The 54332-nt window shown below is 29.6% G+C and overlaps 1 protein-coding gene and 1 long non-coding RNA gene across 2 annotated transcripts; one reads left to right on the top strand and one right to left on the bottom strand.

Annotated features, from left to right (window-relative positions):
* The first annotated feature begins 8506 nt into the window (after positions 1-8506).
* On the top strand, positions 8507-53960 carry LOC147808591 (nose resistant to fluoxetine protein 6-like). The gene is made up of 15 exons (XM_087163426.1): positions 8507-8943; positions 16373-16602; positions 23869-23977; positions 25405-25492; positions 29854-29951; positions 34207-34386; positions 36907-36991; positions 42653-42745; positions 43657-43822; positions 44426-44505; positions 46691-46813; positions 48216-48336; positions 49588-49762; positions 50594-50736; positions 53698-53960. Exons 1-15 carry the CDS (start codon positions 8625-8627, stop codon positions 53887-53889), a joined length of 2202 nt encoding a protein of 733 aa, XP_087019552.1. The 5' UTR covers positions 8507-8624; the 3' UTR covers positions 53890-53960.
* On the bottom strand, positions 19488-21635 carry LOC147808592 (uncharacterized). The gene is made up of 2 exons (XR_015433623.1): positions 21347-21635; positions 19488-19574 (listed from the first exon to the last, which is right to left on the bottom strand). It is a non-coding gene; the product is annotated as an uncharacterized LOC147808592 (long non-coding RNA).
* Positions 53961-54332: the final 372 nt, after the last annotated feature.

Genomic DNA, 54332 nt, shown 5'->3' with positions numbered 1-54332 from the left:
TTTAAACAGTATAGTGCAAGGGAGAAAAAGTGTACATAAAGTAAATTCAGATAGTTTTGATTCACACATAACTGCAAACTTATTAAGTCCTCTGTTATTAACTAGTACAGGGGGCTCAATTCTTTCCACTATGCTTTCTTTCTGGTAGAATATTTCATCTCTTTTTTCTGGCCATTTACAATAGATTCCCACAGCAGCCATTACATTGACTTTAAATTCTTGCTCTGCAACAGACATTACCACACCAGGATATAACATGTCCTCCTATCTAACCATTTATCAACCCCCAGCATTTATCTTGAATTCATCATTTTCTTTTTCAACATCTTTCACTAAAAAAAACTCTTCTGGTATGCCTTCTTGTACTCTTAAATGGTGGATCTGCTTAATGTTTTTAATCTGTGGAGATTTTGAGAATAGACTAGACACTCCACTCATCTGTTCTAGAGACTCGCACTCAGCTGTTTTTTCTAAACATAAAATAAATTTCTAAAGAATTTCGTAAGATGGAACATTATAAATTTTGCTGAAGGCTTCCTTAGTCAATCCGAACTTTTCATGATGCTTACAAACACAAACATTGCCTGGAAGTTTGCTACTAAGCAAGACATGCTTTGTACGGAGCTCAAAGAATTTAGTTTTTCCAATTTTGCATTCTGTATTTTCTTCCATAAAAATTTGGTGCATTTCTCGAACTGAATGATGAAGATGCCCTGCTTGTACTTTCTTTTTGCTACCATTAGCATCTCTAATTATAACTACATCCTTAACTCCCGGTGCCTGTCGAAAGATTTCGCTCAACTTTGAAAACATATGAATGCCAACACCCAAATTAATAACTTAAAGCAAAGAGTTTCATTAAAATTAATATCTTAAGAAGGTGATAATTTATTTAAACTTTGGTAATGTAACTGGATACATTTTATTTAGTTTGTATGCCAATTTTCAAGAGGAATAAACTCATTTCACATTGGTAACTTACATTGCATGCATGTCAGTAACTTACGTTACACATATTGAATGGGGCACAAAACAATAAATAAGTAATATTTGAAAAGAAAATTATTGCTGCTTATTTAGTGTTAGCTTCGAAGGAAGAAAAAATATTATTCTTACTTTTGTATCACTTGTTCTTTTTTACACACAAAAACTTTTTCTAGTTTTCGGTAACTTACGTTACATGCATTAATGTTTAGTTGAAATGTATATAATTAAGTGAATTTAACAACAAAAACTTATTTTAACACTGCACAATATTTCTATTAAGTGTAATAAACAATATTTATTCTTTGGAACATTTTGAAATTAAAATAATGTTAACTTACTGATTTTCAAAAACTGACCATGTTCTTCACCCAAATCAGGACAAGTAAATGCCAATGTTCAATGGGTTACCAACACTAAAAAACTAAATTCTCAAAAAAAATAATTATAAATTATCAAACTTCAAACCTTTCTAATTCAGAAAACATCCAAAATGATAACATTATTCTTATTTGAATTTTCCAATGCTTTTCCCCTTTTTCATGGAATTGCCCAGTAGTACTTTGTTTATGTCCCGCTTGAGCTGAGCAATGGGCTTTTGGCGACGACATGAGAAACATCTCAATCAAAATTTTGATTCTCAGCAGAGGGGACGATTCCCCGCGTTGTTAGCTCAGCGACCTTTGTTCGATGTCGAGCACTTTATAGTAGAACACTTTAACGAGGACCGACACAGTATGACTTCTGCCGCTTTACAGGCTAATCAAAGAAGTCACCCAACTGCTTACTGACCACTGGCAGGGTCGCTTCTAAAACTATAAAAAAAATGACAAAATCTTCTGTCTAACTAGTAGTTAAGCTTGTTTCCGCATCGTGCCGCTAAAACTAATATGGTTACACTGTTAGAATTTTCATTCTTGAATTATGGTAAAATAACTGGCAGCTGTCTGTCTATCCGATTAACCGAAAAGTTTACGGCATAGAACATTTTTTCTACTTTATGGTTTTGAAACCAGTTACAAAAAGTATGATTATAAAACCATGAATAGAAAACTATACGGTTTTTTAACCCTTTACAAGTAGCATTTTTAAAAAACGTAAAAAAAGAAAATGTATTTTTTAACTAGACATATGAGCTCGGCTTTTCATAAGGTAATGGGTATTGGAAAGTGCCGGACGCTGAAATTCTTCATGTGTTGAAGGGAATGGGGGAAATAGTGAGTTGCCAACACTTGGACTCGAACTCTAGTTCTGCCGGTCATAAGATTGACAGATAAGCCCTCTCGACTATGATAGGCACGCATTTGCAAAGAACTAAGTAGCTTCATGAGGTAGTTTTAGTTTGTGCGATAAAATTCTAATTGTTAAATCGGATAAGGGTTTTTTTTTGTTGTTGTATGCCTGTAATCGGATTAGGTGAAAGCAGCAAATAAACAGTTTTTCTCAAACTTAACAGTTTGATTACCATTTCATTTATGGTTATTTGATTGTTTCGATTAAATATAGTAAAATAATCATTCAATAAATTGTTATTTAAACATTTTTCCCGAGAAATTTCTAACAGACTAAAGTATTTCTATTTTGGCACGCAATGACAAAAATATGTTTCGTCGTTTTATACGTTGAAGTATCAGAATGAAAAATCTTTATATATTTCTTCGTGAAGCTACAGAAAAAAAATTGTCTTTTGTGCTGTTAAAAAATCCATCGCTAACTTCTTTTTCCTGATTTCAATTTTTGTAACTCTCAGAGCTAAGAGATACTTATCCATATTACTATTTTTTTTTAATAAGGTATGGTTTTGCTAAGGTAGAAGTTTTAATTCTTAAACTATTTAAAAATGCTAATAACTGGTGACAGGCAAACCAACACTTGCTTATCTCGACTGGCCAGTGGACACCTGAAAAGCCTCACATTTTCTGCTAATCAAAAGATCCTTCCTATTTGCCCAACAAAACCAGGCATCTCCTGAGCACATCTTGAACTGTTTAGGGCTGGACTGGAACGACATTCATTCCTCTCCCATTCTGGTTTCGGATTTTCTTAATGTTAACGGATTTATTGATCCGGTCTGACCTCGTCAGACCAGATGGGAATTAGCAACAACAACAAAAATGCACTAATCATTCATATGAGAAATCTATATAAAACACCAGTTCCTGTAACCAGAATTAATGTAAGTATTGAAAGCTGTATTGCTTTAATTTATTGAAAGTGTTGTGCTCTAATTAGATAAATTAAATACCATTTTTGCATAATTCAAATAAATCACTAAATTTGGCAAATAAAAATTATTACTTAGCAAAACCACAAGAAAATGATGCAAACAACATGTTTAATGATAATGCTTTTTCACGTTTATGAGAAACTAGCTGAATGCCCGTTCTTCGCACTGGGTGAATAAAAAATAAGTAAAGAATCAATAAACCAGAGTAGAGAAACACTGTCAGTGACTGCAAAATACTACAGCTGAAATTTAAAAAAACAAATTGAATTCTTGTTAGAACTTGTTAAGGATTTTGGAGTATGACCATTTCTCTATCTAGGCTTTAATTTTCTATTAAATTATTTAGTAGTGGAAGAACAAATTTCTATTAGTCCTCATTCATTAAAATATTAATAAACTATCTTTGAAAATACGGAATAAAAATATTTTTTGAAATTACGGAAAATCCGTTGTAGAACTCTTATCAAAATTGCACCAATTAGCATAATACCAGTACTACATATTACTGTCAATAGTATACAATAATTAAGCATCATCTGTGAACAATGATTTTCGACGGTTTTCCTAAACAAATTTTTTATTAATCTTTTCTCCTTTAACTTTGCTTTTTAGCGCATAGCTTATTTTATTTTACTTCAATTAATACATATTATCAATATTAATAAAGCATTAGTGTGAGTAATAATATGTCGATTCAAAATTAATAAGTATCTTTTCTTCAATACTTTTGCTACATTTTTGATCAGTTTTTTATGTCAATTAACATATTACCAACATTAATTAAGCATCATTGTCGTCATTGACGATTATTATTACGATTTTTTACGGTTTCTCTAGACAATTACATATATTAACTCCGTTACTTTTGCTTTCTAGTACACAGCTTATTTCTCTTATTTCAATATGCTTATATTACTTAAATTAATTAAGCATCATTGGCATCAATAATAATGTGGCGATTTCATATGTTTCACCTAAACATACAAATACAACATTCCCATTAATTTTACCTTTAAATACATAAATATTTTTTTCTATTCAATTACCGTTGATTTTAAATAAATAGTTATTTTTAGAAAAGCATTTTAACTATTTCAATTAATAAGAAATTAATAGGAAAAAAGGGCGCGGTACCAGACAACTTTAAAAGTAGAAATTTAGTGACGTAGCCTTCCTCATGCTTCAATCTATCTGTAAGCTAAGTTTCATCGATTTCAGTTGGATGGTTTAGGAGTCTGTAAAAGACACACATACACACATTCATTATTATATCTATGGATTAGGCAGTGGTAAATAAATTTAAGCAAGGAATTGTTAGTCCCAACTTCTAATAAATTTGTAATAATATAATTCGGATACATGTGCTCTTTTTTCGTTCTGAAAATGGCACTTACCTGGTCCTTCTACTAAGTATTTCAATTAATGCAGCTAAAATAATTTCAATTTTTTTTAAAATTTAATATTATATGTTGCAACCTTTGGTGGCTTCACATTATTGAAGTAAGATAAACTCTTTGCTCGTAATTTATACCATTGGAATAAATATAAAATGTATTTAGCATCTCTTTGCATGATACTATTATGCATGATGCTATTGCATGATGCTGATAGTTTACCCCTATTAAGTGATTTTCTCAGGTACATGTCCCTTTCGAGGGGTTGCGAAACACTTGATTCTAAAGTATAGAAACTGATTGAAGCAGTTTTAATGATCACCGAATATATAAATATAATATGTTATACTTATATAAGTACCTATATTAAGAAATTATTACATAACCCTTCAACATTTCAGTTTAAACAGTGGCAGACAACTACTGAACTTGTTTTATTATATATATGAGAGCGGAAAAGTACGAAATGCTGGCATTATATATAATGCCTGACGTTTTTAGCAAAGTATGAAATAAACATCCTGATGAGGTTATTATGTAAATGATGTGCATGTTACTGTGAATGACCGAAATCTATGGTTGTTGACTTTCACCGGTGAATGTTGACAATCACATAGTCGCTTTGGTGAATGTCCTAAATATTTATTACTTCCGATTTGATATTAATTTATTCGTAGATATAATTACATTTATTCGATATTTCAATACTTACTGACGATAGATAAGAAGAAACATCAGTGTTTGAAGTATCGGGTAAATATATACCGGGCAGTGGCCCTTGACCTTAGAAAAACATCAGTGTAGGGCATACCGGGCATGGTTTTTTAAGGTCAAGCGCCATTGCCCGGTATACCCTACACTGATGTTTAAAGTCAAGTGCCATTGCCCGGTATACCCAACACTGATATTTTTTAAGGTCAAGGGCCACTGCGCGGTATACCCTACACTGATGTTTCCTCTAATCTATTTTCAGTAAGCATTAAAATATCGAATAAATGTAATTATATCCACGAATAAATTAATATCAAATCGGATGTAATAAATATTTCGGTCATTCACCAAAGCGACTATGTGATAGTCAACAATAAGTTTCATTTATTGCGCATAAGCTGCAAGTAAAGAGAACTCATTAGATAAGTTCAAAATGAAGATAAAACAAAGGAAAATTACAGACATATGGAAAAAAGGGGGGTAATAATAATAAAAAAATAACAAACAACTAAGGGAAAAAAATGATAAATTTTTTTTAAAAAATCCGGAAAATAAAAGATATAATCTTTTATCAGCCCACACGATTATATCCGCAAAAAAGAGTGCTTTGTGATATTGTATCAATATAGCCAAAACAAAATATATTAATACAATAGTGTGAGGAGCATTCAAAAATATTTTTTTACAAAAATTACAACAAATTAAAATCGAACACAATAAGCAAAACTAACACGTAAAAACAGAAAATAAAGTAAAATAAAAATAAAAAACAGAATAACACATAATCTATAACGCGAGTAGCGAATTCAAATGTACTTACATGAACGGGAAATTTTTCAAGAGTGATTTAAAAAATATTTTCGTAACAAGAATGCCAGATTGCATAATATGAAAACAAAAAGGCAAAATTGAGCGTAACTAGAGGAGTTTTGTTTCAAAGTGCCGTTCTTGCTGCATTGCTGAAGTGCATTTGGTTTGTTAGTTGCCAAGGATGGGCCCGAAATGGATGTGCGCAAGGTAATATTATACTGGATAATTTAAAGAAGTTGACCGTAAATAATTTTAGAAAATAAATATTTATTTAAGAAAAAAATATAAAATAGAAAAGAGAAACCATGTTTCTAGGAGCATCTATTTAAATACCACTTTTAATGAAATGAATAGAATTAAAAGAATATGTAGCAATATTTATTTATCCAAAAAACAAATCGAAAAATTCTGTTTTTAAGCTGCATAATAAAATTCGTATAGAGATCTTACAATTTTGGTGTGTGAAATGCCGTCTGAAAGTAATGAAGGGATAATCTATGTATATATTATTTGAAAATAAAATTTTCAAGCAAAGAACATTTCATTTGGAATTCTCCGGATTTATAAATCAGGTAAGTGTTATGATTTTTATAATAAAAAATTTGCTTGTGGATAATTTCTTTTTTATTTTGATGATAGTTCTCTACAGAATGGTTTTTGCGTCTGATTGAGAACTATCAGAATAAAAAAAAGAAACAGTGTGAAAGTTTCTTATTTCAACATGAGGAATTTTTAGAATCGTATTTTTATCCTAAGAATCCTATTTTTACGATTTTTAGTCTATAATTTTTTGATAAAAATTGTAGTCAAAATACTTTTTTTGAAAAATTAAATGATATTACATTACATGTTTATGTATACTTCTTGCATATTCCAATGTTTGAAGTAATATGATTCAGAAAAGTATGAAATAAAAATTCAACTTTGAAATCAGAAATTCTGTTTTTAAGTTACATATTGAAGTTCATATCGAGATCTTGCAATTATAAAATTTTATTGTGTGGTATGTCATCTTAAAGTAATGAAGGGATAATCTATGTATATATTATTTGTGAATAAAGTTTTCAAATTAAAAGAACATATCATTTTTGAATTCTCCGGATTTATAAATCAGGTAAGGACTGTAATTTTTATAAAAAAAATTTTACTTGCAAATAATTCTTTTCATTTGATGATAATTCTCTATAGACTGATTTTCTACGCCCGATTAAGGATAAAAAAACCGTGAAAGTTTTTTTTTTTTAAATTTGAGGAATTTTTAGAATATTATTTTGTAAGCATTCTTTATTTTACGTTTTTCAGTTTATAAATGATGATTTTTACTGAAATTTATTTTTTGATAACAATTGTTGTCAAAAAACTTTTTTTGCAAAATTAAATGATATAAAGTTATGGGTTTATGTATTCTCTTTGCATATTTCAAAGTTTGAAGTAATATGTTACATAAAACTATGGAATGTAAAGTTCAAATAGGCCTTTCATGTTATATCATTAAATTTAATAAAACAATTTCGCAGGCATTAGGCTTTAACTCTAATAAGAAGAAACATTTTTTTCTGTTTATTTACAAATATTTTTCCGGTGTGTTTTGGATGTTCCGTCTCTAAAAAAAGAGATACCATTTTGTTTTAGCTTGCATAAGAAAAAATATCAAACATTTTCATTTTTTAAATTTAATAAGCCACAATTAAGAAGGAGCGTTACAATGCTACACGCTACATTAAAGACGTCTCCAGAGCAACTGAATGACTGTTCATATAGAAATTGCAGGTATTCGTCTCATGCCCCCTATAGTTCGTTGCGATCGCGAATTCCATTACCGTTGGTCTTAAATAAGTAATTTTTTAGAAACGTTTTTAAAAGAATTAATATAAATAAAATAAGAGCACGTGGAATCAGGCAAAATATAAATTTAGTGACGTAAACCACGCTTGTTACCACGTAATGTTCATTGAATTCATCTGGCATAGCGAATATAAAATAATTAAATATTTAAATACGTGCAATAAACTATTTTTTGATCAAACAGAGCTAGCAATTATCACTGGTGTATTTTTAAAATATGTGAAAATTGATTCATTAAATTTAAAAGAATGGCTAAATCTTAACCATTCAGAAAATTCGACGTCGTCTTCCGATCATCCTGTTAGAGCGATTTGTCGTAGAATGTTCAAATCTCGACAGTGACCTACCTCGTGCCTTGAACTATCTGTATGTAAGGTTTCATAGCTTCCGGTCATAGATTCTATAAAGGGCATACACACGCAGACATTCACTTTTATGAATATAGATGATTATTAATCAATTAAAATTAGTGAGAAGTAGCAAATAAGGAAAATTTTGAAAGTATATCGACTGTCTTTTACTAAGGAAGAAAAAAAAACGTCAAACAAACATAATTGCGATCACGCTCTGAATTCATATACTTCCGCGCACAAGTTCTCAGCAAAATACAATAAGGATATTTGTTAAAAGTGTAAAGAAATTGCATCTGTGCAATGACTACTCAGTTTCCTAAATGTAAAAGTTTGAAATGGTTAATTTTTGAGCTTATTTTATTCAGTTTTAATCAAAATACTATTGGTCATAATCTCGTCAATGGAGCTACATCCCTAAGTGAAATTGAAACAGAAAATATTTGTAATAAAACTGAATATATTACCATAGATGAGTTTCCAGAAAATGATTTTAATGAAGCACCGTTTCCTTCTCAGTCATTCAAAAACTTTTTGAATAGTAACATAAATAATCAATGTAAAGATGGGATAGTTACATATTTTAGCGAAGTTATAAATCTAAAGCCATGGGCCCTTGAAAGTAAGTATATATTTTTACTAGTATTTAATACAGAGCTTTTTCTTAAATACTATTGAGAAATATTTCATGTTATAATCTATATTATATAAAACGCTAATACGTACGTATGTATGTATCAATAAAACCTATGATATTTCTTTTCTCGCGCTGGCAACAGTTTTCATTTTTAATTGATTGGATTCGGCGCGCAAGAGCACGTAGTGAGCAACCAGATAACAATAACCAGAGTGAGCATTATCAGGTTGTTCAATTCAGATAAAAACATGATAATATTTAATACTAAAAACATGACAATATTTAATTTAAACTCAATTAGGAATTAATTAATTAATTGAAGTGAGAATGCTTTAAAAGGCCGCTGTTGAATTGATATTTTTCTACTGGGAGCTACCTAAACGTCTAAAAAACGTTTAAGTGTTTGTATTGAATGCATTGAATTTTTTTATATTTCGCGTTTATTTATGCATTGAATTTTCACGCTTTAAAATGAAGAATATTAGTGAAGCAGTATTTGATAATTTATTTTACTAATATGTTTCTTATTTAGCTAATGTTTTGATTTTTTCACCATGTACAATCTAAATAGCTAATATACTTTTTTAAAAGCCAATAAGAACATTGGTAGAATTCATCTACATAAGTACAATACTATGTCTTCGATGATAATATATTATGTCTTTGTGCTAGAACATTGTGTTCATTGGCGAGCGAGCGCAACGAGCCATAGTTCACGGCGTGAACCACATAGGATTGCGTAGCAATTCTCGGGGGTTGGCGAGCGTCAGCGAGCAGGGGGCGGAGCCTCCTAGTATTCTTTTAAAATAATTATATTTGTCTATTGAAATAATCTTCATACGGATTATTGTTCATTATTTTTCAATTATTTTTTTTAATTTAAAACCATTTAAGAAGTAAATACATAATATACCCGTTTATTAATTAAAAAGTACAATACTTAAGTAGCCAAGGAAATAAATTTTAAAAGTGAGCTTCGCCCCCGACTTGATAAAAAATATATCGTGGAAAAAACAGAAAATAAAATGTAAAGAAAAAACAGAACAAATTACATAACGAAATCTATTAGGGAATTCAAATGAACTTACATGTACCGTAATCTTTCAAGAATGATTTGAAATATTTTCGTTATAAGATTGCCAGATTACAAAATAGAGAATTTTGTTTTATGGCGCGTTCTTACTGCGATACTGAAGTGCGTTAAATTTGTTAATTACGAAAGAATTGCCCAAAAATGGATGTGTTCAAGGTAATAATATTATACTGGATAATTTAAAGAAGTTTATAATTAATAGGGTAGATATTTAACAGTAGAATTTTAATGATATTAGGTAATAAACATCTATTTCAAGTTTTCAAAAGAGAGAGAAACACGATTTGCCCATTTTGCTCAGATTTTTAGAAACTGATTTGCCCGAATTGGATTTGCTTATGCTAAAAATATAAATTAACTAAGTTTTAGTTAATTAAATCTTTAGTTAATTTATTAATAATAACATACAATTCACGTAATGATTTTATATAGAATTCAATCACTTTAAATGCATACCCATTGCTTTTTATCAAATTTTGAAAGAGTTTCTCTATTTGTTTTTTGTATAACTAAACATTACTACATATTCTTTTAATTCTATTCATTTGATTTAAAATTGTGTAGAAATAAATGTTTTTAGAAACATCAGAATTTCAAGTAATAAGTTTTGCTATATTAAAATTAAAATTATTTATTTCATTGCATAAATCAACAAAGCAGGTATTTTCTTCTTTTTTATTACCCAAATAGAAAAAAAAATTAAAATTATTATTATCATCATGATTACGAATCAAGTTTAATTTCTCGGAGTAAATATTATTTAATAAAAACGGGTCGGGTTCTAGATTTGGTTCCTAGGTGGCGAACAAGGTGTATTTAATAAATCTACATGTACACCCCTGCTGGCAACCATTTTTATGTACTTTTGAAAGAGTTACATCACAAAAGATATTTTCACGCTACGTAAGTACTTTTTTTGGTATTACAATATTATATTGTAACAAAGTAATTTTGTTTAAACAAATAAAAATTATTAACCGAATATGTAAGTGGACACCTTAATTAACATTTTGAAAAAAAAAGATTAGTTTTGTTAATTAACTAGCATTGTAACTATAAGTAAAGGGACGATTGTAACAGCTGAAAATAAATAATTTTATGTTTACAAACCATTACTTAACTCTTTAAGACCCACCAATAGTTTCCTATATCATTTATATTATGTTGCATGTGCATTATTTTATTTGTCACCTTTCACAGCATAAATTAAAATTTTTAACCCCTTAATGTTTAACCCTTTAGGTGTCTGCTCATCATTATTTTGACTCCTAAAATATCATTACTATTTTGATCAATAAAAAAATATATCACAACTATAATATGTATAATTAACTATGTTTTAGTTGAATTTATGAACTGTTACAATTGACCCCGTAAGTAGGGACAATTGTAACAAGTGCACGACTGTCAAAAATTGTTAATAACTGATATAATAACATTTAAAATAAGGTATTTATTTTTTTTTCTAGTAGAGGATAGTCCACTTTACTCGTCTGTCAATTAATACTAATAATATATTGGAATTTTTGTCAGTTAAAGATAGTTAAGTAAAAAATGTTACAATTGACCCCGCTCTATATATATATATATATATATATATATATATATATATATATATATATATATATATATATATATATATATATATATATATATATATATATATATATATATATATATATATATATATATATATATATATATATATATATATATAATATATATATATATATATATATATATAATATATATATATATATATATATATATATATATATATATATATATATATATATATATATATATATATATATATATAATGAAGTGTGGCTATTAATTTCCAAGACTAATCTAATAAATTACTGAAATAAATCTTCTGAATTACGTAGCCATTTGAAATTTTTCGATATTTTTTTTCTGAATGCCACAATACATTTCTAAACCTGGCTTAAAAAGTTTCTAGAACTAAAATTCTCTGTTAGAATGTTCCTCAACTATATCGTTTTCAATTCGCGATCGCAACGCTCGAGTACGCCGTCTAGCGGGAGCCTGTAAATATCAGACATTAATTTATCACGTTTTCATTTAGTTCCATCAAAATAGTTGACAGAATCAGACGCCATTTTTTAGCAGCAAATACGAAACAAAATTTCCCTAAGGAAAAGGCCGAAGAACTGAAAAAAATCTCCAGAATATTAGTAAATCTTTCAGGAACAGAACACGCCAAACATTTGAAGAAAAATTCCTCAATAATTTTTAATTTCTATTATCAACAAACTTGCAACTGATGACTTCCGATTTCGGATACTGTTACAGATGTGTGTATTAAGGTAAAATGCATTTCTTCTGTCTTCAATTCATTACGAATTAAAGTGAAGTCAACATTGCTTTCGTCATTCCAGTGAATAAATATGAATTCAGAACATACAGAATTGTAATAGTTATAGCATATTCTTCTTCGTTATAGAATAGTATATATTTCTGCATCCATATAATTCGGAAAATAACAATAAAAAACTATTCAAGTTACTTGAAATAGTGCCATTTGTGCTGATTCTTAATTAATTTTAATCGTTTTCTTGGTAAGTATTTTTTAGGTTTGAAAGAATAAGTTCCTCTAGAATTCAGCTATTCTGTTTTTAGCTACATATTCGAATTCATATCAATTATAAAATTTTGGGAAAAATTAAATGGTATAACATTATGTGTTTATGTATACTTCTTGTATATTCCAATGTTTGAAGTAATTTGATTCAGAAAAGTATGGAATAAAAATTCGGTACTTACGTATTAACGCCACAGCTGCAACAGATTTGGCGGTTTTAAGTGCCGCCAATCTACACTTAAAATTTTTGCGACAATTCATAAAATAAAACACTTTATTTAAAATCAAAATAGTCAATCCGATTTCGTTGGAAAATGAACCGAGATAGAGAGTTTACCATAGATTCAAAACAATCATATCGCCATAAGAACTCTGATAAATAAGATTCCAAATGAAATAACATTTCCAAAACGTACGTTTACCAAGATAAAGTTTCATGTTTAGGGAATTGGTACATTTTCATTTTTTCGGTAAAATATTTCCCCCCTGAAAAAATAAAATTGCATCTTGTTTTGTTTTTGGCAAATCCCAAAGACGAATTTTCGTAGCTCTAAAAATGGAGACAAAAAAGAATTGTTTTTTTGTTTTTGTTTCGTCAGCATTCTTTATTTTACGTTTCTTAATTTCTAAATAATGATTTTTATTGAAACTTGAAATTTTTTGATAAAAATTGCTGTCAAAAAACTTTGTTTACAAAATTAAATTTCATAAAATTATGAGGCTTATGTATACTTTTTGTTCATTTTAATTTTTGAAGTAATATGATTCTTAAAACTGTGGAATGTAAAGTTTAAATAAGCCTTTTGTTGCGGCAAACACTAACTCCAATTAGTTTGCGCCACCCAAAGTATTCAGAATATGTAGGTTACTCTGAGTATGGCAAGAGAAAAAAGAGAGAACTGGAAATATCGTTGAATTGGCTTTTTGAAATATCTTTGGAACGCTGTGTTTTGTTTTGTTTTTTTGTTGTTTTTTTATTTAAAATAAATGTTTTGTTTTGCCTGTTTTTAAACGTTATCAATCAATAGACAAGATGCCTCTCACAAACACAGTCAATCCGGTTAGGAACGACACCTTTCATGTTATATCATTAAATTTAGTAAAACTATTTCTCGGGCATTAGGTTTTAACTCTTATAAGAATATACATATTTTTTTCTGTTAATGTACAAATATTTTTCCGATGTGTTTTGGATATTCCTTCTCTAATAAAAAGAGATACCATTTTGTTTTCGTTTGCATAAGAAAGAATATCAGGCACTTTTCTTTTTTAAATTTAATTAGCCACAATAAAGAAGGAACGTTGCAATGCTACGTGCTACATTAACGACGTCTCTAGAGTAACTGAATGACTGTTCATATAGATATCGCAGGTATTAGTCTCATACAACAACGCCCCCTATAGTTCGTTGCGATCGCGAATATTTTTGGACTTTGTTTCGTTAGCGAATTTCTCAGTTTTAGAAACAAAAATCTGGCAGTGAACTGATCATAAAGACACGGATTCCAGTAGAGCACCGAAGTCAAGATTTTTCGATTGATTGAATGTAGAGTTTAATGGCACAAGATCCAAATGAGGACATGCTGCACCAAACAATATGCTTATACATGCCCAAAATAACGTGCATACTTAATTATTTTTCATAAAATACATTAAACATTGATAAAATGATATAGAAACAATTAACGGTAATAGTGGAATAAAATCAGGTCAAAGTGAAAACACATTAAAATTTTGCAAGACATGTAAAATAGTGCAAAAGTAGAAATATACTTCTGAAAGTAAATAGAATCATAAATAGAATGAAACTTATAAACAATTTTAAATGTCAATAGCACGTAAAAATGCAAAAATGTTACGATGATGAGAGTGGCCTAACAAATCACCCATAGATAAAATAGAACTACCAAAAAAGGTAAGTAAAATAGTGTGAATCGAAAGTGAAACATTACAAGTGTTGCACTGAGGAGGAGGTTCCCCGAATAACAAATGAAGATGGGTCAGTCTAGTTTGGCCAATTCGGAGCCGGGTAAGTTTAACATCTGCACTGCAGAGACGTGCCACAGGTAAAGAGTTCAAATCAAATTTGACAGAGTGCAATTTATTGTTGATCTGGGAGTTCCATTGCTATTGCCATAATGATCTTATAAAATGTCGAATATGTGATTTCGTGTCTGAGAAGGGTACAGGCAGAGTCAAGGGGGTAGTACCAGATCGCGCAGCTGCGTCGACTAAATCACAACCCAGGATTCCTACATGGCTTGGAAACGAGCAGAACAAAATATCGAAACCATTCTGATAGAGATTAAATAATAAATGCTGTATAAAGCACAGAATGTGATGAATTTCACTACCAAAATCTTCCAGTTGGCGCAAAACACAGAGTAAATGCAGTATTTCAGCGTCGAACCTGCTGAAATAAGTCGCAATGCCAATAAAATGCAACGGCTTCAGCGGTGGACGCGGAACATATTTCAGGCAGTCCAACACCCTAACAACCAGGCTGGTACGCAGAGACGTGATGCTTTGGTTACGAATTCAAATGAACTTCAAAACATATGATCTTCAACCTTTTCTGGTTACAAATATTTCGTTTGGAAATACAGTAAGGATATGCAGATAATACCGTAGGAATACCGTAGTAAGGAATACTGTAAACAATGCAGTAAGAATACGCAGAAGTATGAAGGAGGAGAGTAGTTATTATAGTTTCAGATCAGTAGTAGGTAGATCAGTTCTAGATAGAGATGATAGATAGTTTCAGTTCAGATCAGTTCTTAGTAAGGACATATATTATTTTATATCAATGTTATCAAAAGAACTAAGAAAGATTGCCAAGCAAAGAAAGACCTATAGAAGCAAATAATCTTACATTTCTAGTTTGAAATGTTTTTGAAATAAATGTCTCGAGACTGATTACAATGCGTTAGAAAAAATGCCAAGACACAGGACCAAGACCTCCATCGAAAATCATAGTTCAAATTTCTGCTAACAGGTGGCATTGTTAAACATTAAAAAGAAAGGTAGCTGTTCAAATATGTAAACAACAGCAGAATATTTTATTATTTTACAATCAGCGTGTGCGTGCTTACCTTGTCAGTCAACTATATACATATAAGGTTGCATTAATGCATGATTCGCAAATGGTTTTAGCAATAAATGCCATTCATTTTATTTTATTTTATAACTGTCGTTCAACAGCAGACTCAATTTTTTAGGGTTTACGACTACTAATATGCAACTCAGTAGCCGTGTAATTTTGAACCCAATCCAGAAGACAAAGGAACTCCTGGTTCAAGTATTGAGAGAAATTGGCCTTCGTGGAGGGCTTTTTGAAGGAACTAACAAGGAGAGGATGACCACCAGAATCTCCTACGGTTAGCCTGACGGTAAAGGGACTCTAACCAATGATCCGTCTACCACTGAGGATATTTCATGTCACTTTGTTCGGTGTAAGTCAGATACGGATTCGTACCGATCAGCCATCGCTGGGATTCGAACCCGGTGCATCTCATTGGAAGGCGAACGAAATTTAATATTTTTTCAAAGAAAGCCTCAGTTACATAATCAAAAAATTATTAAATAAATATAACATAAGTTTCAAGTATCACTCGTATCCATTCAGTAGAGCAAAAGCTTGCATTTCTATTTTTCCCATGTATATTAAGGCAGGTTATTATGAAACGTCCTGTATTTTCGCACACATTTTTTTGTAGTGTTGGATGCATCAGGAAAACTTCCCAGCAGTTTCTTTGGTCAAACAATGATCGACTATGGATCTCTAGAAGACTGCATCAAAATAAAGGCAATTTCAAACGATGGGGCTGGATTATTTACAGGCAAGTATTGTATGATGCATTTGCGTCATCCTCTCTTCCAAACACCGAACCATAACCCTCAATTTGAAAAGAGCTACGATCAAGCATTCGGTGTACCTCCTGGCTGGGTGAGTTTTAGATTATTTATTTCGAAATTTATTTTCGACTTGACTATTTTGTTGAGCAAAATACCAGTTATTATTTAATGTTCTTTTAAGTACCTTATATTTGCCATTCTCAATGTGAAACCATCCCACAGTGGACTGATCGTTAAGACACGGTTCCCAATAGAACACCGAAGTCAAGCATCACTGGCTGCGGTCAATGTTTGGGTGGGTGACAACTTGGATCATTCTACGAAGGTGTACGTACCGAGGGTGTGCGGCATTGGTCCTCGTTAAAATGCTCTACCGTAAAGTGCTCGACTTCACCGCAGGTCGTCGGACTAGCAAAGCAGGGGGGCATACCCTCTGCAGAGGATCAAAATTGTGATGATAGTTCTTCAGATCATAATCAGGGATGTTCTCCAGGCCATCACCAATAGCCCATAGTACAACTGTAGTGCGACGTAAATTAATAACAAAAACAACAATAGTATTGAACCAAGCAAACGACACAAAAGCTTCTCCCAACTAGCAAAGCTTAGGACTCAAATGCTTTTAGCAGAGTCAGATATTTTATCCAAACCTGTGATAAAATGGTTAACTTTGATTTACCTTTTCTCAAAAAATACTGACACGAATATTAAAAAAAAAATTTAAACGTTCATGTCTTCCTCCTGTTACTGTAAACAGGAAAGCTCCTTATTTTTAACTTGGAAAATTTGACTTGTGAAATCAATCAAATGTTCTTCTGTAGATTTAAAAAGGAAAAAAACTGTTTAAAAAAAGAGAAAAAAAACAGTTCAAAAACTACTTTTAAACTGTTGACAAAAATACTAAAAATTCTGAAAGCTTTAGTTTTTAATTTCATTTTAAATTATTTTCCGCTCAACTCCATGGAAATGATTAAAAAATTAATGAATTTTTCAATCATTCAAATTCATTTGTGTCAAATTAGCCCATAACTGTCTTTTGATAAACCTTTTAAGCTGCTGACAAAATTACCAGAATAGTATCAATAGTGTACCTTCATTATATAGGGTTAATAAAGGGCCTTTATCGGTTGAATATTGCATATAAAATATCGGGTGAATCTGACAATTCTATATACACTGTAAAAAATTTCGAGCTATGCGGCACCAAATATTGGTATTCATTTGCTGGCTACATAAAGTCGTGCTCAGTTTTACTATATATTGGTGCTTTCACTAGTTCCAAACAACGAGAGAAGGTTGCACCAAAAATCGGAATTTTGAAAGAGCCTAAAAGCGGCGAAAGGTTGCACCAAAAATAAGTGTTTTGAAGGGAACTAAAAAGCGAGGAAGGTTGCACCATTATTAAATATTTTTAAAGCGGCGAAAAGCAGATAAAGTTAACATCATTAATAAATATTTATTGAAAAAAGAGGATATAATTTAAATCAAATTAATAAAACTATTTTTATTTTAGATGTGTTATGTAATATTAATATATATATATATATATATATATATATATATATATATATATATATATATATATATATATATATATATATATATATATATATATATATATATATATATATATATATATATATATATACTAAATAGTACATCTAAGATAAAAATAGCTTCTTGAATTTTTATATATTTAAATAATTAAATTATAATTTGATTTAAATTATCTTCTCTTTTTTTATAAATATTTATTAATGATGCTAACTTTATCTGCTTTTTGGCGCTTTAAAAATATTTTCGTTCATATGAAAACTTTTTCTTTCTTCAAAGTGATATATGTAAAATTTAATCATTTTTTACATTTCATTTAAAGCACGAACCGATGCTATAGAGTTAATACCGCATGTAAATAAAAAGAATTTTAATTTTAGGCTGAATCAAATTCTTATTACTATGTATTTTGAAATTATTTTATTATTTAAAAATGAAAATATATTTCTTTCACAAGTAAAAATTTATATAAAAAAGTAGACGAATATTGTATTGGTCAACCCCCAATCTCTAATTAAGGAAACATTCCAATATTAATTACATTGGAGTATGGAAATATTAAATTTGAAGTAAATTAAGAAATGTAAAAATAATGAAAAAACTTGGAAATATTAGCAAAAAATATACAGATCAATATTTAAACATAATTTATTCATTTACAATCACTTTGATATTTGTATACATAGACAGAATGTAATAATTTTTAAGCAAAATCTTAAAATTTAAATATATTATACTTTTTATACATATCACAGCATTCATTAAAAAAAAATACAAAATATTCACTCAGAAATATGATCGATAGTATGTTTTTGTTACTAAGAGAGTGCATTCAATTCAAACTTATTTTACATTTACAGTAATTTAAAATAAAAATTATGTTATGCCTCAATGTTTAGAGTTTTGAAACTTGGGATCATCTGAAAATAATTTTCTATATTTTAATAAGATACTAAATTTCTTGGCATATTCTGCCTCATCTGAATTAAAATCTACAATATAGCTAAATTACTTTTTTACAAGCATAATTTACTACTTGATAAAAAGAGTAAAATTTCCCACAGTTTGAAAAAAAATACTGTAATTTTTTTTTTATAAATTAGTAAATGATGGTGAGTATTTGAGAAAAAACAATATTTTTATTACATATTCATGATTATAGATTTTCTGGTGTTATTACTTTAACTATATCACATTTTTCAGTTGATTGTAAAAAACACAGCAAGTTTTAAAAAGATTACACACAAATAAAATTTTGGAGCCTATTTACAAAAGAATAATTGTTTTTCCAAGCACAGGTTCTTCATTCTCAAAACTTGAAACTATACACATTCCTTGTTGGTACGCTGTTCTTGAAACTAGCACTTTTCAAGTGTGAAAAAACTGTTTATAACCTTCTGGAATTCTGGTGATTTTGGCAGAATCAATTGGTTCGGCACTGGGTATAACAATATTTTTTCCTGTGTCTCTTTCTCAATTAAAATCATTGAAGTTGTTGGTATCTTTATGCTAATGAAAGAAGATTAAAAATAATGTAATTTATGCTAATAAAATGTACAGAAGAAACAAAATTTGAATCCTTACTTTTTTAAAACATAGAAAGATAAATCAAAGAAAGTCATATTTTAATTACTATTTTCAAAATACAATATAAAGAAAATTGAGAAATTGCAGTTCTCGTGTAAAAAAATTGTAAAACATTTCACTACCTTAAAAAACAAAAATTTCGAGACCAACTATTTATACAGGGGGGGGGGGGATTTTTATCTTAAGTCTCCTTTTACTCACAAAGATTCCGAAAAGGAATGAAAGATATTGATATTTTAAAATATTATTATAATTATTTTTGTTAAAATGCGCTAAATTACCAAAATAGAATTTCTCCACTTGAGAAATTGTGAATTGAATTTTATGCAGAGCGGCACAGTAAAAAATTTACTGAAGGAACTGTAAACAGTTAAAATAATAAATGAACAAATTGATCATCACTTGTATAGATAAAAGAGTTCGTGTTGAGTCTAAGAGGGTGGAATCTGGCTGACGATTAACACACAAGCAGTAGTCATGTGGATAGTATTAAAACTCCACATGTATACTGTTTGTGAGGGTTGCCTTTTTAACTAAAGGTCTTTTGTTTCATAGAAGCACATATATTTCAGAATAAAAAAATTTCACTTTTGTAATTAAAATGAAACTTTTCAAAAAAAAAATTATTTAAAAAAACAAAAACAACTGTAAATATTATAAAGAATACGCATGACATTTTTGAGGATCAATGAAAACGTTCAATTTCATGGTTATATTATCCTTCCCCTCACCCGCAAAACACAAATGTGGGCTAAATTAATATATTTAAAGCAACAAAAAATAAAATAAATAAGTAAAAATTAAAAAAACATCGAAAAATAAGTATCTAAAGCAGAGTATCTATGAGTATCAAAGTATTTTTTATATGTATTTAATAAAAAAGATATATTTATTATCTTTTTAAATACAATACTTTGTTTCATTGAAAAAAATTTTCTCTTAGTTAAAAAATATTAATAATAAAATACATTTTAAGAAAAAATTCTAATAAGAAATCAGTTAATTTCTAAATGTTCTAAAACAAATCTTATTCTTGTCGGTGTTTTGTTCTAAATTTCAGTAAGGTATTATTGGCGAATTAAAAAAAAATATCGCTTTGTTTTCTTTAGCGCCAATATTGCCCACTAAGTTTTTCTCCTACCTCGTGCGCTCAGAGAACGTAAAGAGAAATCTAGTTTCCATGACAACGGTTAGTATTAATTTGAGGTGAATAATTCGCATTGAAAATTTTACAACAGAAGCACTTTAGAATGTATAGACCAAAATTCGTGTAATTATGTGACATTACAAACGAAAAAGAGCAAAATAGAACATGAAAATCAAAACAAAAGCAGAGATATTGATAAAAAGTTTTAATCCTAACAGAAAGCACATACGAATTTTTTTGATCGGTAGAATGAAATAAAAACACGAACCTAGAAAATTTTCACCGGCAGTGAATTTGGCGGAAAGCTATGCTCCTTTAGCCAAATAAACTGTAAATGCACTTTCTGTGCACATAAAATCGTTATATCTCCTTATTTACTGAAAAAGAGCTAATATAGATTTTAAAATATTTAATTATTCATACAACGAAACAGTTTCCTATAAGAAATTTGAAGCTAGCACTTTCGGAACAGACAACAAAACTTTTAAAGTTGATATTAAAGAAATGAACTGTAATTAATGCAAATAATTAAGAAAAGTTTACTTACCTTCAAAAGAAATGGACAATTTCAAAGACAACTTGCATGAGATGATATCAAGATTCAACAACAAAGTCGTCCATCTTGTCAACAACTACGTAATAAGTCATCGGTCACGTGCCTGTCATAGTACGAAAGTTTGGTGCAATCGATTGCGCCATAAACGCATTTCTTGATCATATTTTCCAATTTATGGTGCAACCTAGATAAAATAATTTTTGATTTATCCTATTTATGGTGCAATTAGCAAACTTTGCACCAAGTATTGGATAAACATTAACCGAGATTTTTTACAGTGTAGAGCCAATATTGGTAACTGTAAAATATCGGGTGAACTTAATAGTTCTATATAGGGGCCATATCGGAAAATAATGGTCCTTTATTGAGACAAGATTCGTGAATATGGGTCCAAAGAAAGCCCAAGTCGGGTGAATCTGACAATTCTATATAGGGTAAATATTGGTTACTGTAAAATATTGGGTGAATTAGGCAGTTCTATTTAGGGCCCATATCGGGAAATAATGTTTCTTTGAACCTTTATTGAGAAAATATTCGTGAATATTGGTGAAAAGAGGCCGAAGTTATTTTGTTGTTAGGGGTTTTGTGCTTGGACAAGCTACAATGATAAGGACAAGTTTAATTGGAAATTAAGCTGCTGTTGATGTATCCTAATAAGAAAATTTATAATAGATCATGCGCGTGGAAATTATTAGTAATATATATAATCTGAAACTGCCTGCGTAACCTTTCGTGGTTTTCCACTCCATGTAATGCTAATGCAGGTTAGTTCCATCAAAAAGTTCCCCGCGAAGACGAATTTCTCCCAATACTTGATCCAGGCATTCCCTTGTCTTCTGTATTGGGTTCAAAGTTACAAGACTACGGAGTTGAACATTAGTGATCGTAAACACAAAATTGGATTGGCTGTTCAACGAAGGTTATAAAATTATAAACTACATTAATAAATAACTTGTAATCGTGATTACAACTTAGAACTATCTTAATGACACGTAACCAAAATACATAATTACTTGCAATCATTATTACCCGTAGCATGATTACAAGTAATCAAAATTTAAGATTAAAAATCATCTACCTGCATGTATTAAAATTAAGGGTACAGGGGACCTTCAAATTTGAAAAAAAGTGACCATAATTTCGATTTGGAGATTTTTATTATTTCAAAAAATAGACGTTATAAGCTTTCAAAAAAAAAATTTTGGAAATCGAACCTTTTCTTACTGAGTTATGAGGATTTTAATTAGGCCACGCCAATTTGTTTACATTCAGAAAACAGAAGTCAGTAGCTTGAAGCAGCCGATTTTTTTAGTTTCGTTTTAAGCTAAAAGAGCTTTATATTATTCAAAATACAAGAAAATTAGTGATGATCAAAATTATGTAAGATTAGAAGGACCCTTCTATTGTGCTGGAGGATTTTAAGAAAATTTTCTATATTTGACTCGCACACAATTAGTTTTTACATTTACATTTGAATCAATGTTTCATTCTTCGTTTGATATATCATTCATATTTTTTAAAATAAATTAATTTCATGCTTACTTACTTATTTTATGTTATTACTTTAGTGAATTTATTTGCACTAAATTTTGAATAAGTAAATATGCTTGTTGAGTACGTTTGTGTATTTCTTTTCATAGGCACATATTAAGTTGAATTTTCATCCATTTCAACATAATTATGGAGATAAAAGTACAGATATATGCTTAATTAGTCATTTTTCAGATATTATACACAGCTAATAGTGCTATTTTAAATACATTTAAAAAAATGCTATTTTCTCAAAATGAAATTTTTACGGATTTTTGTGTTTTCGAAATGCTCTATTTGTCTCAATTTTTTTTTTTTTTTTTTTTTTTTTTTTTTTGGTTGAAACTTGTTTTATGTGTACTATGTATGTATGTAATTAAAACTTACCATGTTTTGTCACCTAGAATTTTGATAAAATTTGTTTAAAGTAAAAAAAGTTTTAAGATTTTTAAAATTTTCATGAAATGCATAAAAAATTTGTTTTTTGAGCTAGAGCAATATAATTAGCCACTGAATGATGGTAACTTTTATTTGGAAATCAAAAACGAGTCATATAAAAAAAGTATGATTCTGCGGTGAATTTTAAGCCGCATGGAGTGTTTTGACCTTATCGGATTTTATGCTATTTTAAAAGTTCAATACCTTTAAAAATTATTAATCAAATTACATGAAATTTTGTATACAGCTTTTTAAAGATATTATGAGTAAATACTATGAGCTTCATAAATGTAGCATAAAAACTCTGAAAGTTGGTTTTTAAGGTACCCTTAAGTGTTACTCTCAGATTTCAATTTGTAAAAAAAAATAGTCATTGTGAGATATTGTTTGTGATTTCCTTTTGAAATAATTAACCTGCAAAACCTTGAAAGTAAATACAATTCCTATAATAACAATTGCTATTTCTGATAATTAAAATAAATAAATTCAATGCATTCTCACTTTTAGAAAAATATTATATATGTAGTTTTATTTTTTTTTTGTAGATCAGACACGATATTGAAAACGACTTACCACTAAGATTTGGTTTCTATGGCGGAATTTGCATGCCATCATCATGCACTGATGAAGACCTAAACAAAGCGATCAGTACTCGTAAGATATTGTTTATTCACAAATTAAATCTTTGAATATGTATATGTTAACCGTGGATGACCGAAATCAAGAGAATGTCGACTTTCACCGTCAACAATCACATAGTCACTTTGGTGAATGTTCTAAATATTTGTTATATCCGATTTGATATTCATTTATTCTTAGATATTATTATATTTAATCGGTACTTTAATATCTGCTGAGGATAGATGAGGAGAAACATCAGTGTTCGGAGTACCGTTTAAATGCATACCGGGAAGTGGCACTTGATCTTAAAAAACACTGATGGATGTAGGGCATACCGGGCAAATGTATATGGGGCAGTGGCATTTAACTAGACCTAATATATATTACCAAAGGGACTATGTGATTGTCAACATTCTCCGGTGGAAGTCATTCACTGTAACATATACATTATCCCCCACCTTTTTGAAATTTGAGACCAGTTATAATTTTTTCAAGTGTTTACTATTTTACTTATAACTTTATTTGCATAAACCTCCCATGAAAATTGTGACATATTTTTAGACTTTTCCTCACTATATATTACAAAAAAGCAGATTGATCTATTTTTATTCAAAAAATGCAGGTATCCAGCTTTTTAACCTCTTATTTTATGTTGAGATTTAAAATCACTACAGTTGGATTTTTATGAATCATCTGCTCTATACCAGTAATAAAGTTAATTAGATTTTATGCCTATTCAAATTATTACCATTTTTTCTTCTAACTCTGTATATAATACTATTTATAGAGTCAAATGTTTAACAATCATGCACAATGGAGCTAGGCGTATAATACAGTAGAAACATAAATAATATCTAAAAACCTGTGTTGTTCAAAAAACATTATTACAGTAATCAATTACTGGTAATCATGATCACAGCCTATCATGATTTTGATTACAAATGTAATAGTAAATACAATTATAAACTACAGTAATAAATAACTTGTTATCGTGATTACAACTTAGCATTATTTTGATTACTCGTAACCAAAATATATAATTACAGGATTTCAAGTAATCAAAATATAAGGTTAAAAATCACTTGCCGTTTTATCTTCTAATTCTGCTTACAATATTGTTATTTTTTTTGCGGTATTTTCAATAATTTTTTTTTAAATATATCCTTCTGAAACCCCGGAGCATAAATGCCATGTCTTTATATCTAGAAAGTGAGTTTGTCTCATTTCTTGCCTCGATAGTTTCTTGCTTTCTAAGTTGGGTTTTAAGTCACAAGAATTCAATGCCATTTAATACATGGTTTTACGCTGCAGATAAATTAAAATAAAATACAGACTGTTTATGAAATATTTTGAGTTTTTTCCTCCTTAAAAAATCTTTTTCAGTTACTGATATAGATTAAACAAATACTTGATACTATTGTCAATAACTAAATTGATTTTCATACAGTTTCTTTTCTCAGTTTCAGAACCGTTGAATTTAGATGTTAATCTCACGGACTGTCAGGTAGAGGAACCTCTAAGATTACCTGCTTCAGCAATACTTTTTATGTAAGTATATTATATAGATCAAAATAGAATGAAATACTTTAAAGTTTGTAACATGAACGTCTTCTGATGATATATTAGATTCCTTGAATATAATATACAGGGTGTTTCCTAAAGACCACTCCTAATATATATATATATTTTAACCTTTTGAAAAATGGAGGAAGAAACTTATACGCATTAGAAAGCCCGCATTTCCTAGCAATGGAGAAAAAACAATAGGGCGTTACTGATTTATATGACTGTTTGGAACATTTTAGTAGGAATAAATATGACTTTTTGCATCGATACGTAGTAATGTAATCAGGTATGTACGCTACATTAAAAATAAAACAAATCGGCAATGTCAATAACTGAATGGAGAGAAGTGCAAATTTCCTAGAATGGTTAAAAAAAATTAACAGTTGCCTGAAAAATTTCAGTTTCAAATGCGAATTTACCAAACATTTTTTTTTTAATACGAATGATACCATATTATCAACCACTTAAAAATTTTAATACTATCAACTGAAAAATTGCACAGAATTATTAGAACATTTTTAGGATTAAATCCGAAAATAAAGCCTCTTATGGCAAAGAGGTCAACGCTATTTTATCAAGACAAAGCAAAATCACCCCAAGTCGATAGTTATGATACCAAAACTTTCAATTGCATTTGAGCTCTCAAATAGTACTTCACCCAATTATACAATTACTAGACGCACTGAAAGATTCTATGTAAAATCTTAATTTTCAAGTGATACTATACAGCTTTATTGTTTTTACGCCGCTGAAACCGGTTTGAATTAGTTTAACTTCGTGCATCAATTGGTTAACATTGCAATGCAATACGTTAAAAATAAACACAAATAGGAAGTATATTAAAAATCTCCTGAAAAAAGCCCATTTCATGTACGTTTAAATATAAAAGTATTGCCTATAAACTCGTGCAAAACATGCAATTATTAAAAAACTGCGGTGCGTCTAATCATTTGGTATAATTATTATAATATAATACCTCATATAATAATTATTCTATATTTATATAATATATCGTCTAATTTATCTAATCGTCTAATTTATATTATCCATCGTCCAATTTAACCAATAGATACAGGAACGTAAACAAGTGCAAACGGCGTCAAAACAATAAAGCTGTATAGAGTATCACCTGATAATTAAGATTTCACATCGAATCTTATAGTGCGTCTAATCATTTGGCCACAGACTGTACATTATCGAGATATGGTGACTATTTTATTACCTATTTACAAAATAAAATGGTACTCCTTTATAATAAAATTGACTAAGAGAAACGTTTAAAGTCACAAATAGTAAAATTTATTTAAAAAAAACTCAAAAGCGTTTCACTGTCACACTTTCATTAGTAGTAGGTAGGAGCAACATCTTTTCCCTTTTCTCAAAGAAGCTACACCAGGAATCTCCATATGACACTCCATACAAATGTCGTCTAGAAAACTGTAGTGCATTTCTCTTTTTTGTTTTCTAACTGAGAAAAGCTATTTAATTACTAGAGACATTTAGGTAAGGATACGTCACTGTGAAAGAAGATTATTATTTTTAGTCTCAGAGTTCTTGACCGATTATTTACTAAAATATATTTATTGTTTATGCTTATGATATGCCATATAAGAAAAATCACTTGTTGATTTAAATCATAGAGTGTGAGTTGCTGAGCTGGACGTGGCTGATTATGAAAGTAGAAAAACAATCTTTATTGTTTGTAAAAATCAGTAATAGTTCGTTTTACAAAATGCGATTAATAATATCTTGCCATAGAAGCCTATTGTTTTCTCATTAATTTTTGCCATAAACCTAGGATGAACTTTTCTTCACAAAGTACCTTAGGAGTTTGCCATACATCCGCGGCAACAGTTCTCCATACCTCTATGGCATAAGGCTGTTGACTTAACCAGAAGGATGTTGATTAAGTTCAAGAAACTTGAGGAAGAAGAGAAAAGAAAGTTCAAGAAGAAGTAATATAAACAGAAATTCGAGGAAAAATGAAAAAAAGCTCGAAAATTGTCATGAAAAAAGAAATAAATGATGATATTCTATAGAACTTGTCTTGCCGTTGACTTGACCACAGTAGAAATTACAGAAATTGAAATACTGTTTTTTCAATTCACACCGTTTCACAATTGAAGTCAATTTTAAATAAACAAAAATTTCTATTAAGATGGACAAAATTATTTGAAAAGTACTATTGTGTTTGCAGGATTGGCTTAAGTAATTCAGTGACAGAAAAAAGTTCTGGAGTGACAGAAAAAACACATTAGCTTCCCTCATCCCACACATTTTAATGAATTAGTGGTATAGTGTGTTTCCATTAGCTTATTATATATGTAAGGTATATAAGCTCCTTCATAAGCTCACTATAACTATATGACGGGTTCCCACTAGATACGTGTATGGGTCCTATAATTTAGCTATATATACACTCTATAACAAAAAAAATCGACGCACCAAGAAGGAGTTGTCCGATTGAAACAAAAATTGGTGGCAATGCACAGAATGGTAAATGATTTAAATTTCAGAACAATTGAATAATTTATTGCAGAGTTACAGTAACAAGTTCAATAAGGTGTTGACCCGCCTCTAGCCTGGATGCAAGCTGCCACACGGCGTGGCATAGACCGATAAAGCTCCCGGATGGTCTCTTGCGGTATTTCCCGCCAAATTCGATCCAATTGTCGAACGAGGCCATCAACATTCCGTGCCAGATGCAATCGACTTCCCATCATATCCCAGACATGCTCGATGGGAGAGAGATCTGGTGATCTGGCAGGCCAAGGAAGAGTTTGACAAGCTTGCAGACAGTTCATAGCAACACGTGCTGTATGTGGTCTGGCATTGTCCTGCTAAAAAAACAGCCCAGGGCGCTGCAAAAGGAACGGTAGCAAAACAGGTCTTAGGATGTCGTCGACGTAACGCTGTGCAGTAAGTGTACCTCTAATGACGACCAAAGGGGTCCGGCTGTCAAAGGAAATGGCACCCCAGACCATAATGCCTTGTTGAGGGCCGATGTGGCGCGCAATAGTGAAAGCAAGATCCCCCTCTGCCCTGTGCGTCTCCAAACACGTCTTCGATGATCGTCAGGACACAGTTGGAAGCGGGATTCGTCGCTAAAGACTATACGTCCCCAGTCATCATCATTCCAGCCATATCTGCTCAAAACAGTCATGCATTAGAAATTTCAAAGCAATCGGATGATTGCTTCTTGTTTCGTCGATTTTTTTGTTATAGAGTGTATATATAAGTTCAAATTGTAGAGAAAACGTGGAAAAAATTACAGAACAATGAAAAAAGGGGGAAGAGGAAAAATAAAAATAATAAGAAACTGGAAAAAAGTGGAAAAAAAATTTTAATAAAAAATTTTAAAATTTTTTTTAATATATATATATATATATATATATATATATATATATATATATATGCATAACGCAATAAAGACAAAAAGGATAGCAGAAACGAGAGATTAACGAAGAAAATGAAGAAAAAAAATAATAAGTTTTATTTAGAACTTTTTTTTTTGGATATAATTGTGTGATCTGATGAAGAGATTATATTTTATCCTTATTTTATTTTCCGGATTTTGATATTTTTCTTAAAATTTAATAGTTTAAAAAAAAATTTAAATAATTTTTTAATAACTTTTTTTCTTTTCCTTTAAAAAATATTTATATTTTTTCCATGCTTTCTCTATATTAACTTTTATATATCTACAAGTATATATATGCGAAACTGACAAATTTTATATATCTACAAGTATAAATTTACTTCAGGAACAAGGTTTACGAATGTTAAAGACACCAAGAACTAAAGCAAGAAACAACATGAATGGAGAATAAATAAAATCACAGAAATCGACGTACTATAGTTTCGGTTCTATAAACAAGAATCTACTTCAAAGTCTGAACATCAAATAATAATCGAAATATGAAGAGAGAAACTCGTGTAAATGGGTTTCGCTAACGAGGACAGAGGAACAGTGCTAAAATAGGAAAATAAAATAGGGGAGATTAGAAAAAGGTGTAAGGGGGTCCGTTGTTTGCAAAAAAAATTAAATCAAAAAATATTTCCAATCATTGGGAAAAGTGAGATAATAGACAGATCAATAACTAAATTATTGTAATTTTTTAAATAAAATATGAAAGCTGTCTTTGAAAAATTTTACAGCCGATTAAAGAAGCGAGTCTAATCAAATGGAGATTGTTTTCAAGCATCTTAAATAGTCACACAATTCACATACTATTTTAAGGATTTATTAGACAGATTCTGGAAATTAACAGCATCATCTTTTGTTATCGAAGTAATTTGTTTTCGCTTTATTAAATTAAACAAAAAAATAAAAACATTTTCAGGATTTTTCTAGTTGTTTTGTTACTTGTTTGCGCAAGTGGTACAATACTGGATTTAAAGGACAGAAAAAGGAAAGAAAATAAGCTGAAATATCCAGAAAGTAAGTTATTACTTTTGTGTATTTTATTAAAAGTTTATAACCACGGATATTCACAATTCGTGGTCAACTAGAAAATATGTAAGAATTTAAGAATCTGATAGTAAAAACTACAGACGGAATTTTTTGATGATAAATATGTAAAAACATGTTCAATTCGAAAAAAGCAAATAAAATAAAAGGTTGAAAAAGTCTTAAAAAAATTTTAGTTTATATTTTAAGTAGTTTAAGTTGATTTTAACATCAGATCATAATATTTTTTCTTTCAATGTCCTCCCGATTGACACTCGCCATTTAGATACCTGTAAGGCAGATTTGTTGACCACTCTTTCAGGGGTACTATATTAGGTGTGCCAACTTTTCTCCCACTGTAAGGACAGAGAAGGAAAGAACATTCAATGCCGTGTCCGGAATTCAAACTAAGGACTTTTCTGATGTGAGATCCACTCTTTGACCACAAAACAGTCCGGTCGGTGCATAAGTAAACATTCATCCAACAGAATCTTACCATTCGTCAGTTTAGCAAATTCGATATGTTACCGTACCTCTTTTTTAGGACATTTAAATGTTTAAAGAATATATCCAAAGGAAGCTCATTGTAATGGAGGGGACAAAATCATCATTTTAACCACATTTCAACATTAAGAACTGTATTTATAGCTTTACCATCACAGCCAATAGAAACAACCCAGAAAGCATGTGACGTTACTGCAACCTTGTGTCGGAATTTTCTTTTTACTGTCACGGAAATGTTCGTACTAAAAACCTTCTTTTCAATAAAGCAAAAATATTGCAGTTTCAAACCTTTCATCCTAAAAGAATTAAAAATTATTTTTTAAATAGTACTGTCACTAAAGGTCCGTCATGACGTTCTAGCTGACGTCACACTAGCGATAGGATCAAATTGCATTGTCCATTAAAATTTCAAGACAAGGTGGATTTCAGCTGAGAATACAAGACTTAACGAAAAGAAACCTTATAATTACCTAGATTTAAGATTATTTTCACCTTGAGACTAGCTTTATTAATGGTTTTTTTTTTCACTCTTGAAAACACTAAGTCAACCTCGATTTAAGGTTTTTATGTGGAAGGATGTTTTCCAAGATGTTGGATTTGGGTAATGTGCGTAGAATAAAGCATATTGTCACAAATCTCGTTTTAAGGTTAGAAGGTTTACACGTAAACCGCATAACAAACAGTTTTAGGTTTACATTAAAAGGGATTTTTCTGAGTTAAAATGGACCTTATTTTGATATCTGGGCAATCGCTTCCCGTCAAATTAATTTATTTTTCAAATATTGATACATTTTTTCAGTTATATTGGATTCATAACTATTTTACGAGTGTCTCGCGTGTGATAGATATATTTTACCCAGTTCTTAAATTATGTGCTCTGTCTATGTTGTCCTTTCATGCATTTTTAAACAAAATTTTCTTGAAATAAGAACTGCGTTTTTCTCCTATCGAAATATATTCCTTACACGTTGACGCCGTTGTGTTTATTTTGAAGTATATGTTTAATTACTAGGTTTGCGTTTTCTACGCTAAATAGTTCACGCAAAGACGCAATAACAGTTGTTTCCCTGTTTGAAATTCTTTCTTTCACTTATTACAGCATTAGCAAGAAGCAACAGGCATCACCTGTTTTTTAATGTTTTAATGTAAAATTACTTTTTAAGATACACTTTTATAACTGAATAGGCAAATAAAATCGGTATTTCTACGTGTGTTTAATATTTTAAGCATTTTACGTCCTTCTGTTTTTAAATCTTTCTGTTTCTCTTAAGCAAGTTCAGTATTTCTAGTAGGTTGTTGGTCATACAAGGAATTTTAGATCTGTAACAGTTTTTATTTTTATTTTTAAACTTGCAATCAGTGTTTACAGCACAAATACGGATACTTTGGTTTTCACAAAATCAAGAGAAAATGATTGTGCGCTTACATGTTTAGCTTTAAACAGCTTTGATTTAGCATCAGCCATGAATCCTTAACTTATTTTCTTAAAGCTATACTTTTGGCAATAAAATCAAATTGTAATAGGTGTATGATAGTTTCCATTAACTGTACTATTCAAATATAAGGAGATCAGTATACATTGATTCGAAGAAGTGTACAACTGAACTAAGAACGAGGAAAAGCTGCTTTAAGAGAAAAAGCTAAGAACGTCAATTTTTGCTTATTTCAAAAAACTTAAGAGCTTATGCGTGACCTTTTTTTATCCAATGCAGGCATATGAAGGGCAAATTTGTTGGCCACTCTTTCAGGGGCACCATATTAGATGGACCAATGTTGCTCCCACAGTAAGGACAGATAGTACAGAGAGAAGGAAAATGCCTTGCGAACCCAGAACCTTTCTGATGCAAAGGCAGTTCCCCAACACCTACACAGTCCGGCCGGCTTATACGTGACCTAAAAATTTTAAAAAATAACTATTATTTTGTCATATTAAAAGAGCGTTGAAGAATAGTATGTGAATGGTACTAGAACAAAAAAAAAAATTTTTTTTCCTTTTTGTCAAATTTTGAAGTTTATGTGCGACCTAAAGATCTAAGTCGTTTTTCAAAATAAACATTTTCTGCCCACCCTAGCACTCATGCAAACTTACAGTATGCTACCAGCCAGAATAACTTTTGATCTAGTGATCGGATTTTCACCTTCTAGGATTCAATCTTAATGGTTCGAGAGGGTGACCTCAAATATGCTAGCTAATAAGTGCAAACCATCTATATTAAATTACAAAATCAGACACAGAACACAAAAACGTACTTTTTATGAATAAAACATGCAATTCTTTTTGACGGATTTCGATTTCTGACTCCCAAAATAGAGGGGATAGCCGGAATCAGGGAAATGGTCAATACTTTGGTCAGGAGAGCGTTCCAAAGTATGGAATTCTTAATGTTAAATTTTTTTTTGCGTATTTCACTATATCTCGAGAACTTTTTGAGCGAATTAAAGAATGTGTGCCCAAAATTATAAAATTTGTTTAACCAACGATTTTTTCTGTAAATTTTTGGGTACTAAATGCCATGCAGGAAATAAATTTAGTAAGTATCTATTATTTTTCAATATTTTATTTAATAACGGTCGAAAAAATTTTGAATATGCAAGTTTTTGCATCATTTAAAAGGTTAATTTTGTAGTTTGCATGGCAAAATACAAATTTCGAGCAAAATCGGTTAAAAATTTCCAAAAAATTGAATTTCAAAAGAAGTTAGATATTTAGAATTTGATTTCTCAAGAACTATTCAACCGATGTAATTTGCAGCGTAAAATCATGTTCCTTAAAATCATACAAGAAATTGCATTCCTTAGAATTGAAAACTATTTCGACCATTATAAATAAAATAATTAAAAATAATAAACATTTACTAAAAGCTATTTTTTGCACAGGATTATCTTTGCATAAACGGATTTTATAATTGTGTGCAAAAATTTTTCATTTCGGTTAAACAGTTCTCGAGATATAGTGAAATAAGCAAAAAGTAAGATTAGCAATAAGGAATCCAAACTTTGAAGCTCTCTTCTGACCAAAATATTGAGACCATATTTTTTTAATATATAAGAAACCGTCGTTGAACAGACGACCCAATTTTTGGGTTTACGACTACTAATGTTCAACTCCGTAGCCTTGTAATTTTAAACAATCCAGAAGACAAGGGAACTCCTGGATGAAGTAGTAAGGGAAATTTACGTTCGTGGAGGACTTTTTGATGGAACTAACTCGTATTTGCTTTAGATGGGGAGGAAGAGCACGAGAACCTCCCACGGTTAACTTAATCGCAAGGGGACTCTAACATATGATCCGTCTATCACTGAGGATATTTCACGTCAGCACTGTGGTCGGTGCAAGCCAGATACGGAATTCGTATCGATTAGCCATCGCCGGGATCGAACCCCGGTTCACCTCATTGGAAGGCGAGCGCTCTATCCCCTGAACCATCGCGGTTCATTGAGACCATATTACCCAGATCGTGGCTTCCCCCTATATTTTGGGAGTCAAAATTCCGAAAAAAGTAGGCTTATTCAGAGAAAGTACTTTTTTGCGACTTATTTCTTAACTTAAATTATCGTCTGCATTTATTTATAAGCCTATTTGAGATCACCCTTTCGAGACATTAAGAATGAATCCTAGAAAGTGAAGATCCGATCATTAGATCAAATGTTATTCACAGTGATCCGTTTTGGTTCTTTTTGGCGCACTGTACATATAATTAACAAACTATACAGATTATCGAATATTTGTCTTCTTTTTCAGGCTTAACCCGACAAGTTCTGAAAGGTTTTTCGCTTTATACTAATACGAAAGAGTTATTTGCGGAGAGCGTCAAGAAAACATCCTTAGACTACCTTCATGGATTTCGGGTTCTGCTTTGTCTATCGATCGTTAGGGGACATATCATGGTATATCCCACTGTTTGGAAAGAATTGCGCTATAGTAAGCATATTATTATTTGTTGTTTGATTCGCCCTATCCACTCTAAGGAAATCATTATTTTTTTATTACAAAAATATTTTTTCTAAAATATAGTTAATAAACTAGTTTAGGTTTTGAAAAAAATATTTTTCTGAACTGCGAATATCAATTTTTGAAATTTTAACTTTTATTTTGAGCTTTTTTTTAAAAAATATTATGAAATTCCTAAAAATAAAAATTAGAATTTTTTTTTTTTAGACAAAAAATTTAAAAGATGCAAGTCTGAAAATTTTTAAACAGAAAACAACGATTTTCGTTCATGAAATCAAAAGGATAAACATTTGAAAAAACTCTTAAATTGATCAGAATTGAAAATATAACTAATGTGTTTTGGAGAATATTTTGAACATTTAAACATCTTAAAAATATTTATTGTTTAAAAAACCGCTATAGGAAGAAGATTTCCTTAGATCGAAAATATATTTAACGTTTTTGAATGGCGGTTAGATTAAAATTTTCATTGAAAATAAAAAATAAAAAAACAACTTTGAAAATTTCAAAAATGACGGAAATTAAAAAGACGAGCATCTGAAAAATTTGTTACTGGAAAACAAAGACTTCATTAAGTGAAGAATATTTTGAACTTTCCGTTTAATAATTTCAATGAGAATGAAAAACATAAACGTTTGGATAATTTACTTTAGAGAGACAACGACTTTGATACTTGTAAAATATTTTAAATGCATAAAAACGCATCGTTCCGATTAAAAAATTCTGACAGAAAAAAAAAAATAATGTAACTTTTATGGAAATGAAAAGATAAACTTCTGAAAAATTCGTTACAGGGCTCAAATTTCTTGGTCATACAGAAAATATTTTAATGTTATTTAACGTTTAAATTAAAACTTTGCACAAAAATGAAAAATGAAAATTGTTTGAAAAATTCTGAAAATAACGAAAACTGAAACAATGACGTTTGAAACATACACAATAGGTATAAACAGACATTGACGTCTCCATATGGAAAATATTTTTGATGTTATTTAACGTTTAAATCAAAACTTCGATGTCAATACAAAAGATTGAACGTTTGAAGAAAAATCCCAAAATAACGAAACTTGAAAATAACTCGTTATAAGGAGAAAACTACTTCGCGGAGAATATTTGGAATGTTTAAATACGAAACGCTCTGGATTCAAATTTCAACGAAAATATAAAAAAAAAAGGCTCAAATTTCAACGAAAGAAAAAAATTTGAAAAGATAAACGGAAGAGTTTTATGATACTAATGAATGCATCAGTGGACTGTATGATTAAAACAACTAAATTTTATTTGATATAAGAAACAAACAACCGAGAATCCTTGGCTGACAAGAGCGATTGACCCGCGTGATTCTCCGTCTAGAAGAGGGAGAATGAATTGTTATTTCCCGCGTGATGAACGCCATCTCCACCCACTTATGATGATCCTTTAGAAGACCATGCTTTTTTGTTAAATATTTTTCTTCGAATTAAACATATCTATAGCCAGCGTTGATAAAATGTCTGAAACCTTTGTTATATGAAGATAAAAAACCCTGCTATCTATGGAGTTCATTGAATGTTTAACGTTTCGATTAAAAATTTCGCCAAAGATAAAAAGGATAAAGGTTCGAAAAAAATTTCTAAAATTGAAGAGCTGAATGTCTGAAAAATTCTTCATCGGAATCAACGCTCTTGTCAAAAGGAAAACATTCTGATTAAAAAAATTCACCAGGTTAGGATAAATAAATTGTCAGGACAGTCTTGACATACACTTCTGAAGCTTGGACAATGACAAAATTGTAGCACAATATTTGAGAGAAAGATTTCGTGGAGTAAACTTGATGGTGTAAATGAAATCAATAACTGGAGAAGGAGATTTAACTTTGAACTGCTCGGGATATATAAACAACCCGATATTATTAAATACATAAAAATGAATAGAATGAATTGGATGACCTACGTGATTCGAATGAGTGATGACAATAGAATAAAAAAGATACTGCTTTTTAGACCCACTGGAACAAAAAAGTGGGGAAGGGCACGGTTGAGGTGGGCTGACTCGGTGGAGTCTGAAATCGGAGGTTGCTATGGAGAAATCTTTAGAGGAAGGCATTGGCCCACATTGGGCTGTCTGGCCAACTATGATGATGATAAAACCGATTCGTAACCTTCTAGTTAAAAATTTCGACTGAAATTGAAAAGATAAACTTATGAAAAATTCGTTATGGGGAGGCAATGACATTGTTATATAACAATGACATTGTCATTGCCATGTGGAGAACATTTTGAATGCCATTGACTAACAGTTTAAAATTTTTGTAACAGAGAAAAATTCTGCATAGATAGAAATTGCTGTTTGCTCATTGATATTTGAAAAGTTTCCGAAAGTGGATTTCTAGATCATAACTTCAGAAACAGTTTTAAAATAATTTTAAAATAATACCCTTCTGAATATAATTTTTTCAGAACAATCCATATTGTATCAAAAACATTTTTAATCTAATTTTTCCTTTTGTAGGAAATTTTCACTTCATATTCGAATTTTTGAGTTATCTTTTGGAAAATAACGGCCCAGTTATAGTGGACTGTTTCATTACTATCAGGTACTTAAAATATATGGTACTCTATCTTTACTATGTTAGTACGTTTTCCATGCTTCTAATAATAATTTACTTAAAATGTGCAATGTTCGAAAATTATTGAAATATCCAAATATCTCAAGAAATGGACATCGAAACAAAAAACTAAAAATATATATCAGATCAAATGCTTAAAAAATGCACACCGAAACAAAAATCTTATAATAACTTCGGATCACCACTCTAAAAATGTACATCGCGTAAAAAATATACTAATAATAATACATATCGGATAAGATGTCTTACAATATAAATCGAGTCAAAAATATACGCGTCGGATGAAAAATCTAAAAATACGCATCTTATCCAATATCCGAAAATACACGAGTGAATTATATTCAAACAATGCACTCAATGATACCCAACTCGACCTCAAAATCCTTGACGGTGACGATTTAGCAATTTAAAAATTTTAAATACGAACCGTCATCTTGGTATCATAATTTTGAAAATATTTCTCGAAAGTAGTTTTAAAATTCATGACGTTTGACTGTTTCCATAACCTCAAGAGCAGTATCTATAATTTATTTTCTCTACTGTTCACTTACTCAAAGTGAATCAAAAGTTTAATTTTTATCAATGTTTCAATTAATGTCAAGATCTTTTTCGAATTGAACGAAATCACTAAATTGCTTTGAATTATGAATTGGTGAGGGCCTACTCACGCTAACGCTTATTTTCAGACAGAGCAGACTAACAAGCAATTTACTTTGTCAAAAACTTCTTCAAAAATACACAAATTCTAGATAACAGTCGGCATATTTCAAGAGCTTAAAAATAGGCACCCAATTTCAAGACTTGCCACACGTGAAAGAGAGGAAGTTACTCAGGAAAATGGAAAAATAAAGGTAAGAAACTAAACTATGAAAACCACAGTAGCTGATAAAGATAAAAGATGAAAAACAATGCAAAAAAAATCACAAATCAATCAATATTTCCCCCTGATTTGTGTTTTTTGGTAGGAAGCATTACGCTTTGCATTTCAAATAACCTTTGTTTCCTTTCAGTCACATCTGGCAAGTCATGAAAATGGGCGCCTGTTTTTGAGCGCTTGAAACATGTCAATTGTTTTTCCCAATTTGTATATTTTTGAAGCAAATGTAGTTTTTAATCAAGTAATATCTTACCGCTTCAGTCTTTTTAGCATTATTTACTTAACGAGCGATTATTTCCTAAGGCATGAATAATATCAAATATATTTTCTATTTGAATAAAATTGCTTTTTTTACTTTCATGTTAATCACCACGCTATAATATAACAAACGTATAATTTAATGAAGTAAAATTCGTTTTTTTTTTCCTCGTGATTTTTGATACTACAATAGAGTGACCTCACCGCCTGTTCGCTTCGCTTCCACCCCCGATTGCTACTCATTAAATTTTGTTTTGAATCATAAATTGAATTTTTATTAAAATAAAAGGTACTTCGGGATTATACCGAAGTCAGGACAGCGTTCACTAAAATTCGCAAATCCTTTAAGGCTATCATAATAAAACGCAATTTCCAAAATAAGCATTCTAAACACATTAAATTTATCAAATAAAATAATAATAACAAAAAAAATGTAAGTGTAAAAATACTTAATAAAATGCGTAATAAAAGGAATCAAAACAAAGTAAAAAAAGGATAAAATGTGATGCAACAAAATAAAAAATTATAAAATAGAGTGATAAAATAAATTTGCGGTTATTGGTGCACAGGCTATTTTCTGGCGATAATTCTGTGTTTGGCGAAAATAGTCAACGGGATTATCCCAAAGTACCAAAAAAGCTATTTAATTAAAGGATCCTTTTTTTTCTAAATTAACACAGATAAAACTTCAGATTTTATTAGGATAAAATTTAAACCCAATCATTTGCTGATTTATCATAGCAACTTCATCTGCGACTTTTTTAAAAGAATTTGCATTTAATTTTTAGTTTCTAAGAAAATTCGTAGTAATGCTATACAGTTTTCTATTCATTATTTCAATTAGATGTCTTAATTGAATTCAGTTACACACAAAACTTGCAATAAAAGTAACTATATCTTATGTATCATTTAATATTTTGAAAACAGTCAATACTGATTTAAACATGTAGCATGCAGTTGAAACACGAGCTAGAACTGATTAAAAACACAACTGAAATATTAAAGCACGAACTAGAACATAATTAAAACACAACTCTGTTTGAAAAAACTACAAATACTAACGTTAAAAATTTAACAACTTTTAAATAATTTTAAACATATACCAATTGTACCAAATAATAAACATCATGCTCAAGAAAAAAATCAAATCTGAAAAAATCGGTAGCGTAACTAGATCACTTAAAAATTACAACAATAACGAAGGCGCAACCAGATCACCCATCGTTTTCTAATTTACTATTGTTTTAAAATTCCAGAAAAAAAAAACGATCTAGTTCATCGCTTTTAACACATGTGATGATGAAGTAATATCATACCATTACTTTATAATAAGGCTCCTCTTTATAATAAAGAAGCAACGCGATGAAAGTTTATAATAGGGTGCTTTTCTTTTTTTTGGCAATTTTTTTGTGTCAGTGCAGGAAACTTGGAAATGAATTGGAAGTGAGGTTTTTTTAATATTAAGGAATCTCTATCGAGGAATAATTGGAAGATGGAAGATTTTATAAAAAGTAAAAACTCAAAATTCCAGTGAGAAGGGGTACTCTAACCAAGAACTCTTTAAATGGCCATCAATTTGAAAAAATAATCGAAAGCTTAGTAACAGAAAATATTAAGAAGGGTCAATGAGTATTACAACAACATTTTGACCTATATATAGAATAATATAAAGAATTTGTCTGTTTACATACCGGATTGCGGTTATATTGTAGGCACTTAAAATACGACGTTCAAAATATAGCTAAATGAGTACAATTATTAGTTTGTTAAAAAAGTTCGGCAACACCAGCGTATTTTATGAATTTTTATTTTTTGTTTTTTTGGTGTTTAAACTTTTATCAATAAGCTCTAAATGACCTTGAATAAAACTGAACTTCGGCTTTTGATTCGTTATTTTATTTTTTAAAACCATCTTTGAACGCAATTTTGGGTTTACGACTACTAACGTTCAACACCGTAGCCTTGTAATTTTGAACCAAATCCAGAAAACAAAGAAACTCCTGGATCAAGTATTGGAAAAAATTTGCTTTCGTGGAGGTTTTTTTTAATGGAACTAACCCGCATTTGCGTTACATGGGGGGAAAAACCTCGAAAACCTCCTATGGTTATCCTGACCGCAAGGGGAGTCTGACCCATGAGGATACTTTACGTCAGCACTGTGGTTGATGCGAGCCGGGTTCGATATTCGTATCGACCAGTCATCTCTGGGATTCGATCCCGATCACCTCATTCGAAGGCAAACGCCATGAGCCACCATGGCTCTTGATTTGTGATTGCTATAAGCGAGATCTTTCAGCAAGGGTGTTGCAGAACTTTTTTAACAGCCTAATATAAACAAATTATGCAACACCAATTTCCGGTTTTTAAAATAAATTGTCAATGACGAATTTTTTCATGCAAATTGTTTTTTTTTTTCTTCTTTTTTATGATTTTTTATGTCTCTGCATTTTGATCCCACCGCTTTCAAACGAAAGGCCTACGAATTTTAGTATCTTTTTTTCCCATCGTAAAGTTCAAAATTCTTTCCTTCAAAATAAACCATTTCATTTTTAGGACGATTTTTTCCGTTTCAAAAAAAATAATTTAAGAAATCCATTTTTTCGTCATCTTTTTCTCCCGACATTTTTTAATTGGGATCTGTAAATCTATGATATATATTATTTTCAAATTTAGTAAACATGTATAGTAATCTCTCATTTAAGATCGAAAAGAAGAAAAACAAATAATTTGACGTTTTTCAATTAATTTTTAAACATACCTGTATGTTAAGTAGTTCTGATTCTCTCGGCAATCTACTGTTGATGCCAGATTATTTTTATTTTCGGGTCACGCATACGCTTAGGGTCAACTGCCAAATCGGGTTTTTTTTTTTGCAGTATTTGAATATCCATTATAATATCAGTGATTTATTAGCTTATAGCTTCAATGTAGCTGAGAGCATGAACCTTAGAGATTCTTAATCTTACGTCCCGCAGTGGACTGATCGTTAAGACACGGTTCCCAGCAGATCACCGAAGTCAAGCACCACTGACTGCGGTCAGTGTGCCGGTAGGTGACCACTTGGATCAGTCTGCGTACGGACCAAGGGTGTGCGGTATTGGTCCTCGTTAAACTGCTCAATCGTAAAGTGCTCAACTTCGCTCACAGGTCCCCTCTGCAGAGTATCGAAATTGGGATGGCATGCCTTCGGATCATCCTCAAGGATGTTTCCCAGACCGTCGCCAATTGCCCCTTGTGCGACGCAAATGAACTACAACTTAATCTTAGCAGTTCCCTTGTCATCTGTATTGGGTTCAAAATTACGAAGTTGAATATTAGTAAACCCATAAAAATTGGGTCGGCTTTTCAACGACGGTTATAATAATAAATTCTGGATTCACCCTCCAATGACGTGAACCGGATTCAAATCTCAGCAATGGCTGGTAGAAACGAATTCGTGCGCTTTAAAAAAGTCTTTAGAATGGACTTAAATATTTCAAGAGAGATTAAACTTGTATAAAAGTCGCCAATTTGGCCAAGAAGATAACCAATCAATAATTGTCACCTTTTTTTGTAATGTTTTATGAACATACAAAAAGTGTAGCAAACTTTTTAAATGTTAAAAAATAGATAATAAACTCTTTCTATTTTCACAAAATTAAGACTTTTCTTCGTATCAACGTTTTGCTCCATTTTTAAAAATAGTTTAGAGAATGCTGACTGAAATTGGGTTAAACTAAACGTTCATGAATAACTTGTCAACTCACAGCAGTTATGAAAATTGCAAATAATTTGGAAAAACCTGTATTTTTTCTGTGATGACAGAGCTTTCGAAAAATAGCTTCAACCTAAAACAAGCACTTAGCAAAATCTCTATATATTTTTCAAACTAATAAGCCTATGGGTATAGCATTTGACGGTATTAAGGTATCTTTCCTGAAAAAGGCATCTTTTTTTTCAAAATATTACCCTTAAAAATATGTTGGAGAGTATGGGACCATAAAAACGATTAAATGAACTACCATTTCAATATATTGCCCAATAACTTATTATAATTTAAATTAATCTTCCCCAAACTTAATTTCCCGATTATAAGGATAAACTGGGTATAAAACGTGGTCCCATTTAACACTTTATTAAGGTTGTAATAAATTTACACCGTATTATAGCTCAAGACATCGATATTATTGTTCAACATTAAACTGACTTTTTCTGAGAGCGTGGAATGGTTTAATTCTTTGATGAAATGACATTTTCTTTTCAAAAACAAATTTATATTGCAATTCTGCGAATTTCATAACTGAAACATGACATTATAACCAACAATCTTTTATTCAACTTCAAAGGAATCAAGCATCGATATTAGTGTTCAACTAATTTCTCTTAGACAGTTAGAATAGTTCAGTTTTTCAGTAAATGAATGTTTCACTCAATTTAAAAACAAATTTTATTAAAAGTATACAAAATTCATAATTGAAAAACAAAATGAGTAATAATTATTATTTCAATTTCAGTGGGTTCTTGATTACCTACACTTTATGGAGAAAAATTGAGCAATCTAAAGGATATTTGAACGTATTTGAACAGATTTTGCTGAGATATTGCAGGTATGTAATTTGTACCAAAACATTTTAACAATATTTTATGCGCGAATTATGTGTCAAATTAACACATAACTTCGAATATCTAAAATGAAGGAAATTTCAGTTTAAATCCAATCATATTTGTGGTCGCTTGACACTAAATATTGCAGATATTAAATTTGAAATCTTTTTTTTTCAATTTAGTTCTTCTTCTTATCTTGCGTAGAAAACGTGAAACTGTTACGACTAAACAATGCAATGTTATATTTCAAAGAGAAATGCAAGTTTTTAAACATAGAGTTTAAATATAATAGAACGCTCACATGACTATAATGTTTGTCTCAGTAATGAAACCACGTGACTCCTGTGTGAATCAAGAGGGAATATTTTCAACCTCCGTTTCTCCTTGTCATTTCAATGGAAGACAATTGACGCTGATCTCTTAAAACCAAAAATTTTAATATATGGTGATTTATTATGCCGCATTTGGTGGCAAAGAAAATTTTGTTAAAGATCTTATACATTTCATGGGTAAGTTAATTTGTCACTTTTTGTAATTGCAATAGTTCTATTTATTATATAAATAAACATTTAGCCTTTTCTCTTCCTTAAAGCATCATATTAATCCATATACATTAATATCATATACACTCCCTCATAATTAATATCATATACATTCCCCTTTCATCCACGTAAAAAATTAATAAAAAATGCATACTTTGATTATTTTTTTTAGATTAACTAACTCTTCCAGTCCTTCTTGTGATGTCTCTTTGCCTCGTGTTGCCATTAATTAGTTCGGGTTCAATGCTTATGATATTAATTGTTACACTAATGATATTAATTGTGGCTTAGGTTCTAATTTACTCATACATTCCCTTTTCATTCACATGAAAAATTTATAAAAAATTCATACCTTATTTTTTTTTTGTCAGATTAACTCCTCCAGTCCTTTTTGTGATGTCACTTTACATAGTGTTCCCATTAATTAGCTCGGGTCCAATTTGGAACTCATCTTGGGCGCATGAACATGAAAACTGTTACCAAAATGGTTGGAAAAATTTGCTATACCTTCAAAACTACAGCTTAATGACAGAAATTGTAAGTAAACTCTATGAAATATTCTTGTCTTAAAAATCACTGGTCTTGTATGAAAACAGTTATGTATTCAAGTGTAATGAAAAGGCTGCTAAATATGATTTTAAATTAAAAACTGCCTTCTACTTTTCCATCTAAGTTTGATTTTAGAAACTGACATTTTTAGTCAACATAAAACGCATAATTATTTTTTGAATCTAACTTACGTTATTACAATCTAATGTATGCAGTCCAGCTAATTTGCCGGTTAATGTTATAGAAATATATATTATTTCCCTGAGGTATAACTCTCAAAGGAAACATAGAGGACTTTGTGACCCGACAGATTTAACGTGCACCAGTCCTCATTTACTACTCGGGGAGTCTTCGGATTCAAACCTCCGTTCTCACGAATGTAAAACCAGCGGCCTGCCAAACATGCTATCCAGGCCTCAGTTAAAAGTAAAATAGTGATTTCTAAAAAAAATGTTTTTGTCCCTTCCCTATAAAACATATTTAATTGATTCAAAATGTGACAACTATATACTTAGTGTACTTAAAAATGTCCTTTTCTTTTCGACGTTAAACTAAGAAACAATAACTAAGAAGCTTTCATTTTTATTTCAGTGCATGGCGCAAACGTGGTATATAGCTAATACGATGCAGCATGCCATTATCTCCCTCCCATTAATGATTGTTACTTACAGGTATTTATTCACTTCTTTTAATTTATTTATTAACATGAGTTTAGAAGTCTTAATGTCATTCAATTTAATTTTGAACGGATGAATCACCTCCCTTAGTATATGTATTAAAAATTCCTTTCAAAACGGAATGAAGTGAACATGTTGTTCCGTAATCACCTCCCTTAGTATATAGATTTATAGTTCCTTTCAAAAAGGAATGAAGTGAACATGTTGTTCCGTAATCACCACCCTTGGTACATAGATTTATAATTCCTTTCAAAAAGAAATGAAGTGAACATGTTGTTCCGTAATCACCTCCCTTAGTATATAGATTTATAATTCCTTTCAAAAAGGAATGAAGTGAACATGTTGTTCCAATCACCTCCCTTAGTACATAGATTTATAATTCCTTTCAAAAAGAAATGAAGTGAACATGTTGTTCCGTAATCACCTCCCTTAGTATATAGATTTATAATTCCTTTCAAAAAGGAATGAAGTGAACATGTTGTTCCGTAATCACCTTCCTTAGTACATAGATTTATAATTCCTTTCAAAAAGAAATGAAGTGAACATGTTGTTCCGTAATCACCTCCCTTAGTATATAGATTTATAATTCCTTTCAAAATGGAATGAAGTGAAAATGTTGTTCCGTAATCACCTCCCTTAGTATAAAGATTTATAATTCCTTTCCAAAAGGAAGGCAAAATATGCATTTATTATGGATCACGCACTAATATTTAACCCATTGTGGACATGGATCCATCAGCAACCACAGTTTAGAAACAAACATATTTTATTTCGCTTTAGTCCATAAACTTTGGAGGCAATAACTTTTTTATTTAATAATAATTCACAATAATATTTTTAAAATTGCTCTTAAGGGTGATAAAACTTTACCTTCTTTAAAAATTATTGACCGATTTCGATCGAATTTCTTGTTTTGTCATTTAAAATTACATACTTTAAAATTATCAAAAAATTTGTGTACTTTACAATTCTAAATGTTTTTTTTAAACCTTATAAAAAATAATTAAATATTATTCAAAATTACCTTTTTTACAATGAATTATATTTAGATAAACGAATTTAATAATTATGTACAAATATTCTCAATTTGCCTTAAAAGTCTCGAAAAACGGCGGAATGTGAACATTAAGGGGGACAAACTTTCCAGCGCCCTCTTGACTTTTGAGATTAAGATCATATTTTCCAGGTTGCAGCTCCATCCCCCCCTATATTTTGATAGTCACCTCTATCGAGAAATGGTTATATTCATTTCGAGGAAGTACGTTGTTATATCAATCTCCTTAACTTAAATAAAAATTAAGATTAATTAGTCTGCATGTCACCTTTCTAACTTTTAAGATTGGAAGGTATTTCAGGAAATATCAATCTTCAAAACAAAGGTTATTTAAGTTAACGTCTTTTTATTTTGCACTCAGTATCCTAAAGCAATTGAATTTTAAGATTTTCCTCTAAATAAAAATATCTTATAACTAAACTATATAAGTTTAATAATTTCATTTTTTTTAATATTTTAACCTGTTCTTCCGTTCTAAAAGCAAGATTAATTTTTATGGTGAGATGGTTTATATAGTTTAAAATAATAGTTTTGTTTCAAGTTAAAGAAATTCAAATTTATGCGTTTTTTTTCTTCTTTTTTTGTGGAAAAGCTTCGAAAATACAAGATGTTACCAAAACTTATTTTCACAACTGTATTGGGCGGCCAAATTTGTTTTTTATTCTCAAATAAAAAGGATGAGGAGCGAGAAAAAACTTTGTTTGGGTAGAGTAAAATGGCACATTTCCCAGAATTCATTATTCATTGCTACAATACATGCAGAAATTTTCAAAATAAAAAGAAAGCTAATTTTTATTTATGTACGAGTTGTTAATGGCGGTTTCGCAAAATCAGAAAGATAGACGGAGAAAATTTTAAAACAGAAAACAATGATATTAAACTGCTGGTGCAAGTAAATCACCAATATGGAAACCTGTATTGCAACTCTTCTTAGAATTACTTGCAAAATTTCCGATAATGAATATAATTTATTCCTTATGATTTGTCTTTACTGCAATCCCTATTTCAACCCAACAGGTGTCATGTAATGGCTCGTTCTTCGCTTTCCAACCCGACATATTTTTGTTTACTGCTTGAACTCACTTAAATTGTTTATCTTATTCATAAATGCATTATCCTTTGTAGGTACCCCAAGACTGGAATATTTTTGGGCTTGCTATTTTACTTTGGACCAAGTGTTTATTTCTTTTATCTTTCTCTCGAACACCAATTTCCATTTGCATCATTTAATTCACTAAGATATAGCCAGTAAGTTAAAAATTTCATTAATATTTTTAAGTAAAGGCTGTGACATAAAAGCAGGTCCGGCTACTTGCTATATATTAGAAAGCTTTTGCATAAAATTATGGTTGTCTCATAACGCAAATGCTATATTACTTATAACAAAATTAATTGTAATTATAATTTTTAAATTAATTATAAAATTATTTGTAATTATAATTATGAAATTAATTATAAAATTAATTGTAATTATAATTATAAAATTAATTTTAATTATAATTATAAAATTAATTGTAATTATAATTATAAAATTAATTGTAATTATAATTATAAAATTAATTGTAATTTAAATTATGAAATTAATGATAAAATTAATTATAAAATTAATTGTAATTATAATTATAAAATTAATTGTAATTATAATTATAAAATTAATTGTAATTATAATTATGAAACTAATTATAAAATTAATTGCAATTATAATTATAAAATTAACTATAAATTAATTATAATTATGCATTAAATATAATTATGTATTATTATAATTATGTATTAATTATAAAATTAATTGTAATTATAATTTTGAAATTAATTTTGAAATTAATAGTAATTATAATTATAAAATTAATTACAATTATAATACTTTATATCAATAAATACATAATTAAATTAATTGTAACTATGATAATAATATGAGTATAAAAACAATAAATGATATACCAACATTCGATCCGTTCATCATTCATTCAGTAAAAGTGTCTCAAACAATTTTCTCAATAATCTCAACAATCATCTCAATGTCTCAAACAATCTCAAGAATCATAACAATTTCACTATACGGCGTTCTATGCTGTTATATTGAATTCTCTGGGAATGAAAAAACTTGGCGTGTTATTCTTGTTTACTAAAAATCTCAAGAAATGATGGCGTAAAATTATTATTTAATGAAGATAAATTTGGTGGATTGCGTTCTTTACTGAAGATCGTGCAGGTTTCGAACAATTATTATTCTTCAGCTAGAGCTATTTTGAAATGAATATTTTAGGTTATGCTCTTTGTGAAACAATTATTAGAAATACAAATTCAGAATTTTTGATATTATTTTTAATTTTTAAGAGATGTTTCGTATAAGAATTCGGTGATTTATTTTCTTCTAACTATATCGTCTATTATAATTCCTTAGAAATACTAAAAATGTTAGTTAATTATAAAAAAAATAGTAAATGAGTTCAAAAATTTTTTTGATTTTAAAATCGTTTTCTTTTAAAGATGTACTCTACAATGTATAAATATCGGGTTAAGTTACGATAGCTAATTTAACAGTATTTTATAAAGTGTAATTTAACTGCATCTATTTATATTACTAACAAAAATGATATTATCTTGATTTTGCAAATGGAATTGATAAATGAACAATTCTCTCCTACAGTTTAACCGAAAAATTCATGTCAACTGTTTACGTATCCTCTCCTTACCATCTTCCCGCCAATTTAATTGGAATGTTTGCAGGTTGGACATGCGTTAAATTTGGAAAACAGAAACTAACGAAGGTGAGTACGCATTCAATTTCTTCTGTCACAACTCTTCTATTATAAAACCGTAAGTACTGATGCCACTGTTTTAGATGTTAAACATAACTTTATAATTAATTTTGCTGCGCAAAAACTATGAGTTTTAAAAGCTTGAAGTTACGCAGGACAGTAGGAAAAATTGGAGGAAGTGGGATGTTATAAAAAAAATTTAGAATTCAATTAATAGTTCGATAAAATAATATTCTCCACTTTTTCGCAAAAATTTCTCCACTGTGGCGGCGTAAATAATTTCAATTTCCTGAAATCATTAAATACTCAGCATTAGTATCAATTGTTACAGACATTGACTATATAATACTGAATGCAAAATATTTTCACTGGGTGGTAGTGTAAATAATTTCAATTTCCTGAAATCATTAAATAGTCAGCATTAGTATCAGTTGTTACAGACATTGGCTATATAATACTGAATGCAAAATTTTTTGACTAGGTGGTAGTGTAAATAATTTCAATTTCCTGAAATCATTAAATAGTCAGCATTAGTATCAGTTGTTACAGACATTGGCTATATAATACTGAATGCAAAATTTTTTGACTGGGTGGTAGTGTAAATAATTTCAATTTCCTGAAATCATTAAATACTCAGCATTAGTATGAGTTGTTACAGACATTGACTATATAATACTGAATGCAAAATTTTTTCACTGGGTGGTGGCGTAAATAATTTCAATTTCCTGAAATCATTAAATAATCAGCATTAGTATCAGTTGTTACAGACATTGGCTATATAATACTGAATGCAAAATTTTTTGACTGGGTGGTAGTGTAAATAATTTCAATTTCCTGAAATCATTAAATAGTCAGCATTAGTATCAGTTGTTACAGACATTGGCTATATAATACTGAATCCAAAATTTTTTCACTGGGTGGTGGCGTAAATAATTTCAATTACCTGAAATTATTAAATAGTTAGTTATAGTATCAGTTACAGCCCGTAGTAACTTGTTACAGACATCAACTATATAATACTGAATGCAAAACTTTTCCACTGGTTGGTGGTGCAAATAGTTACACTAGTTCAAAGTCCAACACTTATAACTACTTGTTCATTCTATTAGCATGCACTATAATGTCAGAAAACTATCATGCAATATTAATTTAGGAGATACAATTTGGATTAAAACCTTTACACGCTATTTCATAATATTTTACATGAATTAAATAGTATGAATATTGTATTTTAAAAAAATTATTTACTTTTGTTGATAGATTTGGCTTCTTGTTGGATGGATTGTTTCGATATTTTGCTTCTTCTTTGCAACAGCTTTAATTTATATGCCGATAAAAAACTTCAAGATAATGGCCTTCTACGACAGTTTAAGAATCTCCGGAATGAGTTTGGCCACAAGTTGGATACTGTATATTTGTGCGACTGGTCAAGGAGGTGCCTGAAATATTTTTTTTCAAAATCATAACAAAATATTTCTTTAATAGAGTGAACGGTGCTTCAAAATCTAGTTTCTATCTTTACTATTTAAATAAAAAATATATAAAAAAAATTAAAGTCAATTCCTACTTAGGTTAACAATGAAATATTTTAGTCACTTTTTATTAAATAATTTCTCCCATATAAAACTATAATTAATTAATTAAATTTAATTAATGAATTAATATTATAAAAAACTGCATTAATATCAAGTGTCATCCTCTACAAGTTTAAAAATTGTGTTTGAACTTGAATGACAGAATAAAAAGTATTTTAATAACGATAGAAAATTTGAACAAGATATATATAGAGAGAGTGTGAACTAATAGAAGAAATTATTAAAAAAAAGGCGCGTGGTATCAAACAAATATAAAAAGTATAAATTTGGTGACAACACGTGCTACCCCGTAATGTTCTTTATTGAATTTATTTGACACAGCGAATATAAAATATTTAAATGTGCTCACTAAACTATTTTTTTTTGTATAAGTTAGAAATTATCAGTATTGTTATCTTCAAAATATGTGAAAAACCGAATCGCTTATAGTGAAATTTAAAACAATGATTAACGCTTAACCAATCATAAAATTATTCAAAATTTTAATTTTTTTCATTTTAATTTTGAGTTTTGGCTCCGAAAAAGTGCTTAAATGTACAGTCTATTTTATATCATATTTTTTTTTGCTTTAACACATTACTTTATTACTTTTTTATTTGTTTCCTTTTTTAATTTTGAGCACTGTACAAAATAAATGAATGCAGTTTCTTTAAATACTATTTTCTTTTTAGGTATTGTTGAGAAAGCATTGTCCTTAAAGTCGTTAGTTCCTTTAAGTCGCATAAGTTATTGTGTTTACTTAATACATCCTATTTATTTGGTATTCAGGGATGCTATTATTACTGAAAGATACTACATGGATAGAATTTCACATGTAAGTTGGTTTTATATTTTTAACAACTGCAACAAAAAAGCTGTTATCGGGATAGCCTGGTTGGCTGAATGCTGGACTCTCGTTCATGAGAACGGGAGTTCAAAACCAGCCGGCGAATTGACTGGTATGACTAGTGTGTTGCACGTTAAATTTGCCCAGTCAAAATGTCCTCATGTTCTCATAACAAATTATGCCTCTGGGGATACTGGATTGGAGATTGATCGTTATCTGGTCCAGGTCAAAATTACTATCTTCGGATGAATGAATGGATGTATAAATGGATCTGCCCTATAAACGGATGTGAAGTATGGATAAGGCAGAAGTCAAATTCTTGGCCATAGATGGCGCCAATAGAAAACAAGAGCCATCGCAGTCCTTGCCTTAATGGCCAATGACAAGGGCTGACACCAAAAAAATAGTTAACAATATCTGCGTCACTAATGCCACCAAAATGACGCATTACTTGTTCCCCAGCCCTTTATTGCATTAAATCTTACCATTCAATCCTACTTTAGCTAGACAACAGAGATGAACACTCTAACCACAATTTCGATTGACAAGTTATAGTTAGTTATCCTCCAGATTTCACACAACCATTGTTGGAATTTTTAGAAACAAACAAGCGTATTAGCTTTTCTTTAGGAACATTAAGATGGAAGAAAAAACAATCTTTTCTGACACTCTTCCTTTAACTCTAGAAAGACTAAACATTACTATATACCTAGAAAGACTGAAAAAGAGAATATGGCTTTTCCCAAATTGTTTGCATAATATCAATTGATCAATCAAAATCTGGAAATATATTCACAATTAATTTTATAAAAACATAATACAGACTTGATGATCCAAGTTCTATGGTATTTAACTCGATTTGGTCGAAATATTTTATTACACGGGACACTGACTTATTAATTATACTTATAACTAGTTTCTTAGATATTTGAGTTTCCTTTTCTCTATAAATAATATGTTGAAATACTTTATTTTTAATAAAATACTTAAAGGATTATTTTATAACTTTAGAGATGCTTAGATCATGCGACTTTTCATACTTAGCAATAAAGTTTAAGGCTTCCGAAATAGTTAAAACCGTTAAAACGTAACTTGCAATATATTACGAAAAAAAAAAAACAAATATTTTTGAACACCCTATGGCAGAAAATCGAGCAAAAAACTTGTAACTTGTAATTTTACTTGTCATTTCTAATAACTGCACAAAGTTTCGTAAACCTCGAGCAAATATTTATGAAAATATAGATATTTTCGGGAAGAAAATTTATTTCGCCTTACGTTTTTTTATTATAACTTTATAGATATTCAATGGAATTAAACGAAATTTTGGGAACAATTCAGGATTAATTACAAAATTGTTGTTTTAAAATTTTAAAAAAAGGTTCGCTAAAAACTGCGCAAGTTATAAGTATTTTGTTCTTTTATGCTGCGCATGCACTGAAGAAATTTTAAAAGGTTTTTCCTTAATTTTGTAGTTAATCGCATTTAGCAACTAACAAAAAAAATTTATCTGAATACCTTAAAAGTTTAAAAATTCCATGCAATTTTCTAAATAGTTTTTTTACTTTTCAAAAAAAAGCTCAGAACAATCAAGGAATTTTCAATTTTTTTTTTTTTTTTTTTTTTGTATCTTAAAACAAAATTTAATAACAATTGATAATCATCCGGAAACTAAACTTTGATGGTATATATAAAGATAACATGGAAAGAATACATATTTTTATGGGGGTGATCACCCATAATGCCGGTCACATTTTTAATAAATCCTGTTTAATAGTGCAAGATGAAATTTGTGGATAATCCATTATCGTTTTGAGCTTTCTTTTAATAAGTAAGAAAAACTACGCAAAAAATTGCTTGAAACTTTTTAAGTTTTTATGATATTCAAATAAAGCTTTTATCATTAGTTAGTAGCTTTTACCATTTGATCAAAGCTTTTATCAAAAGCTTTTATCATTATGTAGATTCCCTATAAAATTATGAATAAAAACTTGCGCATGCGCAGTATAAAAACTAGTTGACCCTAGAAAGACTGAAACTTAGTATATACCTATATTGCCCAAAAGCAGTCAAAACGACTGGATTGTGAAAGAATGACCAATGTGTAAAAAAATTCATTTAAAATTAATTTTTATTATTTTTTATATTATTTACAGTTATATAACAAGTTTTTAGTAAATATTAACAATAAAAAAAAATATATGCTGTACGAAAAGTCACCAAATTGTAAGAAATTGTGTCATTATGTATTGTTTTTCTAATTGAAATTAAAAAGCTGGGCAATCTAGTGTTAAATACTCATATCTCGAGCAATTTTAAAATTTTAAATCATAAATTACTATTTTTTTCAAGAATTTAAATCAGCAATTTTGCAATTAATCATGAATTTTTCCAAAAAAAAAAATTTTAATTCCATTGAATATTTATGAAGTTACAGCAAAAAAACGTAAGGGGAAGAAATTAAAATTTTTATAAAAATGTTCATATTTCCATAAATACTTACTCCAGGTTTAAGAAACTTTATCCAGTTATTAAAAATAACAACTAAAGATATAACTTACAAGTTCTTTACTTGATTTCCTGGCATAGAGTGTTCAAAAATACTTGTTTTCATTTGTAATTTGTTATAGTTCTTCCAAACCTTAAAACCAAAGCATTAAATCTTATTGCTAAGAATAAAAAATCACTTAACCTAACCACCTCTAAAGTTACAAAATATTCCTTCACGAATTTATTGAGAAATTTTTAAAAAAATATCAAAAACTGAAATTGTCTGTTCCATTATTGTCGGGTAGTGTACATCTAAAAAGAGTAAAATTGAATAAAACTTTTTTTTTTTTTTAAAATCAAATTTACTATTTTTGTTTATAAAAAACGAAGAGGTTGCTATCCGACACTTATAATAACTCCCAATCAACTTTTTAGATTAAAGATGTGTTTCTTTTGCAGATAGGAGACTTTGCACTCTATTTCCTGTTCTCAATATTTGCTGGTTTCATCATTTACATCGCTATAGAAGAACCTTTCAACAAAATGTATGATATGTTAAAAAAAAGAGTAACTAGTTCAACTCCACCAAATGATGCGACTCAAATTAAAAATGACACAGTATTGAAACAAAATGGAACAGAGAAACGTTGATGTAGAAACTTTTTAAACTCTGTTTTGCAAATGTATAGCTTAAAGAGATAAAACTGGATCTATCACAACTCTCCAAGTGTTTATAAATTTCCTTTACCCAATTTATGCCAAGCAAAGAAATTTAATGTTGTGATATTATTTTTAGAGAAATTTGCTAAAATTGCATTCATTAAGACATAAAATGGTTTTGTGTATGGAATATAATATTTTATTTAAGAAGCAAGTAATATATAAAGAAAATTAAGTCAATTCCTACTTAGGTCAACAAAGAAAAATTTTATTTCATCTACTTTTTATTAAATAATTGTAATTTCTTCTCCCATATAAAACTAAAATTAATGAAATTTAAAGAATTAATATTTGAAAAAACTATAGTAACATCAAGTGTCATCCACTACAAGTTTAAAAAAAATGTATTTAAACTTATATATATAATATATATA

The sequence above is a fragment of the Parasteatoda tepidariorum genome, chromosome 5, assembly GCF_982258835.1.
Source record: "Parasteatoda tepidariorum strain Cologne lab strain chromosome 5, Ptep-v5.0, whole genome shotgun sequence".
Lineage (NCBI taxonomy): Eukaryota > Metazoa > Arthropoda > Arachnida > Araneae > Theridiidae > Parasteatoda > Parasteatoda tepidariorum.
The sequence above is the reverse complement of the archived record's forward strand: the minus strand, read 5'-3'. Positions and strand labels throughout refer to the sequence as shown.

Excerpts from the sequence above, each read along its gene's own strand:
- LOC147808591 (XM_087163426.1), top strand. The coding sequence starts at position 8,625 with ATGACTACTCAGTTTCCTAAATGTAAAAGTTTGAAATGGTTAATTTTT. Across the intron at positions 29,952-34,206 it reads TAAGCTGAAATATCCAGAAA|GCTTAACCCGACAAGTTCTG; the intron begins GTAAGTTATTAC and ends CTTCTTTTTCAG. Across the intron at positions 36,992-42,652 it reads GACTGTTTCATTACTATCAG|TGGGTTCTTGATTACCTACA; the intron begins GTACTTAAAATA and ends TTTCAATTTCAG.